This window comes from Carcharhinus amblyrhynchos, chromosome 33 (genome assembly GCF_965287045.1).
Source record: "Carcharhinus amblyrhynchos chromosome 33, sCarAmb.v2.hapA, whole genome shotgun sequence".
NCBI classification, from domain to species: domain Eukaryota; kingdom Metazoa; phylum Chordata; class Chondrichthyes; order Carcharhiniformes; family Carcharhinidae; genus Carcharhinus; species Carcharhinus amblyrhynchos.
Window position 1 is genome coordinate 19,823,979 of NC_137356.1, and position 72,089 is coordinate 19,896,067.

The 72,089-nt window shown below is 47.5% G+C and overlaps 1 protein-coding gene across 1 annotated transcript; it reads right to left on the reverse strand.

Annotated features, from left to right (window-relative positions):
- Positions 1-24,553: 24,553 nt before the first annotated feature.
- LOC145360922 (zona pellucida sperm-binding protein 3-like) lies at positions 24,554-51,377 on the reverse strand. Its single transcript, XM_080216428.1, has 6 exons — positions 51,354-51,377; positions 25,401-25,516; positions 25,210-25,313; positions 24,941-25,118; positions 24,727-24,853; positions 24,554-24,646 (listed from the first exon to the last, which is right to left on the reverse strand). The coding sequence occupies exons 1-6, from the start codon at positions 51,375-51,377 to the stop codon at positions 24,554-24,556; spliced, it is 642 nt and encodes a 213-aa protein (XP_080072554.1).
- Positions 51,378-72,089: the final 20,712 nt, after the last annotated feature.

A 72,089-nucleotide genomic window follows, 5' to 3' on the forward strand; every position in this document is an offset into this window, starting at 1 on the left:
CACCCCCAGACCTGATCACACCCCCTCCCCTACACTGGGCTCTGAAACAGACAGAAAACCAGCAGCAGCCCATCAAATCCAGAGAGTTAGTGTTTCTCTCTCAACCCTCAGTCAACCAATCACTCAGCAGGCCCAGTTCTGTGCTGGGATTGGCTCAGCCCAGCCATCAGTCCCATGGAGCCATTGAACTCACATGGAGGATGCATTGACCAATCAGCTCCCAGACACTAGAAACAAGGAGGCGGTGCTTTATTGATCATTTGATGACTGGTTGAACAGAGTTTGTTTGTGTTTCCTGTACAGGAACAAGGTGATCAATGAAGCAGAGATCAGAGAGACAGCTGTCACAGTCAGGCTCACAATCAGGACCACCTCAGACTCCACACCTACAAAGCAATGAGAAACCAATGGTTAGTGAAGCTAACACTGAGGGGGAAATGGAAACCAGCAGACAGCCAACTCACCCCCTGGAGACCTCTCCTCCATCCTTCCCTCAGCCTCATTCAGGGAGGCTGTTGCCAGCTTGGTCCCATCAGTATCCAGAATGAGCAGGGGTCCAAGTGAGGCCTCAGCCTCCCACTTCAATCCAGCTTCACTCTCTGCAATATCAACCATTCCAGTTAGAGAGGGGAAAGGGGGGAGCTCCCACATCTAGAGGATCAATGTCCTACCAGCTTCAGCTCCAAGATCTCTCCTTCCTCTGGACCCAAATCCCAAATCCCTTGTGGTCCCACAGTTCCCCACATGGCAACAGGCACAAATGTCAAAGCTCGATTCCTCCAATGGGGTCCAGCTAAACAAGAGAAATCAGTCAACCAGGTTGTGCATCATTTCTCCACACAAACACATTCCTGAGGGAGAGAGGGGGAACTCACATTCTGCATCTTCTGCCAAGTACAAGCTTTGTTCCTGGAATCTCTCCGATCCACTGGAACAACTCTCAGGTGACAGGTGATGAAAATCTGAGGGACACATTCAACACAAGTGCTTATTGAGTGACTCCCTCCCAACATGGAGAGCCCAATGATCAGCTTCAACTTACCAAGGAACGCTCATCCCCAAAGAAACGGAAGGCATCCAGGTCAAAGCGGAGCTTGTCCGGCTCCCGCTCCTCTCCTGGCAACACAAAGGTTGAAAAGGAATCCTCAGCTTTGCTGTCCAGGAGGCAACTGAAGAAAGATGGGAAAAGAGACATGAAGTGAATCCAGAGAAGCCATTGAGATGGGAGGAGCTGGAGAAAGCAGAGAGCTCCTTACCCATTGGAGTCAATGATGCTGTAACTGGGCCTGGAGTCCTGGCCTGGCCTCAATGTAGCTACACAGCGGTCAATGTAGAGCTTCAGGGCCATGTGGTTGCTCATTGAAACAGAGCCCTCAATGTGAATGAGCTCACCCAGGTAGTAGACAGCCGAAGTGCGCTCTGTAAGCCAGTCACCTGAAGGACAAGAGGACAAGGGTTGGAGACAGTGGGTATAACTCCCAGTGAGTGAGGACAGGAAATCACTCGCTATCCACCCATCACATACCATTCATCAGGCGCAGTGAGAATGACAGATGCCCTTCTCCAGATCTGGTGGAGCTGAATGGGATCCAGGTGGGTTTGATGGGGTCACTGCTCACATTGCCCTTCCTGGAAAGACAGTGGAGCCATTTTAGGACAAGGTCAGAGGTCACGAGCAGCTGGAGATCTTATTGACAATCGAGGAAAGATTCTCACCTCAAATAACGACACTCAATGGGAACGACAGCTCCATTGGTTCTCACAATAACAGATCCACGATACTCTGGGCTGTGGCTCAGGTGGGTGCTGTAGATCAGGAAATCTCCACTCATCTGAAAGACAGCAGCTTAAGGAATGAAGAACTGATGTGAAATGAGAATGTTCTACACTGGGGTTAACAATGAACTCATCCCATTAGAACAATTCTTCATGGGGGGGATTGACAGGGTCAGTGTGAAGAGGCTGTGCCCCCCTCCTCCCCAGGCTGGCAAGAGTCTGTTGGGTGGTGGGGGGCGTCATCATGATGTGGAGATGCCAGCATTGGACTGGGGTAAACACAGTAGGAAGTCTGACAACACCAGGTTACAAGCAGACCATTGTTCACAAACTACCCAGCCTTCAGGAGAACAGTGACCACAATACCACACAACCCTGCCACAGCAACCTCTGCAAGACATGCCGGATCATCGACATGGATGACATCACGTGAGAATACCATCCACCAGGTACACGGGAAATACTCTTGCAACTCAGCCAACATTGTCTACCTGATACACTGTAGGAAAGGATGTCCCAAAGCATGGTACATTGGGGAGACCATGCAGACGCTACGACTACAGATGAATGAACATCACTCGACAATCACCATGCAAGACTGTTCCCTTCCTGTTTGCGAACACTTCAGCCGTTATGGGCATTTGGTCTCTGACCTTTGGTTAAGCCTTCTCCAAGGCAGCCTTCACAACACAACAGTGCAGAGTCGCTGAGCAGAGACTGATAGCCAAGTTCCGCACACGAGGACAGCCTCAACCGGGATCTTGGGTTCATGCCGCACTATCTCACCCCCATGACTTGCCTGGGTTTGCATAACCTCACTGTCCTGTCTGGAGACATTGCACATCTCTTTAACCTGGGCTTAATGCTCTTTCCACTCACATTGTCGGCCTCTTTAAGACTTGAACAGCAGGTTAGTTGTAAAGATTCACATTCTAATCAGTAATCTGTAAACTGTCTGTGCTTTATATGCTCTGTCTGAGGCCAGAACTCTCCTTTCACCTGATGAAGGGGCAAACCTCAAAAGCTTGAGTTTACTAACAAATAAATTGGTTGGACTTAAACCTGGTGTTGTCAGACTTCTTACAGGGGAGGGGGGAAAGAGAAGAGGAGAGAGTCATCTCAGGACAGGGGTCAGTCATTTAGAGCATTGAACATAGAACACTACAGCACAAACAGGCCCTTCGGCCCACGAGTTGCACCGATCACATCAACACCTACCAACCTACAGACCTATCTATAACCCTCAATCTCATTAAACCCCATATACTCATCCAGAAGTCTTTTAAAAGACCCCAGCGAGTTCGCCTCCACCACCACTGACGGCAGCCGATTCCATTCACTCATCACCCTCTGAGTGAAAAACTTACCCCTAACATCACTTCTGAACTTCCCTCCCTGTACCTTAAATCTCTGTCCTCTCGTAGCAACCATTTCAACCCGGGGAAATAGCCTCTGAGAGTCCACCCTATCTATTCCTCTCAACATTTTGTAAACTTCTATCAGGTCGCCTCTCAACCTTCGTCTCTCCAGGGAAAAGAGTCCCAGCTTCCTCAACCTAACTTCATAAGGCATGCCTCCCAGTCCAGGCAACATCCTTGTAAATCTCCTCTGTACCCTCTCAATAGCTTCTACATCTTTCCTATAGTGAGGCGACCAGAACTGCGCACAATACTCTAAATGAGGCCTGACAAGGGTCTTATAAATTTGCAGCATTACCTCCCGACTCCTAAACTCAATCCCTCGATTAATGAAGGCCAGTACACCATACGCCTTCTTGACCACCTCCTCCACCTGCGAGGCCGATTTAAGAGTCCTGTGGACCCGGACCCCAAGATCCTTCTGCTCTTCAACACTACTCAGACTTCTGCCCTTGATAGTGTACTCGTTCATCCCGTTGGTTCTGCCAAAATGGACGACTACGCATTTATCCGCGTTGAAGTCCATCTGCCACTTCTCCGCCCAGTCCTGCATCCTATCTGTGTCCTGCTGCAACTTTTGCCATCCTTCCAGACCATCCACAACACCACCGACCTTAGTGTCATCAGCGAACTTACTTACCCATCCCTCCACTTCCTCATCCAGGTCATTTATGAAAATGACAAACAACAAGGGTCCCAGAACAGATCCTTGAGGCACTCCGCTGGTGACTGACCTCCATTCAGAAAAAGCCCCATCCACAACCACTCTCTGCCTTCTGCAGGCAAGCCAGTTCTGGATCCACAAGGCCAAAGGCCCTTGGATCCCATGCCCTCTCACCTTCTCAACAAGTCTTGCATGGGGGACCTTATCAAACGCCTTGCTGAAGTCCATGTACACTACGTCCACGGCACTTCCTTCGTCAATGTGTTCAGTCACATTATCGAAGAACTCAACTGGGCTTGTAAGGCACGACCTGCCCTTGACAAATCCATGTTGACTATTCCTGATCATGTCAAACCTCTCCAAATGTTCGTAAATCTTGTCCCTCAGAAGCCTCTCCATCAGCTTACGAACTACTGAGGTCAGACTCACCGGTCGGTAATTTCCCGGGCTATCTCTGTTCCCTTTCTTGAAAATAGGAACTACATCCGCAATCCTCCAATTCTCCGGAACCTCTCCCGTCTCCATTGACGACGCAAAGATCATCGCCAGGGGCTCTGCAATCTCTTCCCTCGCCTCCCACAGTATCCTGGGGTACATCCCATCTGGTCCAGGCGACTTATCTACCTTGATAGAATTCGAAAGTTCCAACACATCCTCCTCCTTAATATTCACGTACTCAATCTTTTCCATCTGCTGCAAATCCATAACAAAATCTCCCAGATCAGCTTCCACTGTGAATACTGAGGCAAAGTACTCGTTAAGCACCTCTGCCATTTCTTCTGGTTCCACACAAACCTTTCCCCCCTCACCTTTTATAGGTCCTATCCCTTCTCTTCTTATCCTTTTACCTTTCACATATTTATAGAAGGCCTTGGGATTCTCCTTAATCTTACCCGCCAAGGTCTTCTCATGACCCTTTCTGGCTCTCCTAATTTCCCTTTTAAGTTCCTTCCTACAGTCCTTATACTCCTCAAGATCTTTAACCTCTCCTAATTCCCTGAACCTCTTATACACCTTCCCTTTCCTCCTGACTAGGTTCAACACAGCCTTTGTGCACCACGGTTCCCGCGACCTACCAAAACCCCCTTGTCTCATCGGAACGTTGTCATTCAGAGCTCCAGACACACATTCCTTGAATATCTGCCACCTTCCTTCAGTACTTTCCCCTAAGAACGCCTCCTTCCAGTTTATTTGTCCAAGTAACTTCCTGACTTCTTCGTATCTCCCCTTACCCCAGACAAACACCTTCCTAGCCTGCCTGATCCTATCTCGTTCCAATGCAATTGTGAAGGAGATAGAATTATGGTCACCATTTCCAAGATGTTCTCCTACCGAAAGATCCATCACCTGCCCTGGTTCATTCGCCAGTACCAGGTCAAGTACAGCCTCTCCCCTCGTAGGCTTATCCACATACTGTGTCAGGAAACCTTCCTGAACACACCTAACAAACTCCTCCCCATCCAAACCCCTTACCCTAGGGATATTCCAGTCGATGTTTGGGAAATTGAAGTCTCCCATCACGACAACTCTGTTATTAAAACATCTCTCCAGAATCTGTTTCCCTATTTGCACTTCAACTTCCCTGTCACTATTGGGCGGCCTATAGAATACACCCAGCAAAGTTTTCGACCCTTTGCTGTTCGTAACTTCCACCCACAGAGACTCTGTAGATAGTCCCTCCACAACATCCTCTTTCTCTGCAGCCATGACACTGTCCCTGATCAACAGTGCCACTCCACCACCCCTTCTGCCACCCTCCCTGTCCTTCCTGAAGCACCTGAAGCCTGGCACCTGAAGTACCCAGTCCTGTCCCCGAGACATCCAAGTCTCCGTAATGGCCACCACATCACAATCCCAAACAGCAATCCAAGCCCTAAGCTCATCTACCTTATTCACTACACTCCTTGCATTAAAATATATACACTTCAGCCCCTCAGTCTGGGCATTTCCCTTCTCCACCGCCTGTCTAACCTCCCTCCCATCCTGCCTACGGTCCTCCCCTACCTGGGAGCGAACCTCCTCCGTCCCAGTCTCCCCATCACAGTTCCCTCCCCCCATCCTTTCTAGTTTAAAGTCCCCCCGGTAGCCTTAGCCAATCTTCCCGCCAAGGTATTAGTCCCCCTGGTATTTAAGTGCCACCCGTCCTTACTATACAGGTCCCGCCCAGAGACATCCCGGATCCCAGCCCCAGGGAGACAAACCACCATCCGCGACTCCCTTCTACATCCACAAAAACGCCTGTCCGTGCCCCTCACTGTGGAGTCCCCTATTAACACTATCTTTCTGCTTCCCTTTTTGATTTTTTGGCTCACTGGCTGAGCTCCAGAGACCTGGCCACCGCTTCCTCCCTCAGATGAGCTGTCCCCCCCAGTAGTACTCAGGCCGGAGTACTTATTTTGAAGGGGGACATCCACCGGAGTGCTCTCCATCACCCGTGTTTTCCCCTTCCTAATAGTTACCCAAGTGCCCTCATCCCGTTGCCCTGGTGTGACTACCTGCTGGTAGCTCCTATCTATAACCTCCTCACTCTCCCGAACGAGCCGAAGGTCCTCGAGCTGCATTTGCAGCTCCTTAACCTGGTTTCGTAGGGCCTGCAGCTCCACACACCGAGCACAGGTGTGGATGTCCGGCAGGCCAGGAGCCTCCAAGACCTCCCACATGTTGCATTGGCAGCAACATACAGGTCTCACACTCATACTTACCCCTTATAGCAACCCAGAGGAAAAAGTCAAAAAAAACTTATAACTTACCTTATCTCTTGGCCCTGTGAGCCAAAGCCCTTACAGCACACACAAAAACAAAAGCAGTCTTACCTGCTCTCAGACAGAGCCCCTCTCTCTCTCTTTTTTTTAGGTTAGGGGAGGGGGGAGGGCTGGGATACTCTACCTGTGTAGAGTATCGAATCCCCGCCGGTCTAATTTATAGTAGGTGAAAAAAAAACTTGACCCGAGTGCTCTCGCGACTACTTCCGGGGTCAAACCGGGGTCAAACTTAAAACAATCAAAAAAAGACCCCCACTAAACTCACTAAACAGAGTTAGTTTTTAAAAGAAAGAAAAAGTCGCTGAACTCACCCACAAGCTCTCCACTCGCAAATCGCAGCCTCTCTTCAGTGCTTCCACGGAACAGTGAGCAACACTTATCCAACTTATCCTACACTTATCCAAAATGTCCCTACATATACCCTCATCCACTGCCCGCGGGCTATCGGGCGGCCTATAGTACACCCCTAGCATAGTAATGGCCCCCTTCCTATTCCTCAACTCCACCCACAAAGACTCAATTCCCAACCCCTCCATGTTATCCTCCCTCTGCACCGCCGTGATCTGCTCCCTAACTCAGAACACCACTCCTCCTCCTCTTTTCAACACGCCCCTATCATGCCTAAAACACTTATACCCTGGAATATTTAGCTGCCAGTCCTGCCTCTCCTTTAACCACGTCTCTGTCACTGCCACCACATCTAAATTCCTCGCAAACAAGGCCCTAAGTTCATCCGACTTCCCGTCACACTCCTCGCATTAAAACAGATGCACCTAAGACCCTCAGGCCCTCTCGGATCCTTCTTCTCCTGGGGTATTTCCCTATCAACTAGACTTACCCTGACCTCCAACTCACTCCCAATGCCTGAGCTGTCTCTCTCCTCCCCACCGCCCCCTCCATACTAGTTTAAACCCTGCCTAAACACTCCAGCCAACCTCCCAGCTAAAATATGTATCCCCTTCCCATTTAAGTGTTCCCTATCCCTCTTATACAAGTGCCCGACATTTGCAAAGACTTCCCAATGGTCAACAAAACTAAAACCCACCTGGAGATCTGCAGTCTCATGTCGGCCAGACCGGGTAAAAATGGCAGATTTCCATCCCTAAAGGTCATTACTGAACCAAATAGGTTTTTCCAACAATTGGCAATCATTTCATGGTCATTGTTCGACTTTTAATTCTAGATTTTTATTGAAATCAAATTTCACCAGTGGCCGTGGTGGGATTTGTACCTGGGTCTCTGGATTACAAATCTAGTGACGATACTAATGTGTCACCATCTACCTCGGCATGTGTTTGTCTTAACGTGCCATGGAAAAGACGCAGAGATCTCAGGTAAAAACCATCCACGTGATAACTGAGCCACAATGAAGATTGGTGATTATTGGGTTCTGTAGATGCTATTTGTTCACCAGATGGACAACTCATCCAATGAATAGAGGGCAATCATTTCTTTATGAATCTAGATTGACTTCATGGTATTGGAGATTGAAAAATAACTTTAAAACTTCACGCACACCCTGGGTGGGATTCTCCCAAACAGATTCTAAGAGCTGAATTTGTGTAAAAACTGCTTTTTTCAGCAGGAGTTTCAAAATGATGGTAGATGGGGGGGGGGGTTCATGGGGTTGGGATGGGGGTCATTGGATGGTGGCAGAGAGAGAGAAACATTTAGTCCAATTATTCATCCCAGCTCCCCACCCCCTCCCAATAACCAGCGTTCCCATGAGTCTGGACGATGACAAACCAACACCATCCTTGGTGTCAAGCGCCACCTCAATGGGTTGCCAACCAATAACAAACTGGCCATGGTAGGCAGGGAGAGCATACCGGTGGGAGCGCGGGGGTGCCCATTGTGGACCCTTAAGGCATAAACGTTGATGCTGGTACTGCACTGCCTTCCGGGTATGTGTTTGAGTTCAGTCGCACAGGCAGGGGCAGCCTCCTGACTATCACCAGCTGGGTTCCACGAGGTGGTGACCTTCCTATAAAGTGGCGACCAGAACTGCACACAGTATTCTAGCTGTGGCCTCACCAAATCAAGACAACTCCAACATGACTTCCCAGCTTTTGTCATCTATCCCTGGAATGAGAAAAGCAAATGTCCCAAATGCCTTTTTCACCATCTTACTAACATGCCTTTGAGCTTTCAGAGATCTGTGGACAAACGCGCCAAGGTCCCTTTGTGCTTCAGGAAGTTCCTAGTGTCACGCTGTTCACTGAATAATTCCTTAACAAATTACTCCTTCCAATGTGTATCGCCTCACACTTTTCAGGGTTAAATTCCATCTGCCACTTATCCGCCCATTTGACCATCCCGTCTATATCTTGCTGTAGCTGAAGATACACAATCTCACTGTTAACCTCCCGACCAATCTTTGGGGCATCGGCAAACTTACTAACCCTACCCCAATAGTGCTCTCTGTCTTTTAATTAAATGATAAATAATAGGGGACACAGCTCAGATCCCTGTCGTCACAACTGGTCACTGGTTTCCAGTCACAAAGGCAGCCTTTTCTTATCCCCCTCCACAACTGAGCCAATTTTGAATCCACTTCATTAAAGTTACACTATATCCCATCTGCATTTGATTTCTTTATAATTCTCCCATGTGGGACCTTGTCAAAGGCTTTGGGAAATCCATTTAAACTCCATCAACTGCTCTACACAACTGGTCACCTTCTCAACAAATACTATCAAATTCGTTAGGCATGATCTCCCTCTGAATGTTGGCCCAGTCAATGATGTCCACATCCCATGAATGAATAACATCAAACATTTGGGACTGATTATCGAGCTGCACCGTTTACTCTGAATTCAGTGTTGAGTTTTTTTGATTCCTCTGTGGGACATGGCCATCACTGGCTGCTCAGCATTTATTGCCCATCCCTAGTTGCCCTTGAACTGAATGTCTTGTTAGGCCATTTCAGAGGGCAGTTGAGAGTCAACCACATGACTGTGGCTCTGGAGTCACATGTAGGCCAGGCCGGGAAAGGAAGGTAGATTTCCTCCCCTAAAGGAAATTTGTGACCCGGGTGGGTTTTCCGACAATTGACAATGGTTTCATGGTCATCAGTAGATTCTTCATTCCAGATATTTTTTAATGAATTCAGATTCCACTATCTGCCGTGGTGGGATTCGAATCTGGATCCCCAGAACATTAGCTGAGTTTCTGGATTCATAGCATCGTGTTAATATCACTGGGCCATTGCCTCCCCTGCCTCCACTATTTTGAGTGTCACGAGTAGGCTTACATTAACATTGCAATGAAACTACTGTGAAAATGTAGTCACCACATTCAGGTGCCTGTTCGGGGACACTGAGGGATAATTTAGCATGGCCAATACACCGAACAAGCATGTCTTTCAGACTGTGGGAGGAAACCGGAACACCCAGAGGAATCCCATGCAGACACAGAGAGAATGTGCAACTCTGCAAGGACAGTGACCCAAGCTGCGAATTGAACCTGGGTCCGTGGCGCAGTGAGGCAGCAGTGCTAACCACTGTGTCATCGTGCTACCCAGTTCTTTCCCCAGTACTGATGATTGGCCTGGATTAGAGAGATTTCATGGGTTGAAAATAGTCACATCTTCTGTATTTCACTCATTCTCCAAATCCTTCTGTTCTGTTCATTGGTTTTTCTCTCTCTCGGGCTCAGTTGAAGATCTGATTTGCTGCATTTTCCTGAACTGAAACCTTTTCCATGTCTCAGCTGGTCAGACACACTGGGCAGAATTGAATCCCTAACGCCCGGGGTCCCAACGGCGGAGCAGGAATGGGCTAGCAATTCTGTTGGTGCATCAGGGATTGTCCGAGGGACACACCTGACAAAATCATGAGAAGCAGAGATTGGGTGGATAGTCAGAGGCTTTTTCCAAGGGTGGAAGAATCAACTACAAGAGGGCACAAGTCCGAGGTGAGGGGGTGAAGTTTCGAGAAGATGTGTAGAGGAAGTTTTTCACACAGAGAGTGATGGGTGCCTGGAACTCGCTGCTGGAGAAGGTGGTGGAATCAGGCACATTAGCAACATTCAAGGTGTATCTTGATAGACACATGAACGGGAGGTGAACAGAGAGATAGAAACTGCACATGGGAAACAAGTAATGGTCTAAATAAGGATGACTAATTGCTGCAGACTCGGTGGGCCAAAGGGCTTGTTCCTGTATTGTTCTTAGTTCCAATCCAACACTTTTTCTCCCAGAGTATAATGGAACATTTCCCCGGTCCGTTCCACACCAGGAACTTTTATTTTTCACCACAGTCTTTGATGTGGCACTTTATTAAATACCTTCAGGAAACCTAAGTACCGTACATCCACTGGTTCCCCTTTATTCACGGCACATTTTACTTCTTCAAACAGCTCCAATAAATTGTTTAACGTTGGGTGGGATTTTCTGGTCACTTGGGCTGGTGGGTTCTTATCGTTCTGCCGATAGTGAATCCCATCCATGGGTTTCGCAGAGGCGAGGGGTGTGTTCAATGAGAAACCACGATGGGGTCAGAAGATTTTGATTTGATTTCTTATTGTCACATGTATTGGTTTACAGTGAAAAGCATTGATTCTTGCATGCTATACAGACAAAGCATACAGTTCATTCAGAAACAAAGGAGATAGCCACAATGTAATGCTACAGTCATAGATAGGGTATAGAGAAAGATCAACTTGTGAGGTAGGTCTATTCAAAAGCCTGATGGTAGCAGGGAAGAAGCTGTTCTTTGGCCAGTTGGTCTGTGACCTTAGAATTTTGTATCTGTATCGCGATGGAAAATTTTAGAAGAGAGCATGTCTGAGTTGTACATGTCCTTTATTATGCTGGCTGCTTTTCCAAGATAGCCGGAAGTGTTGACAGAGTGAATGGATAGGAGACTGGTTTGTGTGATGGATTGGTCTACGTTCATGACCCTTTGTAAGTTTTTGCGGTCTTGGACAGAGTAGGAGCCATACCAAGCTGTGATACAACCAGAAAGAATGCTCTTTGTGGTACATCTGTAAAAGTTGGTGACAGTTGTAGAGGACATGCCAAATTTCCTTCGTCACCTGAGAAAGTCGAGGCATTGGTGGGTTTTCTGAACGATGGTGTTGGCACGGAGGGACCAGGACAGGTTGTTGGTGATGTGGCCATCGAGAAATTTGATGCTGTCGTCCATTTCCAGTTCATCCCCGGTGATACATACCAAGTGTGAGGTGGTCCACTTTGGTAGGAATAATGGTAGGAAGGACTATTACTTACGTGGTGAAAAACTGCAGCAGGCGACGGTGCAGAGGGACCTAGGGGTCCTTGTGCATGGGTCACAAAAACCCAGCTTGCAGGTGCAGCAGGTGGTCAGGAAGGCGAATGGGATGCTGGCCTTCATAGCGAGGGGGATTGAATATAAAAGTAGGGAGGTCTTGCTGCAGCTGTATAGGGCACTGGTGAGGCCGCAGCTGGAGTACTGTGTGCAGTTTTGGACGCCGCACCTGCGCAAAGATATTTTGGCCTTGGAGGGAGTGCAGAGGAGGTTTACTAGGCTGATACCGGAGTTGAGGGGGTTGAGCTATGAGGAGAGGCTGAATAAACTAGGCTTGTACTCGTTAGACTTTAGATGAATGAGGGGAGATCTCATTGAGACGCATAAGATGATGAATGGGATGGATAGGATAGAGGTGGAGAGACTCTTCCCGCTCAAAAAAGACAGTAGGACTAGGGGGCACAGCCTCAAGATAAAGGGGGGGCAGTTTAGAACGGAGTTGAGGAGGAATTTCTTCACTCAAAGGGTGGTGAATCTCTGGAATTCTCTGCCCGTTGACGTGGTGGAGGCTGCCTCGCTAAATATTTTTAAGACGCGGGTTGATGGGTTTTTGATAAGAGAGGGGATTAAGGGTTATGGGGAGAGGGCGGGAATGTGGAACTGAGCCACGACAGATCAGCCATGATCTTATTGAATGGCGGGGCAGGCTCGAAGGGCTCGATGGCCTACTCCTGCTCCTATTTCTTATGTTCTTATGTTCTTATGATATAGACAGGGGCATGACCTCCATTATGCTTCCTGAAGTCGATGATGATCTCCTTTGTTTTGTTGACACTGAGGGAGAGATTATTGTCATTGCACCAGTTCACCAGATTCTCGATCTCATTTCTGTCCTATCTCATCATTGTTTGAGATCTGACCCACTACGGTGGTGCCATCAGCAAACTGAAAAATGGAGTTGGATGGGAATTTGGCCTCACAGCCATAGGTGTATAAGGAGTCTAGTAAGGGGCTGAGGACACAGCCACGTGGGGGACCTGTGTTGTGGATGATCATGGAGGAGGTATCGTTGTGTATCTTTACTGATTGTATCGTAGTTGGTGCCAGTGGAAACAGCAAGTGGGAAGCAGACATTGAAGGATGAAGTAGGTGAGTGACATGATGGCAGCAGAGTTTAATGTGGGACAATGTGTTGGAAAGTGAAAAGTGGGTCAATGTCCCCTCACTCACCTTGACCAGTTTGCAGTGGCCCTTTTGAACTCAGGTACGTTACGCAGTGAGTTCCACAAAGGGCGACAAGTATCAGGTGAAGGTCCAACACTACGGTATTGAACACTTCAGAATATTGAATGTGATGATCAGCCAGGATCAAAATGAATGGAGGAACAGCCTCAAAGGGCCGAATGGCCCACTCCTGCTTCTAGTTTCTATGTTTCCATATCAAGGATTTCATCAAAACAGAAAAAGATAAAGAATTGATATGAAATGGTGTTAAAGAGTGGAGGAGATAGGGATTGAGGATTGATCCAGTTCCACAGAGAATGGGATTGGAAAGGTACAACAGGAGTAGGTGGGATAACTCTAGATAAGGAAGGAATATGGACAAAGAGAGGAAAAGACTTTGGACACTGAATTTTAGGGAGCCGCCCCCTTTTTCTTTGTCCGAATGTAATCTGAGTTTGTTTTCTTGCTTCTTTTCAATTTTCTATTTCGAACCAATTACCCAGCCACACCCCCTTTATTTTCGTTCTTTCGTTATTTCAAGTCAAACCAAGTAAACAAACTTAAATTACATTCGGACAGAGAAAAAGGGGGCGGCTCCCCAAAAGGAGGGGGAACGGCCCGAACAGAAACAAAGGAAACTTAAAACGAGTCAAATCAAAATGTGATTCTCGGGGTCTATAAGGCACCTCAGCGAGGCGCAGGAAGGGCTCCACGCACACGGAATAGAGTTGGCCGGACAAGGGGCAGCCCTGCCGTACCCCTCTCCCGAAGCGAAGGGGCACCGTCAGCGACCCGTTAACCTTAATCAGACACTCTGCGGCAGAGAAAGGTTTCATGATACAAAAGATAAAGACAGTGGGAATGGGGAGAGTAAAGAAACGGAAAGGGTGCGATTTTCCCAGCCGGCTGCGCTGCTCGAGTCGCTCAGTGAGCCGGGGAATTAGAGAGTAATAATAATAATAATAATAATAATAATAATAATAATAATAATAATCAGAGAGTAATAAGGGAGTGGAATGCCCTGCCTGCAATAGTAGTGGACTCGCCAACATTAAGGGCATTTAAATGGTCATTTGATAAACATATGGATGATATTGGAATAGTGTAGGTTAGATGGGCTTTAGATTGGTTTCACAGGTCGGTGCAACATCGTGGGCCGAAGGGCCTGTACTGTGCTGTAATGTTCTATGTTCTGTGGAAGTGGGGAGATTGAATGGCCACATCAGTGTCAGCACAGTGACACAGTGGCACAGTGGTTAGCCCTGCAGCCTCAGAGCGCCAGGGACCCGGGTTCAATTCAGGCCTTGGGTCACTGTCTGTATGGAGTTGGCACATTTTCCCTGTGTCTGCGTGGGTTTCCACTGGGTGCTCCGGTTTCCTCCCACAACCCACAGATGTGCAGGTTAGGTGGATTGGCCGTGGTAAATTGCCCCTTAGTGTCAGGGGGTCAACGAGGGTCAGTGCATGGGGTTATAGAACATAGAACATTCCAGCGCAGTACAGGCCCTTCGGCCCTCGATGTTGCGCCGACCAGTGGAACCAATCTAATGACCCTCTAACCTAAACTATTCCAATGTTATCCATGTGCCTCTCCACTGACCATTTGAACACCCTTAAAGTTGGTGAGTCCACAACTGCTGCAGGCAGGGCATTCCACACCCTTACTACCCTCTGAGTAAAGAACCTACCTCTGACATCTGTCCTATAATTACCACCCCTCAATTTAAAGCTATGTCCCCTCGTGTTAGCCATCTCCATCCGAGGTAAAAGGCTCTCACTGTCCACCCTATCCAATCCTCTGATCATCTTGTATGCCTCAATCAGGTCGCCTCGTAACCTTCTTCTCTCTAATGAAAATAACCTCAAGTCCCTCAGCCTTTCCTCATAAGACCTTCCCACCATACCAGGCAACATCCTGGTAAACCTCCTCTGCATCCTTTCCAATGCCTCCACACCTTTCTTATAATGCGGCGACCAGAACTGTACGCAATTATCCAATACTGTTCCGCGCTGTAATGTTCTATGTTCTATGTTCTAAGTGCAGCCGCACCAGAGTTTTGTACAGTTGTAACATGACCTCACGGCTCCAAAATTCAATCCCTCTATCAATAAAAGCTAACACACCGTACGCCTTCTTAACAGCCTTATCAACCTGAGTGCCAACTTTCAGGGAGCTATGCACATGTACCCCGAGATCTCTCTGTTCTTCAACATTACTCAGAGTCCTTCCATTAGCCCTATATTCTGTACTCCTGTTACTCTTACCAAAGTGAATCACCTCACACTTTTCCGTATTAAACTCCATTTGCCACCTCTCGGCCCAGCTCTGCAGCTTTTCTCTATCCCTCTGCAAACTGTAACATCCATCCTCACTGTCTACATCTCCTCCAACTTTGGTGTCGTCAGCAAATTTACTCACCCATCCTTCTACACCCTCATCTAGGTCATTTATAAAAATGACAAACAGCAGTGGCCCCAAAACAGACCCTTGAGGTACACCACTTGTAACTGAACTCCAGGATGAACACCTGGAGTTATGGGGATAGGGTCTGTGAGGGATTGTAGGTGGTGCAGGCTCGATGGGCTAAATGGCCTCCTTCCACACTGTAGGATTCTATGATTCTCTCTTGTTATTCCTCATTTACATCGATATGTTTAGTGTCACATCAGCAAGAGATGGCTCCTCCATCTAAAATCATGTCAATCCACATTTCTGTGATGTACGTCTCTCTCTCTCTCTGTGTCCGGATGCTTTTTAAATGTATAATTTTCCACGTAGCAACCACCACCATCCAAAGCACCAGTTAAAACAAAGATTTCCGTATAACCAACTTCAGAAGAATCCTTGCTTGCCCCATGCTCTGCTGGAAAGTTCTGGAACAGTGCTCCCTCTACTGTGAGTGGCAAGTAAAGTAACAAATTAATGGAGACCAAAGAAAGGAAGAGGCTGAGCTCAGGATCACATCGTTAACTAAGGGGGTTCTAAAGCTTTGTGCCACATTTGCTCTTCCACAAGCCTTTCCAATGAAGGTCAGGGAATTTAGACAAAACCTTCATCACCCATAGGATGGTGGGAATGTGCAGTGTCTGAAAGGGTGGCAGGAGTGGAAACCTCAACATTGAAGAAATATTAAGATGAACACTCAAAACTAAAATCAAAAAAGCTCATTAGAAGAGAGAAAAGAGGAAACTTCCTTGCAGCATGAGAAGCAGTTCGAGTTGATTCAGAAATAGGAGATGGCCAGGCTAAGGGAAATGTGGGACCTGAACTGAACAAGGCGGTGAATTGATAATAGCAAACAATGAAACGGCCAATATGCTGAATAAATCAGTCTTCACCAAGGAAGATCCTTACAAAAATCCCAATCGCAAGGGATAGAGTATTAGAGAAACCCAAGGGTCTCAAGGCAGACAAGTTGCCAGGACCCATAACAAGTTGCTACAGAAGGTTAGGGTGTACGGAGTTGGGGGTAAGGTGTTAGCGTGGATAGAGGATTGGCTGTCTAATAGGAAGCAGAGAGTTGGTATCAATGGGTGCTATTCTGGTTGGCGATCGGTGACTAGTGGAGTGCCGCAGGGATCGGTGCTGGGGCCTCAGCTATTTACCATTTATATCGATGATTTGGAGGAGGGGGCTGAGTGTAGGGTGAAGAAATTTGCTGATGACATGAAGATGATTGGAAAAGCAAATTGCGTGGAGGATGTGGAAAGTCTGCAGAGGGATCTGGATAGGCTGAGCGAGTGGGCGAGGACCTGGCAGATGGAGTATAATGTTAGCAAGTGTGAGGTTATCCACTTTGGCAGAAATAATAGTCGGAGGGATTATTATTTAAAAGGCGAAAAGCTGCAGCATGCTACGGTGCAGAGGGACCTGGGGGTCCTTGTGCACAAATCGCAAAAACCCAGTCTGCAGGTGATCAAGAAGGCAAATGGGATAAGAACATAAGAAATAGGAGAGGAGTAGGCCATCTAGCCCCTCGAACCTGCCCCACCATTCAATAAGATCATGGTTTCAGCGGGCAGAGAATTCCAGAGATTCACCACCCTTTGAGTGAAGAAGTTCCTCCTCAACTCTGTTCTAAACCGCACCCCCCCCTTTATCTTGAGGCTGTGCCCCCTAGTCCTACTGTCCTTTGAGCGGGAAGAGCCTCTCCACCTCTATCCTATCCATCCCATTCATCATTTTACATGTCTCAATGAGATCTCCCCTCATCCTTCTAAACTCTCACGAGTACAAGCCTAGTTTATTCAGCCTCTCCTCATAGGTCAACCCCCTCAACTCCGGTATCAGCCTAGTAAACCTCCTCTGCACTCCCTCCAAGGCAAAAATATCCTTGTGTAAGTGCGGCGACCAAAACTGCACACAGTACTCCAGCTGCGGCCTCACCAATGCCCTATACAGCTGCAGCAAGACCTCCCTACTTTTATATTCAATCCCCCTCGCTATGAAGGCCAGCATCCCATTTGCCTTCCTGACCACCTGCTGGCTGGGTTTTTGCGACTCATGCACAAGGACCCCGAGGTCCCTCTGCACCGTCGCCTGCTGCAGTTTTTCGCCATGTAAGTAATAGTCCTTCCTACCATTATTCCTACCAAAGTGGACAACCTCACATTTGCCAACATTAAATTCCATTTGCCAGTTCCTGGCCCATTCGCCCAGCCTATCTAGATCCTTCTGCAGACTCTCCCCACCCTCTGCGCAATTTGCCGTTCCACCAATCTTGGTGTCATCAGCAAATTTCGACACCATACACTCGGTTCCCTCCTCCAGATCATCTATATAAATGGTAAATAGCTGAGGCCCCAGCACCGACCCCTGGGGCACTCCACTAGTCACCAACCGCCAATCCGAATAGCACCCATTGACCCCCACTCTCTGCCTCCTATTTGACAACCAGTCCTCTATCCACGCTAACACCCTACCCCCAACTCCATGCCCCCTGACCTTCTGGAATAACCTCTTGTGAGGCACCTTATCAAACGCCTTCTGAAAATCAAGAAACACCACATCCACCGGCTCTCCTCTATCCACCGCCCTAGACACATCCTCATAGAAGTGCAATAAATTCATTAGACACGACTTCCCCTTAACGAAACCGTGCTGCGTCTGCTCTATCAATTAATTCTCCTCAAGATGCCTCGCTATTTTCTCCTTGATCACGGAATCTAACATTTTACCTACAACAGACGTTAAACTAACCGGCATATATTTCCCTGCCTTTTGCCTGCCACCCTCCTTAAACAACGGCGTAACATTAGCCGTTTTCCAATCTTCCGGCACTTCCCTGGAATCCAGCGACGTTTGGAAAATAATCACCAAGGCATCCACTATCACCTCCGCCATTTCTTTCAGAACCCTTGGATGCATTCCATCCGGTCCTGGGGACTTGTCCACAATCAGTCCCTCCAGTCTGTCGAGCACTGCCTCTCTAGTAACAATAATGTCATTCAGGTCCTCCACTCCTACCATCTTTCCATCGCTAACACCCGGCAAATTATTCACGTCCTCCTCCGTTAAGACCGAAACAAAAAAGTTATTCAAGGATGCTGGCCTTTATAGCGAGGGGGATTGAATATAAAGGTAGGGAGGTCTTGCTGCAATTGTACAGGGTACTGGTGAGGCCGCAGCTGGAGTACTTTTGCAGTTTTGGTCACCGCAATTGCGGAAGGATATATTGGCCTTGGAGGGAGTGCAGAGGAGGTTCACCAGGCTGACACCGGAGATGATGGGGTTGGACTATGAAGAGAGACTGAATAGACTGGGTCTGTACTCGTTGGACTTTAGAAAGATGAGGGTGGTTCTTATAGAGACGTATAAGATGGATAGTGGATGGATAGGGTAGGGGTAGAGAGATTCTTCCTGCTCAGAAAGGATAGCAGGACTAGAGGGCACAGCCTCAAGAAAATGGCGGAGGGGAGTGCAGTTTATATCAGAGTTGAGGAGGGACTTCTTCACTCAAAGGGTGGTGAATCTCTGGAATTCTCTGCCCGTTGAAGTGGTGGAGGCTGCCTCGCTAAATATATTTAAGTCACGGGTAGATAGGTCTTTGATGGACAGGGGAATTAAGGGTTATGGGGAGAAAGTGGGAAAGTGGAACTGATCCACTTCAGATTAGCCATGATCTTATTGAATGGTGGGGCAGGCTCGAAGGGTTAGATGGCCGAATCCTGCTCCTATTTCTTATGTTCTTATGACCCAATGAACTGCATGCTAGGGTTTAATGGAAGCAGCTGCAGGAATAGTGGGCCCATTGGTTAAAAATTTGCATCACTTGCTCAATTCTGGAAGGTACCAGAAAATTGGAAATTACAACCGTGACTGCCTTGTTCAAAAAAGGGAGAAAGACAGAAGGCAGGGAGCTCGAGGCCAGTTATTGAACATCTATCATAGGCAAGATGCTGGAGTCAATAATCAAAGAGGAAAGAGCTAATCATTTAGCAAACATGAATAGGAGCAAACTTAGTCAACATGCTTTTATGAAAGGTATATCATGCTTGACAAATTGGCTGAAATTCTTTGAGGATGTAACAGGGAGAATAGATCAAGGGGAACCTGCAGATGTAGTGTATTTAGATTTCCAAAAGGCATTCAGCAAGGTGCCACATAAGATGCTGGTGCACAAAAGTAAAAGACCAAGTGATTGAAGAGAGTGTGTTAGCATGGATTGAAAACTGGCCGTCACATAGAAAACAGAGTTGGAATAAATGGGTCCTTTTCACAGTGGAAAGATATAACCAGTGGAGTATCACAGGGATCAATTCTGCCTTGTACATCTCCTTTAAAACTTGCCCCTTAACCCTGTGTCCCCTCGTGACTGACCCTTCCATCCTGGGAAAAAGCTTTTGACTATCCACTCTGACCATGCCTCAATCTTGTAGACTTCTATCAGGTCTCCCATCAACCTCTGTCATTCTAGAGAGAACAAACCAAGTTTATCCACCTTCCCCTCACAGCTAATGCCTTCCATACCAGGCAAAATCCTATATCCCCTCCAAAGCCTCCAAATCCTTCTGTTAGTCTGGTGACCAGAATTCAACACTGTATTCCAACTTCAGCCAAACTAAGGTTCTATAAAGCTGCAACATGACTTGGCAATTTTTAAACTCAGTGCCCCAGCCGATGAAGGCAAGCATGCCGTATGCCTTCTTGACTACCTTCTCCACCTGCATTGCCACTTTCAGTGACCTGTCTACCTAGACACCCAGATCCCTTTGTTTATCAATACTCTGAAGGCTTCTGCCATTTACTGTATATTTCTTATCTGTTTTAGACCTTCCAAAATGCATTACCTCACATTCAGCCCATCAAGCTTGCACTGACAATCCCACTCAGGCCCAAACCACAAAACCTTGCATATTTACCCTGTTAGGGTCGGGGGCGAAGAGGCAATTCAGTGTGGCCAGCCGACCCAAACCGCACACCTTTGGCCTGTAGGAGAATGTGCAAACTCCACACAGACTGTCAACTGAGACTGAATGGAATTGAGATCACTGCCACCATGCTGCCTGAGTATAGTAAGGGGTTAAGGACAAGCCTTTGGTAGGCACCAGTGTTGCTGTCTCTCCTTGCTGACTTCATGGTAGGACTGTGAGAGCCGAGTGAAAAAGACACATGGGGGCTGAGGAGAATGAGGGGTGACCTTAAAGGTTTATAAAATCACAAGGGGCACAAATAAAATATATAGTCAAGGTCTTTTCCCCAGGGTAGGAGCAACCTTTTCCAGAGGGTGGTGTGTATATAGAACAAGCTGCCAGAGGAGATGGGGACAATTACAACATTTCAAAGGCAGGTGACAGGGATATGGATGGGGAAGGTTTCGAGGGATATGGGACAAACACTGATCCATGGATACTATCAGGTTTCCTGAACTGAACTAGTCCCATTTGCAAGTTGAGCTGAAGGGCCTGTTTTTGCTTTATATCTGACTGATTTCATCGTCAGAATGCAGGGTGTTTACCTGATCCATTGATTTGGGAGATTGCTTAGTGTCATCCTGCAGGCTGCTTCCACTGTGTGCCATGCAGATAGTGCTCCCACACCAGAACAATTGCTAGATTTGTAATCATCTCAATTTAGCAGAGTGCTAATGTCATAGAACATAGAACATTACAGCGCGGAACAGGCCCTTCGGCCCACAATGTTGCGCCGACCAGTCTTATTTTTAAAAAAAAACATTGACCCACTAATCTAAACCAATCCCTTTTCGTCCATAAACCTATCCACCAATCTCTTCAACGCCCCCAAACTAGGCGCATTTACAACTGCAGCAGGCAGGGCATTCCAGTCCCTCACCACCCTCTGGGTAAAGAACCTGCCCCTGACATCCGTCCTATAACTACCCCCCCTTAATTTAAAGCCATGCCCCCTCGTGCTAGATTTCTCCATCCGAGGAAACAGGCTATCACCATCCACCCTATCTAAACCTCTAATCATCTTATATGTTTCTATAAGATCCCCTCTTAGCCACCTTCTTTCCAGTGAAAACAACCCCAAATCCCTCAGTCTCTCCTCATAGGACCTCCCCTGCATACCAGGCAACATCCTGGTAAACCTCCTCTGCACCCTCTCCAAAGCCTCCACATCCTTCCTGTAATGTGGGGACCAGAACTGCACACAGTACTCCAAGTGCGGCCGCACCAGAGTTGTGTACAGTTGCAACATGACGCTGCGACTCCTAAATTCAATCCCCCTACCAATAAACGCCAAGACACCGTACGCCTTCTTAACAACCTTATCTACTTGATTCCCAACTTTCAGGGATCTATGTACACATACACCTAGATCCCTCTGCTCCTCCACTTTATTCAAAGTCCTCCCGTTAGCCCTATACTCAACACATCTGTTATTCCTACCGAAATGGATTACCTCACACTTCTCCGCATTAAACTCCATCCGCCACCTCGCGGCCCAGCTCTGCAACCTGTCCAAGTCACCCTGCAAACTTCGACACCCTTCCTCACAATCTACCACACCTCCGACTTTGGTGTCATCAGCAAACTTACTAATCCACCCAACTATACCCTCATCCAGATCATTAATAAAGATTACAAACAGCAGTGGCCCCAAAACAGATCCCTGAGGCACACCACTCGTAACCGAACTCCATGATGAATAATTACCATCAACCACCACCCTCTGTCTCCTATCCACTAACCAATTCCTGATCCAAGTACCTAAATTACCACCAATCCCATACATCTGCATTTTCTGCAGAAGCATACCATGGTGAACCTTATCAAACGCCTTACTAAAATCCATATATACCACATCTACTGCCTTACCCCTATCCACCTCTTTGGTCACCTTCTCAAAGAACTCAATAAGGTTAGTAAGGCACGACCTTCCCGCTACAAAACCATGCTGACTATCTCTAATCAATTCATTACTCTCCAAATAACTATAAATCCTATCCCTAATAATTCTTTCTAAAACCTTGCCCACTACAGAAGTAAGACTCACTGGTCTATAATTCCCAGGGAAGTCTCTGCTCCCCTTCTTAAACAATGGGACAACATTCGCTGTCCTCCAATCTTCCGGTACTATGCCAGAGACCAACGATGACCTGAAGATCAGAGCCAGTGGCTCTGCAATCACTTCTCTTGCCTCCCATAGAATCCTAGGGTAAATCCCGTCTGGACCAGGGGACTTATCTATTTTCAACCCATCTAGAATATCCAACACATCCTCTGTATCAACTACAATACTTTCTATTTTACACCCCTTCACCCCAGTGACCTCCTCAGCTACATTCATATCGTCCTGCGTGAACACCGAAGAGAAATAATGGTTCAATGCCTCTCCAATCTCTTCCGGTTCCACACACAACTTCCCCCTACTGTCTGTAACTGGCCCTAATCTTGCCCTAACCAACCTTCTGTTCTTGACATACCTATAGAACACCTTAGGATTCTCCTTAATCCTATCAGCCAAAGTCATCTCATGCCCTCTTCTAGCCCTTCTTAACTCCCTCTTCAACTCCCTCCTAGCCAATCTAAAGCTTTCTACTGCACTACCCGAGCCCTCAAGCCTCATCCGAACATAAGCCTCCTTCTTCTTCCTAACCAACAAATCAACTTTTTTTGTGCACCACGGTTCCCTAGCCCTACCAATTCCTCCTTGCCTGACAGGGACATACCTATCACAGACCCACAGTAGCTGCTCCTTGAAAAAACTCCACATTTCAGACGTTCCTAGTCCCTGTAATCTCCTAGTCCAACCAATGCTTCCTAATTCTCTCCTAATGGCCTCATAATTACCCTTCCCCCAGCTAAAACTACTGACCCGAGGTCAGCCAGCAATGGGCCATGTGAAGGGATTGTGGATGGACACTTGAACCAAAGCTGTAATGGGCAGATGTATCTGTGGCAGGGAGATTGGGGAGGATGTGGAGAGGTCGCTTTCTCCCTCATGTCACAGACAGTCCAGCAGTTCTACCCAATAGGACTCAGCCAGCTTGATCAGCAGAACATCCTCCCAGGTCAATTCCTCATCTCTGCATCCCTGAGTGAACAGAGTTCAGCAGCCAGGGAGGACAACTGGTTTAGTGATCTGCCCCTCTCCAGGGTGTGATCACCAGGGGAGAGATGAAGCACCCTCAGCTCCACATGGACACCCCCAGACCTGATCACACCCCCTCCCCTACACTGGGCTCTGAAACAGACAGAAAACCAGCAGCAGCCCATCAAATCCAGAGAGTTAGTGTTTCTCTCTCAACCCTCAGTAAACCAATCACTCAGCAGGCCCAGTTCTGTGCTGGGATTGGCTCAGCCCAGCCATCAGTCCCATGGAGCCATTGAACTAAGATGGAGGATGCATTGACCAATCAGCTCCCAGACACTAGAAACAAGGAGGCGGTGCTTTATTGATCATTTGATGACTGGTTGAACAGAGTTTGTTTGTGTTTCCTGTACAGGAACAAGGTGATCAATGAAGCAGAGATCAGAGAGACAGCTGTCACAGTCAGGCTCACAATCAGGACCACCTCAGACTCCACACCTACAAAGCAATGAGAAACCAATGGTTAGTGAAGCTAACACTGAGGGGGAAATGGAAACCAGCAGACAGCCAACTCACCCCCTGGAGACCTCTCCTCCATCCTTCCCTCAGCCTCATTCAGGGAGGCTGTTGCCAGCTTGGTCCCATCAGTATCCAGAATGAGCAGGGGTCCAAGTGAGGCCTCAGCCTCCCACTTCAATCCAGCTTCACTCTCTGCAATATCAACCATTCCAGTTAGAGAGGGGAAAGGGGGGAGATCCCACATCTAGAGGATCAATGTCCTACCAGCTTCAGCTCCAAGATCTCTCCTTCCTCTGGATCCAAATCCCAAATCCCTTGTGGTCCCACAGTTCCCCACATGGCAACAGGCACAAATGTCAAAGCTCGATTCCTCCAATGGGGTCCAGCTAAACAAGAGAAATCAGTCAACCAGGTTGTGCATCATTTCTCCACACAAACACATTCCTGAGGGAGAGAGGGGGAACTCACACATTCTGCATCTTCTGCCAAGTACAAGCTTTGTTCCTGGAATCTCTCCGATCCACTGGAACAACTCTCAGGTGACAGGTGATGAAAATCTGAGGGACACATTCAACACAAGTGCTTATTGAGTGACTCCCTCCCAACATGGAGAGCCCAATGATCAGCTTCCACTTACCAAGGAACGCTCATCCCCAAAGAAACGGAAGGCATCCAGGTCAAAGCGGAGCTTGTCCGGCTCCCGCTCCTCTCCTGGCAACACAAAGGTTGAAAAGGAATCCTCAGCTTTGCTGTCCAGGAGGCAACTGAAGAAAGATGGGAAAAGAGACATGAAGTGAATCCAGAGAAGCCATTGAGATGGGAGGAGCTGGAGAAAGCAGAGAGCTCCTTACCCATTGGAGTCAATGATGCTGTAACTGGGCCTGGAGTCCTGGCCTGGCCTCAATGTAGCTACACAGCGGTCAATGTAGAGCTTCAGGGCCATGTGGTTGCTCATTGAAACAGAGGCCTCAATGTGAATGAGCTCACCCAGGTAGTAGACAGTCGAAGTGCGCTCTGTAAGCCAGTCACCTGAAGGACAAGAGGACAAGGGTTGGAGACAGTGGGTATAACTCCCAGTGAGTGAGGACAGGAAATCACTCACTATCCACCCATCACATACCATTCATCAGGCGCAGTGAGAATGACAGATACCCTTCTCCAGACCTGGTGGAGCTGAATGGGATCCAGGTGGGTTTGATGGGGTCACTGCTCACATTGCCCTTCCTGGAAAGACAGTGGAGCCATTTCAGGACAAGGTCAGAGGTCACTAGCAGCTGGAGATCTTATTGACAATCGAGGAAAGATTCTCACCTCAAATAACGACACTCAATGGGAACGACAGCTCCATTGGTTCTCACAATAACAGATCCACGATACTCTGGGCTGTGGCTCAGGTGGGTGCTGTAGATCAGGAAATCTCCACTCATCTGAAAGACAGCAGCTTAAGGAATGAAGAACTGATGTGAAATGAGAATGTTCTACACTGGGGTTAACAATGAACTCATCCCATTAGAACAATTCTTCAGGGGGGGATTGACAGGGTCAGTGTGAAGAGGCTGTGACCCCCCCACCACCCCCAAGCTGGAGAGTCATCTCAGGACAGGGGTCAGTCATTTAGGATTAACGTGGTCAGGAATTTCTCCATCCGGCAGCTGATGAATCTTTGGAATTCTCTCCAGCCCCAGAGAGCTGGGAATGGTCACTCACTGAGGATATTCAGGACAGAGGCATTTCTTTCTGGCCATTGAGGGAATCATGTTGTAAAGACAGGAACATGGAGGCTGTGGGAAGCTCAGTCCTGATAATAATGACTGGGGAACGGGCTGAAGGGCCTCATCTGGTTAGCAGTGTTGCTATGCAACCTCAGCCCTTGCTGCAAGGAGAGATCATTAGCACAAGACCAGAATTAACAGGGAAGGGATTCAATAAAAGCTTCAGTTCACAGGAAAAGGAGCTACAAGTTCTCAGGAATTGGGAGCAGGGAAATAGCACAGTTTGGAATCAGGGAGCCTTTTATTCCAATGACTGGGAAAGTGGGAAGTGTGGAGTTCCTCTTTAGTCCAATCCATCTCAACTCCCATTTCATTCCGATTCAACCCATTTCTATTCAACTGGACTGAAACTCAACCCTCAGTTGAGTTGATCTGAATGAGGGGGAAAATCAAACTGAAAAATCCTCAAAATAGGAAAAGCTGGGAGGAAGCAAAGAGAAGCTTCCAGAACAATGGGGTTGGAGAGACTCAGACCAGTGAAAGTCAAATCCTGAATAGAAAGCTAGTTTGGCCTTTAGAAAGCAGGAGACAGCTATCTCCTCAATATCAATGAGATCTGACCAAGTGTTGGAGTGAAGAGTGGGGAACAACCTCCAGCCCCAGCTCAGAGGCAGAGTTTGAGGATTCACATTCCCTGCAATCTGCTGCCACACTCATGGAGCCCATAGTCAAAGAGGACAGTGTGGTTCTGAGAGTAGATCCTGGTTGGCCGACAACCTGCTGTCCCCAGGGTCAGATCAGCAGCTTTAACCAGGTGCCTGGTTCCAAATAAATCCAGCTGGACCCTGAGCAGCAGCTTGTCCTCTCCACACTGCACCCTCACACTCTGCACTGGAGACACACCTTGACCCTCAGACACACGCAAATGGGAATCAAAGGGAGGCCCAGGAGGAGGGAGTGTCTGAGGCCTCGGGGTGGCTTTGACTATTCCCCATGGAAACTGTTGCCACGTATCAGAGCAACAATCAGCTCCAACTAACACCAGCACTGGGAAGAAACCCCTCACTCCAAAATCCCCCATCATAACAAACAACTCAAGCATCCCTTCAGGCACCAAGTAACACCTTTTATACACACAGCCCACACTCAGCTGACAGCAATTTACACACACACACCCCCCGGGGCTTTTTTTAACCAATCAGGTTGTTTTTTCCCAATGATATAGACTGTATTTTTTAATTTTTTTTTTACAGAGCCAAAATTTTATTTCCAAATGCAGCAAAGTTGACATTTCCATTCGAATCCCAGTCGTTCTTTTGGGTGGGTTGATCCAAGTAAACAAACTTAAATTACGTTCGGACAAAGAAAAAGGGGGCGGCTCCCCAAAAGGAGGGGGAACGGCCCGAACAGAAACAAAGGAAACTTAAAACGAGTCAAATCAAAATGTGATTCTCGGGGTCTATAAGGCACCTCAGCGAGGCGCAGGAAGGGCTCCACGCACACGGAATAGAGTTGGCCGGACAAGGGGCAGCCCTGCCGTACCCCTCTCCCGAAGCGAAGGGGCACCGTCAGCGACCCGTTAACCTTAATCAGACACTCTGCGGCAGAGAAAGGTTTCATGATACAAAAGATAAAGACAGTGGGAATGGGGAGAGTAAAGAAACGGAAAGGGTGCGATTTTCCCAGCCGGCTGCGCTGCTCGAGTCGCTCAGTGAGCCGGGGAATGTCAGCGGGAGGGAAACAAACGGGATTGGCGACGAGCGTCCAGCCAGTGGCGATCTTCCCAGACCATTTTATTGGATGTTATCAGCCTGGCGCTGGGGAAGAGCGTGAGGCTGATTCCAACATTCAGGAGCTGCTCTGGATCTATTCAGCCCAGGACCCAATCGTCTGGGTTTGCAAAAGTTTCCCACCCCGCCAGTGCAGTTCACAGAGTCACAGAGATTTACAGCATGGAAACAGGCCCTTTGGCCCAACTAGCCCATGCTGCCCTTTTGTTTTAAACCCCACGCTAGTGCCAATTGCCCATGGAACTATCTAAATGCTTTTTAAAAGACAAAATGATCCTGCCTCTACTATTACCTCTGGCAGCTTGTTCCAGGCACTCACCACCCTCTGCCAGAAAAAATTCTCCCTCTGGACACTTTTTGTATCTCCCCCCTCTCACCTTAAACCGATGCCTCTAGTTTTAGACTCCCCTACATTTGGGAAAAGATATTGACTGTCTCGCTGATCTGTGCCCCTCAATATTTTACAGACCTCTCTAAGATCACCCCTCAGCCTCCTACGCTTCAGAGAAACAAGTCCCAGTCTATCCAGCCTCTCCTTATAACCCAAACCATCGAGTCCCAGTAGCATCCTAGTAAATCTTTTTTGCACTCTTCCTATTTTAATAATACCCTCTCTATAATAGAGTGACCAGAACTGCACACAGTGTTCCAAGTGTGGCCTTACCAATGTCCTGTACAAATAAATAAATAAATAAATTGAAATAAGACGTCCCAACTCCTGTATTCAATGTTCTGACCGATGAAACCAAGCATGTTGAATGCCTTCTTCACCACTCTGTCCACTTTCAAGGAACTATGAACATATACCCCTGGATCTCTTTGTTCTGCAACTCTCCCCAGTGCCCTACCATTAACTGAGTAAGTCCTGTCCTGGTTCAATCTACCAAAATGCATCATCTCGCATTTGTCTCAATTAAACTCCATCTGCCACTCGTCAGCCCACTGGCCCAACTGATCGAGATTCCATTGCACTCAGAGAGAACTTTCCTCACTGTCCACCGTGCCAACAATCTTGGTGTTATCGGCAAACTATCTAATCATGCCTCCGATATTCAATTAATATAAACGACAAACAAGTGTCTACACAAGTGGGGATCATGTCTGGTCCCCCATTAATGTGGGCTAGACCTGATGGTCTCACTGGAGGGACGAGAGCCCATTGAGGCTCCCCGCGGAGTTCGGGGCCAGGGGATGCCTGGGAGATGAATACACACACAGTAGCCCCCTCAGCACGCTGCTGCCCGCCTCTCGAGTGGGACTAGCCCCCCACACCGACCGGCGTAAATCCCCTGACAGCCCCTGTCTGTACAGAGTGCCAGAAATTCATTAAACTGAGCTCTCCTAAAACACAGGTGTCAAAAACTACCATGTTCCTGACCATTGGGCACTGGCACGGTGGCACAGTCGTTAGTACTGTTGCCTGACAGTGCCAGAGGCCCAGGTTCAATTTCCAGCTTGGGTCACTGCCTGTACAGAGTCTGCATGTTCTCCCCATGTCTGCGTGGGTTCCTCCGAGTGCTAAGGTTTCCTCTCACTGCCTGAAAGACGTGCTGGTTCGGGTGCATTGGCCAGGCTAAATTCTCCCTCTGTGTACCCGAACTGGCACCAGAGTGTGGTGACTAGGGGGTTTCCACAGTAACTTCATTGCAGTGTTAATGTAAGCCCACTTGTCACACCAATAAATAAACTGAAACTTTTTTTTGGTGATAATTGTACCCAAGATGTCTCCAGGTGGGACTGGTTACCCGGCAACTGTCGGAATGGGACAGGAAGGAATAAAGAAAGCAATGAGAGAAAATGAAAGCAGCAGAAAAGCTGGAATGAAGGTGGAGAGTCTGATGTGAAATTGTTGAACTCAGAGCTGAGTCCAGAATGTTGTCAAGAGTCCATTCGAAAGAGGAGCTGCTGTTCCTCCAGCTCGCGTTGAGCTTCATCCCAACACTGTCACAGGACAAGGACAGCAAGGTCAGAGTGTCCGCAAGGTGGGGGATTGAAATGACAAACCACAGGAAGCTCAGGGTCACCAGCCCAAGTGACCAGAAAATCCCACCCAACGTTAAACAATTGATTGGAGTTGTTTGAAGAAGTAAAATGTGCCGTGAATAAAGGGGAACCAGTGGATGTACGGTACTTAGGTTTCCTGAAGGTATTTAATAAAGTGCCACATCAAAGACTATGGTGAAAAATAAAAGTTCCTGGTGTGGAACGGACCGGGGAAATGTTCCATTTTACTCTGGGAGAAAAAGTGTTGGATTGGAACTAAGAACAATACAGGAACAAGCCCTTTGGCCCACCGAGTCTGCAGCAATTAGGAATCCTTATTTAGACCATTACTTGTTTCCCATGTGCAGTTTCTATCTCTCTGTTCACCTCCCGTTCATGTGTCTATCAAGATACGCCTTGAATGTTGCTAATGTGCCTGATTCCACCACCTTCTCCAGCAGCGAGTTCCAGGCACCCATCACTCTCTGTGTGAAAAACTTCCTCTACACATCTTCTCGAAACTTCACCCCCTCACCTCGGACTTGTGCCCTCTTGTAGTTGATTCTTCCACCCTTGGAAAAAGCCTCTGACTATCCACCCAATCTCTGCTTCTCATGATTTTGTCAGGTGTGTCCCTCGGACAATCCCTGATGCACCAACAGAATTGCTAGCCCATTCCTGCTCCGCCGTTGGGACCCCGGGCGTTAGGGATTCAATTCTGCCCAGTGTGTCTGACCAGCTGAGACATGGAAAAGGTTTCAGTTCAGGAAAATGCAGCAAATCAGATCATCAACTGAGCCCGAGAGAGAGAAAAACCAATGAACAGAACAGAAGGATTTGGAGAATGAGTGAAATACAGAAGATGTGACTATTTTCAATCCATGAAATCTCTCTAATCCAGGCCAATCATCAGTACTGGGGAAAGAACTGGGTAGCACGATGACACAGTGGTTAGCACTGCTGCCTCACTGCGCCACGGACCCAGGTTCAATTCGCAGCTTGGGTCACTGTCCTTGCAGAGTTGCACATTCTCTCTGTGTCTGCATGGGATTCCTCTGGGTGTTCCGGTTTCCTCCCACACTCTGAAAGACATGCTTGTTCGGTGTATTGGCCATGCTAAATTATCCCTCAGTGTCCCCGAACAAGCACCTGAATGTGGTGACTACATTTTCACAGTAGATTCATTGCAATGTTAATGTAAGCCTACTCGTGACACTCAAAATAGTGGAGGCAGGGGAGGCAATGGCCCAGTGATATTAACACGATGCTATGAATCCAGAAACTCAGCTAATGTTCTGGGGATCCAGATTCGAATCCCACCACGGCAGATAGTGGAATCTGAATTCATTAAAAAATATCTGGAATGAAGAATCTACTGATGACCATGGAACCATTGTCAATTGTCGGAAAACCCACCCGGGTCACAAATTTCCTTTAGGGGAGGAAATCTACCTTCCTTTCCCGGCCTGGCCTACATGTGACTCCAGAGCCACAGTCATGTGGTTGACCCTCAACTGCCCTCTGAAATGGCCTAACAAGCCATTCAGTTCAAGGGCAACTAGGGATGGGCAATAAATGCTGAGCAGCCAGTGATGGCCATGTCCCACAGAGGAATCAAAAAAACTGAACACTGAATTCAGAGTAAACGGTGCAGCTCGATAATCAGTCCCAAATGTTTGATGTTATTCATTCATGGGATGTGGACATCATTGACTGGGCCAACATTCAGAGGGAGATCATGCCTAACGAATTTGATAGTATTTGTTGAGAAGGTGACCAGTTGTGTAGAGCAGTTGATGGAGTTGAAATGGATTTCCCAAAGCCTTTGACAAGGTCCCACATGGGAGAATTATAAAGAAATCAAATGCAGATGGGATATACTGTAACTTTAATAAAGTGGATTCAAAATTGGCTCAGTTGTGGAGGGGGATAAGAAAAGGCTGCCTTTGTGACTGGAAACCAGTGTCCAGTTGTGACGACAGGGATCTGAGCTGTGTCCCCTATTATTTCTCATTTAATTAAAAGACAGGGAGCACTATTGGGGGGGTAGGATTAGTAAGTTTGCCGATGACACAGAGATTGGCCGGGAGGTTAACAGTGAGATTGTGTATCTTCAGCTACAGCAAGATATAGACGGGATGGTCAAATGGGCGGATAAGTGGCAGATGGAATTTAACCCTGAAAAGTGTGAGGCGATACATATTGGAAGGGGTAATTTGTTAAGGAATTATACAGTGAACGGCGTGACACTAGGAAGTTCCTGAAGCACAAAGGGACCTTGGCGCGTTTGTCCACAGATCTCTGAAAGCTCAAAGGCATGTTAGTAAGATGGTGAAAAAGGCATTTGGGACATTTGAGTGGAGGAGCAGAGGGATCTAGGTGTATGTGTACATAGATCCCTGAAAGTTGGGAATCAAGTAGATAAGGTTGTTAAGAAGGCATACGGTGTCTTGGCGTTTATTGGTAGGGGGATTGAATTTAGGAGTCGCAGCGTCATGTTGCAACTGTACACAACTCTGGTGCGGCCGCACTTGGAGTACTGTGTGCAGTTCTGGTCCCCACATTACAGGAAGGATGTGGAGGCTTTGGAGAGGGTGCAGAGGAGGTTTACCAGGATGTTGCCTGGTATGCAGGGGAGGTCCTATGAGGAGAGACTGAGGGATTTGGGGTTGTTTTCACTGGAAAGAAGGCGGCTAAGAGGGGATCTTATAGAGACATATAAGATGATTAGAGGTTTAGATAGGGTGGAATATGATAGCCTGTTTCCTCGGATGGAGAAATCTAGCACGAGGGGGCATGGCTTTAAATTAAGGGGGGGTAGTTATAGGACGGATGTCAGGGGCAGGTTCTTTACCCAGAGGGTGGTGAGGGACTGGAATGCCCTGCCTGCTGCAGTTGTAAATGCGCCTAGTTTGGGGGCGTTGAAGAGATTGGTGGATAGGTTTATGGACGAAAAGGGATTGGTTTAGATTAGTGGGTCAATGTTTTTTTTTAAAAATAAGACTGGTCGGCGCAACATTGTGGGCCGAAGGGCCTGTTCCGCGCTGTAATGTTCTATGTTCTATGTTCTATGTTCTATTTGCTTTTCTCATTCCAGGGATAGATGACAAAAGCTGGGAAGTCATGTTGGAGTTGTCTTGATTTGGTGAGGCCACAGCTAGAATACTGTGTGCAGTTCTGGTCGCCACTTTATAGGAAGGTCACCACCTCGTGGAACCCAGCTGGTGATAGTCAGGAGGCTGCCCCTGCCTGTGCGACTGAACTCAAACACATACCCGGAAGGCAGTGCAGTACCAGCATCAACGTTTATGCCTTAAGGGTCCACAATGGGCACCCCCGCGCTCCCACCGGTATGCTCTCCCTGCCTACCATGGCCAGTTTGTTATTGGTAGGCAACCCATTGTGGTGACGCTTGACACCAAGGATGGTGTTGGGTTGCCATCGTCCAGACTCATGGGAACGCTGGTCATTGGGAGGGGGTGGGGAGCTGGGATGAATAATTGGACTAAATGTTTCTCTCTCTCTGCCACCATCCAATGACCCCCATCCCAACCCCATGAACCCCCCCATCCACCATCATTTTGAAACTCCTGCTGAAAAAAGCAGTTTTGACACAAATTCAGCTCTCAGAATCTGTTTGGGAGAATCCCACCCAGGGTGTGCGTGAAGTTTTAAAGTTATTTTTCAATCTCCAATACCATGAAGTCAATCTTAATTCATAATGAAATGGTTGCCCTCTATTCATTGGATGAGTTGTCCATCTGGTGAACAAATAGCATCTACAGAACCCAATAATCACCAATCTTCATTGTGGCTCAGTTATCACGTGGATGGTTTTTACCTGAGATCTCTGCGTCTTTTCCATGGCACGTTAAGACAAACACATGCTGAGGTAGATGGGGACACAGTAGTATCGTCACTAGATTTGTAACCCAGAAACCCAGGTACAAATCCCACCACGGCCACTGGTGAAATTTGATTTCAATAAAATTCTGGAATTAAAAGTCTAACAATGACCATGAAATGATTGCCAATTGTTGGAAAAACCTATTTGGTTCACTAATGACCTTTAGGGATGGAAATCTGCCATTTTTACCTGGTCTGGCCAACATGAGACTGCAGATCTCCAGGTGTGTGGGTGACTCTCAAATGTGCTCTGAAATGGGGGGCAGTTTGGGATGGACAATAAATGCTGGTTGCAGCCAGCAACACCCACATCACATAAATGAATAAAAAATATACAACAAGAGAAAGAACAAGCAGATTATTTGATCCAGGTGGAAAGTTGTTTGTTTATCTTATTTTGTTAACATGTTAAAGGTTGGAATGATTTATCCAGTTTCTCGCATGAAGTCAAATTGCTGCACATTTGTTGAAGCTAACAACGAAATAGCAATCGATTACGGGATGTTTTGCTCTTTGTTTCTATTCCCGGAGCCAGCTGGGCATGTTTTAATTTCTATTTGTTTCCCCAGCAACATTTCAAGATCAGAGTGACGGGATATTTCAGCACAGACTTTAATTCGTTACGGAATTTATTCTGAGTTGCTGCATAAATGCAGGTATTTGTGCAAGAACTCAAAAGCTGAAGCATAAAACCGATTTCTTGGAGGACATCCGAAATGCTAATTGATACCTTATTTTGCAACGAGATAATTCGCAAGTATATAGAATTCACCAGAAACATCACCCAGAGCAAGATAAAATTTCCCGAGATGACAAAGAGTAAAATGATGGATTTTCTTCGCTTCTCAATTTCAGGATCACTGGGATTCTTCCCACTGCTGTGGAGCCGGAGTCTCCTCCGGGCCCCGCTCGACACCAGAATGTGTCTAACAGTCAGCGCATTGAGCAGAAGGATCAGAAAGAAAGGAACAAACGGAGTTAAAATATAATGTATTGTTTCTACTGCTCCCCATACCCTTGAAAGAAGAAAGGTGTCTAACACGTTACAAAACCAAGGAATGTTAAACAGGGTATATTCACTGGTCAAAATAAAATACCAGAAAGTATTTTTCAATAAGAACAGCACCGTCACGCTTCCCACAACTATGGTCGCTGTTCTCTCTGTGCAATATTTTGCTTTCAACTTCTGACAACAAATTGCCACAAATCGATCAAAGGTAAAAGCAACTGTGTACCAGACAGAACAGTCAGTTATTGCATAAAGCAGGACGCCGTGTATATTACATAATTTAATGTTCCGTACAAAAAAGAAGTGTGTGACGTGAGCAATGGGAATCTGTCTGAGTATCACATCAACTATAATAACCAGTAGATCTGCCACTGCCATGGAAACCAGGTACCGAGCGACACATTTCGAGAGACCACATCGTCCTTGAGATAGGATCACAATCGTCACTAAGTTCACTGGAAGGGAGTTTGCAAAAGAAAAAGCAGCAGTATTCAATGAGATTTCAGTCTGAAATTAGAATTTTCATTACTACATACACTGAGAGTGTCTTCTTTGTGAGAGTTTCTTCTGTTGGAGACAGGCATTGCAAAAACAGCAATGGACTGTGAAATAAAGAACCAAACAGGATCAAACTATCCATAATAGATACAGAATCTAAGTTCTTAAAGTTAAAGTACATTTATTGGTGTCACAAGTAGGCTTACATTAACACTGCAATGAAGTTACTATGAAAAATCCCCGAGTCGCCACACTTCTGCACCTGTTCGGGGACACTGAGGGAGAATTTAGCACGGCCAATGCACCAAACCAGCACGACTTTCACAATCTGCTGCAAACGTTAAGAAATGTCATTCCTGAGATGGGGGATTGCTGCTCCATCTTGTAGAAAATAACAAGCTATTGTTTGTGAAAGCAGCAATCACCCAAACTTGGAAAGAACTGAAAGCTGTGTAGAATTGGGCTTTAACTGTAACAGATATCAGGCTGCTGTTGCCTGGGAGGGGGATTTGGGGCGTGGATATTCCTGTGATCACTGCTCACCGATTGTTAGAAGAAAGTGCACAAATGTGGAAACAGTACGGGTTCACAGTCCAGTTCAGCGCTGGGGCATCAAACTCTCCTCCTCCCCACACTCCATTGAGACAGAGCTTGTCCAGGGAACAGCTTTGCCGAGGCAGATTGTTCAGGGGAGATTAAAGTTGGCATTATTGGAAGAGGAACATAGAAATCTCAGCATCCTTGCCAACAGAGCCACATCAGGCAACATCCATGGACAACTTATCCAATTACTGTGTGAAAAATGATAGGGTATTTTGCTACACTTTCAGACTAACTCAGAAACGTGGAGGTGAAACGTGCTACTTCCAGATGTGGTGCCCCGTGTGATGATGCACGCACAAGCCCAGTCCCTTTTCCCAGCACTTCCTGCATTGTGTTGGATGCAATGGTGTTTGCAGTGTTCCTCTAAATGCTTCTTAAGTGTTGTGAAGGGGAGAGGGAGGGGGCCGGGTAAGATGCTGTGTCGGCAAATCCGTGCAAATTCAGTGGTCTCCTTCTGCACGGCAGGGATTTGATGTTCAACTCTTTGTCTGCATATTTATCACAACCCTGTCACATTGCTGCTCTACATCTGAAAATGTGTGCAGAATAAAGACTTGGAAGTGCAAAAAAAGTCTTGAAAACATAACTGAGCAAATAGCAACATGCAGTTTTACATCAGGCATTGTGTCCAAATGATGTGTTAAACTATCAAAGCTTGCTATGTCCTGGTACAGCAAGCATCAGAATTTTATTCCGTGTCCTGACTTGGGAATATACTGCTGTTCCTTCATGGTTTCCAAGTAAAAGTCCGTGGAGTCTGGAATTGCTGGCGTTCCGATATCACAAAATATAGCAGCAGAGCAAAAGCTGCTTCATCTGCACTGTCCCAAGAGCAAGAACGATTGGGCAATAAATGCTGAACACACAGATGCCCACGCCAATTCAGTAAAAGAATGAAACATCTGGCAAAGTGAGGAGGTGATCGTGTAACAAACAGAATTAGGCAGATATGTTCCAGTGTGACACATGGAGACAGATACATAGAACACACTGAACATAGCAAATTGCAATTTAGCTCACAAAATCTTAGTCAATCCAACATGTTTACCATAAATACTGGTTATATGGAAGAGCATATATAACTGTAGGAGATTAAGTGATCAATGATTATTACTTTTACAGAACATTCGTTGTTTTATTGAGAGTTTATCTAATGTCAGCTGAGTCTGTGGGCATCTGGATTAATATGTGGCCCAGCGGGAACTTTTCCAATAAGTTCATACTTCATGTTTCTTCACCATCAACAGCACTAATTCAGCATATGTTACTTACCAGGACCATCAATGAGCTGAGAGAGTGAAAGGAATCCAGAGGTACAGAGGAGGAATGCCACAGTTAAACATGATGCATGGAGTTAACAGCAACACTTACAGGGAACGCCAAGAGCAGCGATGATGGGATAATATATCTTCTGCACTTCCCAGAGTGTGAATAGCATATGGAAGGTTATTGAGAATTCCCGAAGCATGTTTCGACTTTGGCAACAGAGAGTGAACCAGTCAGCACTCGAGGTTACTGAGGCATTGTGGAAGGGTAGTGAAAGAAGCCTCACATTTATGTGGGAGTGGAATCCACAGAGAGGAGTTTCTCTGGGGATTAAAATTACTGACAATTAATAAACAAACACAATATTTTCAATATTTCAATTCAAACCCTCTGAGATTTTCAAAAATGCAGCTAAGCAGACACTGGATGGACAGAAAGGGAAAGCGTTCAACAAATAACAACAACCAAAGAACAAAGAATTTACAGGGCAGGAACAGCCCTTTGGCCCTCCAAGCCTGTACCGACCATGCTGCCCGACTGAACTCAACCCTCTCCCCTTCCGCAGATCATATCCTCTATTCCCATTCTATTCATGGATTTTTCAAGACGCCCCTTAAAACTCACTGTTGTATCTGCTTCCATTCCTTCCCCCAGCAATGGGTTCCAGGCATCCACCACCATCTGTGTCAAAAATCTGCCTCGTATATCTCCTTTAAACCTTGCCCCTGGCACCTTAAACCTCTGCTTCCTCGTAAGTGACTCTTGCACCCAGGGAAAAAGCTTCTTACTGTCCACCTTGTCCATGCCTCACAATCTTGTTGTTCATCCATCAGGACCTCGACACCATGAGTCATTTTGAGGCTGGTTGCGGTGTGTCCGAAGATGACTGATCAGGGCCAATTCGGGTACGGAATGTCCTGGCACATATTGGGCAGATTTGTGTGGGCACTGTAGTTGTTGCGCTGGTGGCTCTGGATTTGTGCAACTGGTGTTTAAGTTGTGCTTCAGCACTGCACCTTGCTTCATAAGCTTGACAGCCTTTGTGGGTGAGGCAGCAGCAGGTAGGGCGGTTTTGTGCCAGTCTTTCCCAGGTGGTCGTGTTTATGTCAAGCGACTTCAGGGAGGACTTTAGTGTGTTTTTGTCATGTTTCCTCTGCCCTCCATGCGAGCGTCTTCCAGCAGAGAGTTCCCCAAAAAGGAGCTGCTTGGATATGCGCTCGTCCAGCAAATGGATGATGTTAGCGCGAGTGGGCGGACACGATCACTCCGGACTCAGGGTCAGGTTCAACAGCGGGACAGCTTTATTTTAACATCGACGGAGGTGCAGTCAGGACAGACAGACCGAACTGTCCCGAAAGCACTCTAAAGACCCGCCGCAATGGGTTACAGTTATACCTGAACTTCAATACATTGTACAATTCAAATACTAATGTTTTGTTTCCAGTATTCGACTCTGACCATCCTGTTTCGATGTCTTCAAGTATTGTAACGATGTTTTTAAGTGTGTGTTAATGGTTTCTGTCCGATGGGTTTATTAATGGTCTAGAATCTCCGGGGTTTGAACAATGGGTGTTTGACTGATCTCAGGAAGTTTGTGGGGCCAGGGATGCTTCCTTCGTTATGCTAATCCTTAGGTTTCTCCATAGAGGGTTGCTTGATTAGAGCAGAGGTGCTGATTTGGTTGGATGGGGGTGTACTTTTTAATTTCCATCCTGTAGGTGCCATCCTGTCCAGTTCCCTTTGTGTGCGAGTCCTCATTCGATAGACAGTCCACATTTCACAGGCATACAGGAGGGTAGTGAGTACCGCGGTGTTGTAGACCTTCAGTTTTGTTTGTGAGCTGATCCCTCGACGTTCCCATACAGTGGAGCGCAGTCTACCGAAAGCAGAACTTGCCTTTGCTATTCTGCAGTTAACTTCTGTATCAATAGTCACTGCTTGGGAGAGGGTGCTGCTAAGATCAGTGAACTGGTCCACTGCCTGTAGTTTCTGTCCTTTGATTGTGATTATGGGTTCTGTGTACGGTACATGAGGAGCAGGCTGGTGCATGACTTCAGTCTTTTTAATGTTGATGGTGAGTTCAAAGTTGTCACAAGCTGTGGAAAATTTGTCCATACTGACTTGTATCTCTGGCTCTGAGCCAGTAAACAGGCGCAGTCATCGGCAAAGAGGAAGTGTCTCAGAACAGTCTCCTTCACTTTGGTAATTGCTTGAAGTCTCCTCAGGTTGAAGAGTTTCCCATCCACTCTGTACTTGAGGCTGATTCCAGCAACACTGTCCTGGAATACATCATTCAGCATGGCAGTAAACATCATGCTGAACAGTCTGGGTGTTTGACACCATTGGTGACTGGGAAAGCCTTCAAAGTTTCTCTGCCGTCCAGTGCTCTGGCCATCGTACCATCATGGAACTGGCATTCCATCTGAATGAATCTGGGGGGGCAGCCGAACATTGACATGATCCTCCACAGGCCTTGTCGGCTGACAGTGTCGACTTCTATCAGGTCACCCCTTAACCTCCGTCATTCCTGTGGGAACAAACAGACTGTCTTCAAATTCCATATTCTCATAACTGATGCCCTCCATACCAGACAACATCCTGGTAAATCTTTTCTACACCCTCTCCAAAGCTTCCACATCCTTCTGGTAGTGTGGTGACCAGGATTGAACTCTATATTCCAAATGCGGCCTCACTGAGGTTCTATAAAGCTGCAACATGACTTGCCAACTTTTAAACTCAGTGCCCCGGCCGATGAAGGCAAGCATGCCGTATGCCTTCTTGACTACCTTCTCCACCTGCATTGCCTCTTTCAGTGACCTGTGTACCTGTACACCCAGATCCCTTTGTCTATCAATACTCTGCCATTTACTGTATATTTCCTATTTGTATTAGACCTTCCAAAATGCATTCCCTCACATTTGTCCAGATTAAACTCCATCTGCCACATCTCCACCCAAGTCTCCAACTAATCGATATCCTGCTGTATCCTCTGATGGTCCTCATCGCGATCCGCAAATCCACCAACCTTTGTGCTGTCTGCAAACTTCCCAAACAAACCAGTTACATTTTCCTGCAAATTATTTATATGGACAAATAAATATAAAATAATATAATAGTTATTATAATTGTGATATAATTAAAATTTAATTATTATATAATAAATAATTAGAAATGATAAATAAATAAGAGCCAGAAGGGGACATGAGAAGGCCTTGGTGGGTAAGATTAAGGAGAATCCCAAGGCCTTCTACAAATATGTGAAGAGTAAAAGGACGAGAAGAGAAGGGATTGGACCGATAAAAGGTGAAGGGGGAAAAGTCTGTGTGGAACCGGAAGAAATGGCAGAGGTGCTTAATGAGTACTTTGCCTCGGTGTTCACGGTGGAAAGTGATCTGGGAGGTTGTACTACAGGTTTACGGCAGACTGAAAAGATTGAGTGTGTGGATGTTAAGAAAGAGGATGTGTTGGAACTTTTAAAATCTATCAAGATAGATAAGTCACCGGGACCGGATGGGATGTACCCCAGGTTACTGTGGGAGGTGAGGGAAGTGATTGCAGAGCCCCTGGCGATGATCTTTGCATCATCGATGGAGACAGGAGAGGTTCTGGAGGATTGGAGGATTGCGGATGTGGTTCCTATTTTCAAGAAAGGGAACAGGGATAGCCCGGGAAATTAACGAGCGGTGAGTCTGACCTCAGTGGTTGGTAAGTTGATGGAGAGGATTCTGAGGGACAAGTTTTATGAGCGTTTAGAGAAGTTTAGAATGATCAGAAATAGTCAGCACGGCTTTGTCAAGGGCAGGTCGTGCCTTACGAGCCTTGTTGAGTTCTTTGAGAATGTGATTGAACACATTGATGAAGGAAGAGCGGTGGATGTGGTTTACATGGACTTCAGCAAGGCGTTTGGTCAGGTACCCCATGCAAGACTTCTTGAGAAGGTGAGAGGGCATGGGATCCAAGGGGCTTTGGCCTTGTGGATCCAGAACTGGCTTGCCTGCAGAAGGCAGAGAGTGGTTGTGGATGAGTCTTTTTCTGCATGGAGGTCGGTCACCAGAGGAGTGCCCCAGGGATCTGTTCTAGGACCCTTGCCGTTTGTCATTTTCATAAATGACCTGGATGAGGAAGTGGAGGGATGGGTGAGTAAGTTCGCCGACGATACGAAGGTTGGTGGTGTTGTGGATAGTCTGGAGGGATGTCAGAAGTTGCAGCAGGACATAGATAGGATGCAAGACTGGGCAGAGAAGTGGCAGATGGACTTCAACATGGATAAATGTGTCGTGGTCCATTTTGGCCGGTCCAGTGGGGTGAAGGAATACAATATCAAGGGTAGGAGTCTTAGCAGTGTTGAGGAGCAGAAGGCCTCGCAGGTGGAGGATGTGGTCAAGAAGGCGTATGGTGTACTGGCCTTCATTAATCGAGGGATTGAGTTTAGGAGTCGGGAGGTAATGCTGCAACTTTATAAGACCCTTGTCAGACCCCAGTTGGAGTACTGTGCGCAGTTCTGGTCGCCTCACTACAGGAAGGATGTGGAAGGTATTGAGAGGGTGCAGAGGAGATTTACAAGGATGTTGCCTGGATTGGGAGGCATGCCTTATGAAGATAGGTTGAGGGAGCTGGTACTCTTCTCCCTGGAGAGACGAAGGTTGAGAGGCGACCTGATAGAGGTTTATAAGATGTTGAGAGGAATAGATAGGGTGGATTCTCGGAGGCTATTTCCCAGGGCTGAAATGGTGGCTACGAGAGGACACAGACTTAAGGTGCAGGGAAGCAAGTACAGAGGAGATGTTAAGTTTTTCACTCAGAGGGTGGTTAGTGAATGGAATCGGCTGCCGTCGGCGGTGGTGGAGGCGAACTCGCTGGGGTCTTTTAAAAGATTTCTGGATGAGTCTCTGGGATCTAATGGGATTGGGGTTATAGATAGGTCTATGGCTTAGTAGGTTTCGATGTGACTGGCGGAACTTGTGGGCCGAAGGGCCTGTTTGTGCTGTAGTGTTCTCTGTTCTATGTTCTCAAAGCCTCCACATCCTTCTGTTAGTCTGGTGACCAGAATTCAACACTATATTCCAAGTTCAGCCAAACTAAGGTTCTATAAAGCTGCAACATGACTTGCCAATTTTTAAACTCAGTGCCCCAGCCGATGAAGGCAAGCATGCCGTATGCCTTCTTGACTACCTTCTCCACCTGCATTGCCACTTTCAGTGACCTGTCTACCCAGACACCCAGATCCCTTTGTCTATCAATACTCTGAAGGCTTCTGCCATTTACTGTATATTTCTTATCTGTTTTAGACCTTCCAAAATGCATTACCTCACATTCAGCCCATCAAGCTTGCACTGACAATCCCACTCAGGCCCGAACCACAAAACCTTGCATATTTACCCTGTTAGGGTCGGGGGCTAAGAGGCAATTCAGTGTGGCCAGCCGACCCAAACCGCACACCTTTGGCTTGTAGGAGAATGTGCAAACTCCACACAGACTGTCAACTGAGACTGAGTCTTTCAAGGGAAAACTGCAATGGGTGCAGGAAAGGCATGTGCCGCTTAGGAGGAAGGATGGGAAAGGTAGGATTAGAGAGCCGTGGATTACTAGAGGTATAGAAGACCTGGTTAGGAAGAAACAAGAGGCGTATGTCAGGTCTAAGCAGCTGGGAATGGAGAGAGCGTTGGAGGAATACAGAGAGAGTAGGAGGGGTCTCAAAAGGGGAGTTAGGAGGGCAAAAAGGGGGCTTTGGCAGGTAGGATTAAGGAAAATCCAAAGGCGTTTTACTCCTATGTTAGGAACAAAAGGGTGGCTCGGGGTAAAATCGGACCTCTCAGGGACAGACGTGGGGAATTGTGCTTAGAGTCTGAGGGAATGGGGGAGATCCTGAATGAATACTTTGCGTCGGTAATCACGAAGGAGAGGGGCTTGTTGTCTAGTAGGGTCATTGAGGGAGCTGTAGACCAAGTGAAAGATTTTTGTATTACGAGGGATGAAGTGTTAGGGCTTTTAGATGGCATTAAAACTTGAAAGACGGCGACTGAGGGGGGATCTAATAGAGGTATATAAGATTATGAAGGGTATAGACAGAGTAAACAGTGGTAAGCGATTTCCTATGTTACAGACACACAGTACGAGGGGCCATGGGCTTAAGGTGAGGGGGGAGAGGTATCACACAGATATTAGAGGGAGGTTTTTCACACAGAGGGTAGTGGGGGTATGGAATGCTCTGCCAAGCAAGGTGGTGGAGGCAGGCACGCTGGAGTTGTTTAAGAGTAACTTAGACAGGCACATGAGTGGGTTGGAGATGGGAGGATATAGGAGATTGTTTTAAATAAAGTTCATAAACAGTGGACAACCCTGGTAATGGAAAGGGATATGGGATGATAATAATGTTTTTTCTCTCTTAATTCACAGGTTTTAAGTCGGCCCGCCTTGTTGTCCAACGAGGGACATACACGCGATGGGTCGTACTGGGGCTGCTCTTGGTTGTTCGAGATTGGCCTAGTGCTTCATGTCGTTAGTGTGTGCCTAAACTGGGCCAGATACTGGGCAAGGCGACAGCTCAGTGACTATCGCTGATTGCTGTGCAGACACATGGATTTGGGCCGGTGTCTGTGGGAGTTTGCACATTCTCCCCATGCTTGCGTGGGTTTTCTCCGGGTGCTCCGGTTTCCTCCCACACCCCAAAGATGTGCTGTTAGGCTGATTGGAAGTAATCCTAAATTAGTTTCCCTCACTGTGGATTGCCATAAAAACAATAGATAGGGGTCATGGGTGGAGAGGGGGACTGGTAATATTAAAATGGCGGCACGGGCTTGTTGGGCCGAAGGGCCTGTTTCCCGTTGCTGTGTTGTTCTTTGTTCTCTTTGTTCTTTGAAAAATAAATGAATAAAAGGGCTGGAATTGATTGATATAACTTTATGAGATTATACATGTGGTACATTATATATAGTACAACGATATAAGTTATCTAACGTCACTTTATTCTATTCAATGAAGGGTGGGTCAGGGGGCAGGGGGAAAAGGTCAGGGGGCCTTACTAAAGCTCAGCCGAGGGCTCTGGGTGGGAGTTAATCCAGCAGGAGGGCCCCGGGCTGGACTCCTGCTGATCCTCTTCCCTTCAGGCTCTCAGGGGAGGGAGGGGCAGCTGGAGTCAGACCCCACCATCCCCTGGTGCTGACACTTGTGGGTCCCCACGTCCTCCACCCTGGACACGGACCTCATGACCTGAGCCACGGTGCGGACATCTGCTGCCATGGAGCGCCTGTCCTGCGCCAAGCTCGCCGTCCTTGCGATGCTGGCCTCAGTGCCCTGCAGAGATAGTGTCACCCCCTGGGAGACCCCCTCACTCCCCTCCCCAAGTCCCTTCACCCCCTGGGACACCCCCTCACTCCCCTCCCCCAGTCCCTTCACCCCTTGGGACACCCCCTCACTCCCCTCACCCAGTCCCTTCACCCCCTGGGACACCCCCTCACTCCCCTCCCCCAGTCCCTTCACCCCCTGGGACACCCCCTCACTCCCCTCCCCCAGTCCCTTCACCTCCTGGGACACCCCCTCACTCCCCTCCCCCAGTCCCTTCACCCCCTGGGACACCCCCTCACTCCCCTCCCCCAGTCCCTTCACCCCCTGGGACACCCCCTCACTCCCCTCCCCCAGTTCCGTCACACTCTGGGACACCCCCTCACTCCCCTCTCCCAGTTCCGTCACACTCTGGGACACCCCCTCACTCCCCTCCCCCAGTTCCGTCACACTCTGGGACACCCCCTCACTCCCCTCCCCCAGTTCCGTCACACTCTGGGACACCCCCTCACTCCCCTCCCCCAGTTCCGTCACACTCTGGGATACCCCCTCACTCCCCTCCCCCAGTCCGTTCATCCCCTGGGACACCCCCTCACTCCCCTCCCCCAGTCCCTTCACCCCCTGGGACACCCCCTCACTCCCCTCCCCCAGTCCCGTCACACTCTGGGACACCCCCTGTTATGGTACGAAAGTTATAATTTTGCAGGAGACTCAAGAGAGTGAGAGAATGATTTGGTATACAACAAGATTAGGTTCACATTTCGTACCTTTATTTATCCTTACTTATCTATCCTTTTTTATCTATGGTATACAATTACATTATACATTCAGTATTAAGCACTCAAAAAGAAGAACAGCTACAATTACAGTTTACAGAGAGTATTCAGCACTCAAGAAGAAGAACAGCTACAATTGCAGTATACAGACGGTATTAAGAAGAAGAGTTACGTATATTTACCATCAGGACTGTGCCTTCATCCTTCCAACGACTGGGGAGCCCTTTTCAGTCTCGGTGAAGGACCAACACGTTGTCCCGATAACGACCGGGCGATGCGCGCTTACCCCACGGTTGAGCGTCCACCGAGACAATGGGAATCCCCCTTTTTAAAGGCTGAGGAATGAGTTGATCAGGCTCATTCCTCTGCTCTGATATCCAATCAATGACAGTCCTGAGAGTGTTCACGCGCTGTTCCCGAGGACTTCACGCGATTACGTGAGTTACTGTGCATCACCTTTATTTACTTGCTTGTGCAGTTTGGCACGTATACCTTTGTTTATGTACGCAAATAGGGCTTTTATCACCTTGTTTGCTTATGTATGTAGTCTGGTACATACGCAAATAGGGCTTTGTAAGTTGAAGAATCTTGAATGTGTTTTTGGATTGTATTGAGTGCCCTGTTAACATTCTGTGATTTGGGAGGCATTGTTTCACGGACCAGACATTGATTACTTCTATTACACCCCCTCACTCCCCTCCCCCAGTCCGGTCACCTCCTGGGACACCCCCTCACTCCCCTCCTCCACTCCTGTCGCCTCCTGGGACACCCACTCACATCCCTCCCCCAGTCCTGTCATCTCCTGGGACACCCCCTCACTCCCCTCCCCCAGTCCCTTCACCCCTGGGACACCCCCTCACTCCCCTCCCCCAGTCCCTTCACCCCCTGAGACACCCTCCTCACTCCCCCTGCCCTCAACTCTGGGCCCTCTCTCCCCTGCACAGTCAGGGTTTACACAGGGACTGGCTCGATAGATTCCTGATGTCTCCCTGAGCCTTTTCCTGAATTTCCTGGAACACCAGGAGTTGCTTCTCTCCAGCGATGTGTCACCAAAACCCCTCCAGCCTGAGCAAGGGAGCCTGGACAGAGATGACGGGAGTGGGGGGAAGGGGGGGAGGTGAGTGGCTGTGCGGACCACCCAGGTTCCAGCATCCAGAGGCACAAGGGGGTGAAGGAGCCCCTTCACTCCGCCAGGAAAAGTGGCAGGATGGCATTGCAGCAACACTCTCCAATATGGACATCAAGCAATGAGACTGTGTGAGTGAGAGAAGGGACTGACTGCTGGGCTGAATGTGTCATCAACCTCAGAAACACACGGCACTGAAGCCAAACCCTGTGAGGGTTCTGCTTGAGAAAATGATTGGGGAACGAGCCCCAATTCACAGCCCAGTATGTGGCCAGTGGATGCAGAGACACAAGGGGATTGGGTGTGACTTAATGTGTCAATAAATGTCCCCATTATCCTGAAGCAGAGGGGTGTGTGTGTGTGTGTGTGTGTGTGTGTGTGTGTGTGTGTGTGTGTGTGTGTGTGTGTGTGTGTGTGTGTGTGTGTGTGTGTGTGTGTGTGTGTGTGTGTGTGTGTGTGTCTGCAGACTTAGAACATAGAACATTCCAGCACAGTACAGGCCATTCGGCCCTCGATGTTGCACCGACCTGTGAAACCAATCTAAAGCCCATCGAACTGACACGATTCCAATATCATCCATATGTTTATCCAATGACCATTTAAACACTCTGGAGTATAAAAGCTGGCATCTAATGTTGCAGTTGTACAGAACGTTTGTTCGACCGCATTGGGAGTCCTGCGTCCAGTCCTGGTCACCGCACTACCGGAAGACCCTGGAGAGAGAGCAGAGGAGGTTTACCAGGATGCTGCCTGGTGTGGAAGGACTGAGCTATGAGGAGAGATTGGGCAAATTGGGGCTGTTCTCCTTAGAAAGATGGAGAATGAGGGGAGATCTAATAGAGGGGTATAAGATTATGAAGGGTATAGATAGAGTAAACAGTGGGAAGCTTTTTCCCAGGTTGGATAAAAAATTACGAGGGGCCACAGGCTTAGGGTGAGGGGGGGCGAGGTATAATTCAGATGTTAGAGGGAGGTTTTTCACACAGAGGGTTGTGGGGGTGTGGAATGCACTGCCAAGTAGGGTGGTGGAGGCAGGTACGCTGGAGTTGTTTAAGGTTTACTTAGATAGACACATGAGCGGACTAGAGATGGAGGGAAACAGGAGACTGTTCGAAATAAAGATCAAGAGCCTTGGGGCGTCCCTGGGAATCAATTGATTCCGAGCGACCTTCCAACATATTTTCTGGCTCACTTGCTTTATTTCTGAGCTTCTGGGGATTCCGTAAATGTCTGTATAAGTTTTTCATGTTTATCGATGTCTTTTCTTTTAATCCACAGGTGATTCGGTTCGCCTTGTTGTCTAACGAGGGGCATACACGCGGTGGGTCGTGCGAGGGCTGCTCCTGGATGTTTCGAGAGTAGCCGGGTGCTTCACGTCGTTAGTGTACGCTTAAACTGGGCCAACTGACGGGCAACACGACAGCTCAGTGACTATCACTGTTTGCTGTGCAGACACATGGATTTGGGTCGGTGTCTGTGGGAGTTTGCACATTCTCCCCGTGATTGCGTGGGTTTTCTCCGGGTGCTCCGGTTTCCTCCCACACCCCAAAAACGTGCTCTTAGGCTGATTGGAGGAACAAATTGTCCCTAAATTAGTCTCCCCTCAATCGTCCCCAATAGGCATAGACAAAGGTCATGGGTAGAAGAGGGCACTCACAATGTTAAAATGGCGGTGCGGGCTCGTTGGGCCGAAGGGCCTGTTTCCCGTGCTGTGTTGTTCTTTGTTAAAGTTGGCGAGTCCACAACTGCTGCAGGCAAGGCATTCCACACCCTTACTACCCTCTGAGTAAAGAACCCACCCCTGACATCTGTCCTATATCTATCACCCCTCAATTTAAAGCTATGTCCCCTCGTACTAGCCATCTCCATCCGAGGAAAAAGGCTCTCACTGTCCACCCTCTAACCCTGTGATCATCTTGTTTGCCTCTATTAAGTCACCTCTTCACCTTCTTCTCTCCAACGAAAACAGCCTCAAAAACCTCAGCCTTTCCTCATAAGACCTTCCCACCATACCAGGCAACATCCTGGTAAACCTCCTCTGCACCCTTTCCAATGCTTCCACATCCTTCCTATAATGTGGTGACCAGAACTGTACGCAATACTCCAAGTGTGGCCGCACCAGAGTTTTGTACAGTTGTAACATGGCCTCATGGCTCCTAAATTCAATCCCTCTTCCAATAAAAGCTAACACACCGTATGCCTTCTTAACAACCTTATCAACCTGGGTGCCAACTTTCAGGGAGCTATGCACATGGACACCGAGATCTCTCTGCTCGTCGACACTTCTAAGAGTCCTTCCATTAGCCCTATATTCTGTACTCCTGTTACTCTGACCAAAGTGAATCACCTCACACTTTTCCATATTAAACTCCATCTGCCACCTCTCAGCCCAGCTCTGCAGCTTATCCATGTCCCTCTGCAAACTGTAACATCCATCATCACTGTCTACAACTCCTCCAACTTTGGTGTCGTCAGCAAATTCACTAATCCATCCTTCTACACCCCCATCTCGGTCATTTATAAAAATGACAAACAGCAGTGGCCCCAAAACAGATCCCTGAGGTACACCACTTGTAACTGAACTCCAGGATGAACATTTCCCATCAATCACCACCCTCTCTTCTTACAGCGAGCCAATTCCTGATCCAAACCGATAAATCACCCTCAATCCCATGCCTCCGTATCTCCTGCAATAGCTTACCATGGAGAAGATACAGAGGCATGTGTGCATGCGCATGCAGGCGTGTGTGTGTGCGCTGGTGTTTGTGTACATACGTGTGTGTGTGTGTGTGTGTGTGTGTGTGTGCGTGCGTGCGTGTGTGTGTGTCTGTGTGTGTGTGTGTGTGTGTGTGTGTGCATGAGTGAGAGAGAGAGTGAAGGAGAGAAGGAGGGAGGGAGGAGGAGAGGGAGGGAGGGATCGAGGGGCGGACATATGGATGGATGGGGCCGGACAGCTGCCAGATGTGCCAGATGTGGAGGTCCTGGGGCCAGATGAGGAGGAAGTGATGGAGAACAGCGGTCAGGAGACAAAGTTAAAGTTATCAGAGACAAGATGGAGTCAAAGACAGCAGCCGCCTCTCTCTCAGACACTGATGTCACATCAAGATGTAATGTGAGGAAAAGAGAATGAAGGTGTGAAGAGGCACAAAGTTGGTCTGGCTGTTGAAGCATTGCACACTTATTCACCCACAGCTGTGGGGGGTAAACGTCTGCTTTGCCCTTCTGGCTGGAAGAGGATGTGGCTTTAAAAATTGTTGTGGGGGTGGCAGGGACGAGGCTGGTGGAGGTGGCAACCATCCTGGCATCTCAGTGGTTTCCTGCTGATGGGATCCTCATTCTGTGTCTCATTCCTGCACAAAATCAGATCAAATCAAATGGTGTCTGACCTCTCTGGCACATCTCTCCATGAGCCTCACACCTCTGGAACATTCCTGGCCTCTTCCTCAGAATCCTCACCATCATCCTCAGTGTCTGAGTGTGTCTCCTCTATGTCTTCACCTGGGGCTTCCTCTCCTCATTACAAAGCCCCGTTTTGAAATGTACATCCCTCAATTCACCCTCAGACACTGTTAGCCTGCCCTCTGTTAAGCTGCAGCTCTCCCTCTGAGTGTGGACCTTCCCTTTGTGGCATAACTGTCCCCCCTTAGACATTCAGGACCCGTTATCTGACAGGACGCTCCCGTCCTATCGGCCAGACAACGTCTGCATTCTGACTCCTTTACCCCCAAACCACCCACCAATCAGTTTATTGCCCTTCCCCACTCATAATACATTGTCTAAACGCACTTTCGCAAGGCCTTTGACAAGGCCCCGCATGGTGGATTGCTACAGAAGGTAAAATCTCACAGGGTCCAGGGGAAGGTAGCCAATTGGATCCAAAATTGGATTGAGACAGAAGACAGCAGGTGGTTGTAGAGGTTGTTTTTGAAACTGGAGACCCGTGACCAGCGGTGTGCCTCAGGGATCGGTGCTGAGACCACTGCTATTTGTCATTTATATGAATGATTTGGATGAGAATTTAGGAGACATGGTTAGTAAGTTTGCAGATGACACCAAGCTTAGTGGCATAGTGGACAGTAAATAAGGCTATCCAGGAATCCAACGGGATCTTAATAAATTGGTGGGTACAATTTTGTCTTTTAAAAAGCATTTAGATAGTTATACGGGTAAGTTTGGTATCGAGGGACATGGCCAAACGGGGGCATTTAGAACTAGCTTAATAGTAAAAGCTGGGACAGCATGAAGAAGTTGGGCCAAAGGGCCTGCTTCCATGCTGTAAACCTTTATGACTCTTACCAACAAGAACAAGTCCATGTCAGTGAACATTCTCCTCACCCCTCCCTCTTTGCCTCAGAGACCCCCACCCGCCACTTATCCAAACTGACCACTTCACCTGGTGCTGCTCAGCTTTACCCTAAGCCGAGCAGCATGAGTTTGTTGTTTGCTGCTGACCTCACCTTGATGGTCAGACTTATTGTGGGAAATTTGTAATTTAGTGAATGTGCATGAGATTCAGAAGTACGGAAATGATTTTCCCATCAGCAGACACCGTGAGTACCGTCTGCCACTGAACTGCCGCTAATGTAATCCAATAAACGCATCCCGCCATCAGGAAAGGGAGATTTCAGTTCCTGTCCGATTAAGCCACCCTGTCAGCCACATTCCCTTTCCTGATGGTCCAAATAAATTCAAACCAATATTGTGCTATTGAGCAAACATTCTTAACCTCAGGGATTCACTTCTTTTCATCATTCAATAATTGCATAATTGTAATAAAGGGATATTTAAACACATTCCTCAACTGCTCTCTGAACTTAGCCTGAACGACCGCGTAAATATAAGTGTTTGTGCAGCAGCTCAGGAGCTGCAGCATGAAGCCAAATTCAATAACAATTACATGCATGTCTACAGATCGATATCGCAACAACCACATGCGGTACCATATGGAATATATCATAAATATTGCCCATAACAGGATGAAATTTGCTGAGAGACTAAAGAGCAAAATGATGGATTTCCTTCGCTTCTCCATCTCTGGGTCTCCGGGACTCTCCCCAACGCTGTGATTTCGCAGTCTCTTGCGAGCTCTGTTGCTCACTAAAATGTGCTTCACAGTGAAAATGTTGAACAGCAGAATCAGGACAAATGGTACAAATGGGGTCAGAATGTGGTGGAGGAACTCGATGGAAACCCAGACATCAGAAAACCGAACAGACTCCGGTACAACACAAAAGAAGGGGGAGTTGAACAACAAATACTGACCGGTGTATATGAAATACCACATTGTGTTCTTTAAACAGCTCAGCACACTCACGGTTCCCAGGGCCACAGCCGCCATTTTCTCGGTGCAATATTTCTTTCTCAGATTCTTACCACAAATAGCCACAAATCGATCAAAGGTGAACGCGACAGTGAACCAGACGGAACAGTCAGTGGCTGCATGAAGCAGCACACCATGGATATTACACACTGGGACATCGTCCAGGAAAGTAAACTGTTCCCAAAAAACAATTGGAATCTGTCTCAATACCACATCCAAGATGATTACCAGTAGATCTGCCGTCGCCATGGCCACGAGGTAACGCGTGACACATTTGGAGAGACCGCACTTCCCCTGAGCTAGGACCACGATCATCACTGAGTTCACTGTGTGGATGGGGAATAAATAGGAAAATTGTCCATCATTATGCAAGCAAGCCTATCAGATTCATTCAGGACATTGAGGTTTTGAAATGTATTTTTGGTTGGGTAAAATAGTTGGGTGTTAAGGAGTGATTTTTCAAATGGTGAAGTGAGGTTGAGCAGTAGAGAGGTTCAGGGAGGGAAGTCCACAGCTCGATGGTCTGGACACTCACAGTTTGATTCAAGTGTTGCTTCCTGTCACGGTTGAGGTGTGACAGAAACTATCTATACAGATATTTATTCATCAGCTGGGATACTTTATAAAGACAATTAGAACATATAGAACATAGAACATTACAGCGCAGAACAGGCCCTTCAGCCCACGATGTTGTGCCGACCAGTTTTCTTAAAAAAAACACTGACCCACTAATCTAAACCAATCCCTTTTCATCCATAAACCTATCCATAGATCTCTTAAACGAGTTTTTTTTTTCAGTTCTTTTCAAAATGGACTTTAGCCAACCTGAGAAAAGAATCTGCAGCTGGTCACCTGATGCCTTGCCTGAGTTTCAACATAACGATGGCTACACGGACACTCAGCCTGATCCAAGCACCTTCAAACATAGACAATTCTTCACAGGTCGCAATCTCCCAGAATGGTGCAAATGGCCACAACATTAGTGACTCCAACCGGTTTGGAAAAGAGAGCCTGTTTACTGACTCGTGACCAGTGTCTCCGACAGCAAAGAACTCCTGACTCAATTAAACCTCAAGATTCCAGTCACCCTGCGTCCAACATTGAGCAGCTCCATCAAATGACCACCTCTGAAAGATGCTGTTGTGTTGTTTGTTGGAACTGAATTCCAGCAATTCCTGTCTTATCTGGAATATGAGCAGAACTCCAGGCAATGGCCTGTGCTGTCTATCACCAAGCTGGTGGCAGCAGAGGGAACTCCAACCCTTTTCAAACCTGCTGACTGCTGGAATATTCAAACTCAGACCTACAGAATTACTCATTCTATGTACCTTCTTCCGTCATGGAGGATGGAAGACAAAGAATTCAACAACCAGTCAACCTCCCCTCAGAAGGAACATTCCTGTTGACTCACGATTCCCGACTCTGGACACGTACAAAACCCGTCCTTGTATTTCACTCTGGCTGTGTCCTGAACCCGCTTTCTCTTTCCCGATCCCCCATTGATTGTGTGAGTGTAAGAAGAGGTAAATGTTGTGAAACCTCTCCCTCGTATGTTTGTGGAAAATTAAACCATGCTTTATATTTTAATCTCAGCTGGAGATTTCTGTGCAAGTGGTGAGCAGAGGAATGTTTCCAAATTTGTGTTTGCAACTGAAGTCAACAGCTTCAGTCTTCTCAAAACTTAAACAAAAACAAGAGTGAGGCAGCTGGAGTTAGAGACTTACCCGGGATACCAACAATAGCGAGGACAGGGTCATAACCTGCTTGAATCACAAAAATTAGCCCATAAATTCGCCATGTTAATGTCATCCAATCAGTCTCCCAAACAAGATAGTTAAGTCCATCAGTTAAACTCCGATCCATTGTTGTAATATTCCGATCCTTTATTCCCAGATTCTGATCCATTGTTGTAACATTTCAATTCATTATTCCCAGATTCCAATCTCTCCTCTCCCGCTCTGTAGAGTCACTGCTCCCTGTTATTGCTGGGGGTGGTTGAAATGATTCTCACTGAAATGATTCCCTTATTATTAGAAGAGGGAGCCCCCGAGTGACACACTTAATATCCATGGGGAGTGACATTAATTACTGTCACTAAACAAACAGGTTCAGTCACCCCTGGATGGTTTGAAGGTTTGAGGAAAGATGGACTTAACTCAGGTGTTTTCTCTGGAAAAACTGAGGCTGAGGGGGGACCTGACAGAGGTCAACAAAATCATGAGAAGCAGAGATTGGGTGGATAGTCAGAGGCTTTTTCCAAGGGTGGAAGAATCAACTACAAGAGGGCACAAGTCCGAGGTGAGGGGTGAAGTTTCGAGAAGATGTGTAGAGGAAGTTTTTCACACAGAGAGTGATGGGTGCCTGGAACTCGCTGCTGGAGAAGGTGGTGGAATCAGGCACATTAGCAACATTCAAGGCGTATCTTGACAGACACATGAACGGGAGGTGAACAGAGAGATAGAAACTGCACATGGGAAACAAGTAATGGTCTAAATCAGGATGACTAATTGCTGCAGACTCGGTGGGCGAAAGGGCTTGTTCCTGTATTGTTCTTAGTTCCAATCCAACACTTTTTCTCCCAGAGTAAAATGGAACATTTCCCCGGTCTGTTCCACACCAGGAACTTTTATTTTTCACCACAGTCTTTGATGTGGCACTTTATTAAATACCTTCAGGAAACCTAAGTACCGTGCACCCACTGGTTCCCCTTTATTCACGGCATATTTTACTTCTTCAAACAACTCCAATAAATTGTTTAACGTTGGGTGGGATTTTCTGGTCACTTGGGCTGGTGGGTTCTTATCGTTCTGCCGATAGTGAATCCCATCCATGGGTTTCGCAGAGGCGAGGGGTGTGTTCAATGAGAAACCACGATGGGGTCAGAAGATTTTGATTTGATTTCTTATTGTCACATGTATTGGTTTACAGTGAAAAGCATTGTTTCTTGCATGCGATACAGACAAAGCATACAGTTCATTCAGAAAGAAAGGAGATAGCCAGAATGTAATGTTACCGTCATAGATAGGGTATAGAGAAAGATCAACTTGTGAGGTAGGTCTATTCAAAAGTCTGATGGCAGGCGGGAAGAAGCTGTTCTTAGGCCAGTTGGTATGTGACCTTCGAATTTTGTATCTGTATCGCGATGGAAGAAGTTAGAAGAGAGCATGTCTGAGTTGTACATGTCCTTTATTATGCTGGCTGCTTTTCCAAGATAGCCGGAAGTGTAGACAGAGTGAATGGATAGGAGACTGGTTTGTGTGATGGATTGGTCTACGTTCATGACCATTGGTAAGTTTTTGCGGTCTTGGACAGAGTAGGAGTCATACCAAGCTGTGATACACCCAGAAAGAATGCTCTCTGTGGTACATCTGTAAAAGTTGGTGACAGTTGTTGGGGACATGCCAAATTTCCTTAGTCACCTGAGAAAGCAGAGGCATTGGTGGGTTTTCTGAACGATGGTGTTGGCACGGAGGGACCAGGACAGGTTGTTGGTGATGTGGCCATCGAGAAATTTGATGCTGTCGTCCATTTCCAGTTCATCCCCGGTGATATAGACAGGGGCATGACCTCCATTATGCTTCCTGAAGTCGATGATGATCTCCTTTGTTTTGTTGACACTGAGGGAGAGATTATTGTCATTGCACCAGTTCACCAGATTCTCGATCTGATTTCTGTCCTATCTCATCATTGTTTGAGATCTGACCCACTACGGTGGTGCCATCAGCAAACTGAAAAATGGAGTTGGAGGGGAATTTGGCCTCACAGCCATAGGTGTATCAGGAGTCTCGTAAGGGGCTGAGGACACAGCCATGTGGGGGACCTGTGTTGTGGATGATCATGGAGGAGGTATTGTTGTGTATCTTTACTGATTGTATCGTAGTTGGTGCCAGTGGAAGCAGCAAGTGGGAAGGAGACATTGAAGGATGAAGAAGGTGAGTGACATGATGGCAGCAGAGTTTAATGTGGGACAATGTGTTGGAAAGTGTCCCCTCACTCACCTTGACCAGTTTGCAGTAGCCCTTTTGAACTCAGGTACGTTACGCAATGAGTTCCACAAAGAGCGACAAGTAGCAGGTGAAGGTCCAACACTACGGTATTGAAAACTTTAGAATATTGAAGTGTCTACACTTCCGGCTATCTTGGAAAAGATGAAGATGAAGATTGAGAGGCGACCTGATAGAGGTTTATAAAATGTTGAGAGGAATAGATAGGGTGGATTCTCGGAGGCTATTTCCCAGGGCTGAAATGGTCACTACAAGAGGACACAGGTTTACGGTGCTGGGGAGCAAGTACAGATGAGATGTTCGGGGTGAGTTTTTCACTCAGAGGGTGATGAGTGAGTGGAATCGGTGCCGTTGTTGGTGGTAGAGGCGAACTCGCTGGGGTCTTTTAAAAGACTTCTGAATGAGTACATGGGATTTAATGAGATTGGGAGTTACAGATAGTTCTATGGCCTGGTAGGTATGGATGTGATTGGTGCAACTTGTGGGCCGAAGGGCCTGTTTGTGCTGTAGTGTTCTATGTTCCACATCAGCAGACAATTATTGGAAGGGTCTGTCAATGTGGAAGTTGATAGGAATTTCAGATCGATTCAGAGAATCATAGAATCCCTGCAGTGCAGAAGCAGGCCATTCAGCCCATTGACCCTGCACCTATAACAATCACACCCAGACCCTATACCTGTAACCCCATGTATTTACCATGCTTGTCCCCCTGACCCTGAGAGGTAATTTAGCATGGCCAATGCACCTTACCCACAAATCTGGGATGAAACCAGAGCACGCGGAGGAAACCCACACAGACACAGGGAGAACGCGTAAACTCTACACAGTCACCAAGGCTGGAATCAAAACCGTGTCCCTGTCATTGTGAGGCAGCAGTGCTAAACATTGTGCCACCGTACCACCCGGCATTCATTGCCAACAGTGGGTACCATTCGGGAAAAATCCCAAATTCCTCAATTTGAGAAGCGGGACAGGCAAGGAAAGCGGAATTCTTTTCCACAATTCTGATCTTAGCCGTGGAAATTCTGAAAGCCGGGGTCAGGGGTCATGGGCAGGAAGCGAGAGCAGCTTCTCTGTGAGCGTCTGGCTCATTTCTGAAGCATGAGACGACCAATAGATTTCCTTAAAGCCAGGCCACTGTTTGGATGTTTGGTCATGTGAATGCGCACACACGACCCATCAGCTTTCATCACCGTTCTCATCACTGCGGAAAACTGTGAAATGATTCACTTTGGAAGGAGCAACAGGAATACAGAGTACTGGGCTAATGGTAAGATACTTGGCAGTGTGGATGAATAGAGAGATCTCGGTGTCCATGTGCACAGATCCCTGAAAGTTGGCACCCAGGTTGATCGGGTTGTTAAGAAGGCGTATGGTGTGTTAGCTTTTATTGGTAGAGGGATTGAGTTTCGGAGCCGTGAAGTCATGTTGCAGCTGTACGAAACTCTGGTGCAGCCGCACTTGGAGTATCCCACACTTCAGGTCGTCACATTATAGAAAGGATATGGAAGCATTGGAAAGAGTGCAGAGCAGATTTACAAGGATGTTGCCTGGTTTGGTGGGAAGGTCTTATGAGGAAAGGCTGATTGACTTGAGGTTATTTTTGTTAGAGAGAAGAAGGTTAATAGAGACATAAAAGATGATCAGAGGATTAGATAGGGTGGACAGTGTGAGTCTTTTTCCTCAGGTGGAGATGGCCAGCATGAGGGGTCATAGCTTTAAATGGAGGGGTGATAGATATAGGACAGATGTCAGAGGTAGGTTCTTTACTCAGAGAGTAATAAGGGAGTGGAATGCCCTGCCTGCAATAGTAGTGGACTCGCCAACATTAACGGCGTTTAAATGGCCATTGGATGAACATATGGATGATATTGGAGTAGTGTAGGTTAGATGGGCTTTAGATTGGTTTCACAGGTCGGTGCAACACCGTGGGCCGAAGGGCCTGTACTGTGCTGGAATGTTCTATGTTGTGTGGAAGTGGGGAGATTGAATGGCCACATCAGTGTCAGCACAGTGGCACAGTGGTTAGCCCTGCAGCCTCAGAGTGCCAGGGACCCGGGTTCAATTCAGGCCTTGGGTCACTGTCTGTATGGAGTTGGCACATTTTCCCTGTGTCTGCGTGGGTTTCCACTGGGTGCTCCGGTTTCGTCCCACAACCCAAAGATGTGCAGGTTAGGTGGATTGGCCGTGGTAAATTGCCCCTTAGTGTCAGGGGGACGACGAGGGTCAATGCATGGGGTTATGGGGATAGGGTCTGTGAGGGATTGTAGTTGGTGCAGGCTCGATGGGCTAAATGGCCTCCTTCCTCACTGTAGGATTCTATGATTCTCTCTTGTTATTCCTCATTTACATCGATATGTTTAGTGTCACATCAGCAAGAGATGGATCCTCCATCTAAAATCCTGTCAATCTACATTTCTGTGATGTACATCTCCCTCTCTCTCTCTGTGTCCGGATGCTTTTTAAATGTATAATTTTCCACGTACCAACCACCACCATCCAAAGCACCAGTTAAAACAAAGATTTCCGTATAACCAACTTCAGAAGAATCCTTGCTTGCCACATGCTCTGCTGGAAAGTTCTGGAACAGTGCTCCCTCTACTGTGAGTAGCAAGTAAAGTAACAAATTAATGGAGATCACTTGATTCCTGTTGATGGAGACGGGGCCTGTCCTCCACTACACTGCAAGTTGATGACTCTCTCCTCAGTTTTACTGACATTGAGAGAGTGTCGTCGCACCAATGTTCTTTCCAGTGCACTCATGGTTTGAGCTCTAACCCAGTACAGCAGGGCCAGCGGCAAATTTCAGATTGGAATCAGTTCAGGGGGTGGAGGAGAGAAATTTTGTCACAGCTCGGTATGAGTATAGAAACCCTACAATGCAGAAGGAATCCATTCAAAGAACAAAGAACATTACAGCATAGGAACAGGCCTTTTGGCTCTCCAATCCTGCACCAAACATGCTGCCCGACTGAACTAAACCCCCGACCCTTCTGGGGACTGTATCCCTTTATTCCCATCCTATGTATTTGTCAAGACACCCCATAAAATTCACTACAATATCTCCATCCACTATTTCCCCCAGCAACAGGTTCCAGGCACCCACTACTCTAAAAAAAAATATGCCTTGTACATCTCCTTTAAACCTTGCCCCTTAACCCTGTGTCCCCGAGTAACTGACCCTTCCACCCCAGGAAAAAGCTTCTGACTATCCCCTCTGACCATGCCTCAATCTTGTAGACTTCAATCAGGTCTCCCATCAACCCCTGTCATATGAGGAGAACTACCCAGTTTATCCAACTGCCCCAAATCCTGGGAAATCTTTTCTGAATCCTCTCCAAAGCCTCCACATCCTTCTGTTTGTCTGGCAACCAGAATTCAACACTATATTCCAAGTTCACCCTAACTAAGGTTCTATAAAGCTGCAACATGACTTGCCAAATTTTAAACTCAGTGCCCCAGCCGATGAAGGCAAGCATGCCGTATGCCTTCTTGACTACCTTCTCCACCTGCATTGCCACTTAGTGACCTGTCTACCGAGACACCCAGATCCCTTTGTCTATCAATACTCTGAAGGCTTCTGCCATTCACTGTCTATTTCTTACCTGTTTTCGACCTTCCAAAATGCATTACCTCACATTCAGCCCATCAAGCTTGCACTGACAATCCCACTCAGGCCCCAACCACAAAACCTTGCATATTTACCCTGTTAGAGTCGGGGGCTAAGAGGCAATTCAGTGTGGCCAGCTGACCCAAACCGCACACCTTTGGCCTGGAGGAGAATGTGCAAACTCCACACAGACTGTCAACTGAGACTGAATGGAATTGAGATCACTGCCACCATGCTGCCTGAGTATAGTAAGGGGTTAAGGACAAGCCTTTGGTAGGCACCAGTGTTGCTGTCTCTCCTTGCTGACTTCATGGTAGGACTGTGAGAGCCGAGTGAAAAAGACACATGGGGGCTGAGGAGAATTAGGGGGAACCTTAAAGGTTTATAAAATCACAAGGGGCAGAAATAAGATATATAGTCAAGGTCTTTTCTCCAGGGTAGGAGCAACCTTTTCCAGAGGGTGGTGTGTATATAGAACAAGCTGCCAGAGGAGATGGGGACAATTAAAACATTTCAAAGGCAGGTGACAGGTATATGGATGGGGAAGGTTTAGAGGGATATGGGACAAACACTGATCCATGGATACTATCAGGTTTCCTGAACTGAACTAGTCCCATTTGCAAGTTGAGCTGAAGGGCCTGTTTGTGCTTTATATCTGACTGATTTCATCGTCAGAATGCAGGGTGTTTACCTGATCCATTGATTTGGGAGATTGCTTAGTGTCATCCTGCAGGCTGCTTCCACTGTGTGCCATGCAGATAGTGCTCCCACACCAGAACAATTGCTAGATTTGTAATCATCTCAATTTAGCAGAGTGCTAATGTCAGCCAGCAATGGGCCATGTGAAGGGATTGTGGATGGACACTTGAACCAAAGCTGTAATGGGCAGATGTATCTGTGGCAGGGAGATTGGGGAGGATGTGGAGAGGTCGCTTTCTCCCTCATGTCACAGACAGTCCAGCAGTTCTACCCAATAGGACTCAGCCAGCTTGATCAGCAGAACATCCTCCCAGGTCAATTCCTCATCTCTGCATCCCTGAGTGAACAGAGTTCAGCAGCCAGGGAGGACAACTGGTTTAGTGATCTGCCCCTCTCCAGGGTGTGATCACCAGGGGAGAGATGAAGCACCCTCAGCTCCACATGGACACCCCCAGACCTGATCACACCCCCTCCCCTACACTGGGCTCTGAAACAGACAGAAAACCAGCAGCAGCCCATCAAATCCAGAGAGTTAGTGTTTCTCTCTCAACCCTCAGTAAACCAATCACTCAGCAGGCCCAGTTCTGTGCTGGGATTGGCTCAGCCCAGCCATCAGTCCCATGGAGCCATTGAACTCACATGGAGGATGCATTGACCAATCAGCTCCCAGACACTCGAAACAAGGAGGCGGTGCTTTATTGATCATTTGATGACTGGTTGAACAGAGTTTGTTTGTGTTTCCTGTACAGGAACAAGGTGATCAATGAAGCAGAGATCAGAGAGACAGCTGTCACAGTCAGGCTCACAATCAGGACCACCTCAGACTCCACACCTACAAAGCAATGAGAAACCAATGGTTAGTGAAGCTAACACTGAGGGGGAAATGGAAACCAGCAGACAGCCAACTCACCCCCTGGAGACCTCTCCTCCATCCTTCCCTCAGCCTCATTCAGGGAGGCTGTTGCCAGCTTGGTCCCATCAGTATCCAGAATGAGCAGGGGTCCAAGTGAGGCCTCAGCCTCCCACTTCAATCCAGCTTCACTCTCTGCAATATCAACCATTCCAGTTAGAGAGGGGAAAGGGGGGAGCTCCCACATCTAGAGGATCAATGTCCTACAAGCTTCAGCTCCAAGATCTCTCCTTCCTCTGGATCCAAATCTGAAATCCCTTGTGGTCCCACAGTTCCCCACATGGCAACAGGCACAAATGTCAAAGCTCGATTCCTCCAATGGGGTCCAGCTAAACAAGAGAAATCAGTCAACCAGGTTGTGCATCATTTCTCCACACAAACACATTCCTGAGGGAGAGAGGGGGAACTCACACATTCTGCATCTTCTGCCAAGTACAAGCTTTGTTCCTGGAATCTCTCCGATCCACTGGAACAACTCTCAGGTGACAGGTGATGAAAATCTGAGGGACACATTCAACACAAGTGCTTATTGAGTGACTCCCTCCCAACATGGAGAGCCCAATGATCAGCTTCCACTTACCAAGGAACGCTCATCCCCAAAGAAACGGAAGGCATCCAGGTCAAAGCGGAGCTTGTCCGGCTGCCGCTCCTCTCCTGGCAACACAAAGGTTGAAAAGGAATCCTCAGCTTTGCTGTCTAGGAGGCAACTGAAGAAAGATGGGAAAAGAGACATGAAGTGAATCCAGAGAAGCCATTGAGATGGGAGGAGCTGGAGAAAGCAGAGAGCTCCTTCCCCATTGGAGTCAATGATACTGTAACTGGGCCTGGAGTCCTGGCCTGGCCTCAATGTAGCTACACAGCGGTCAATGTAGAGCTTCAGGGCCATGTGGTTGCTCATTGAAACAGAGGCCTCAATGTGAATGAGCTCACCCAGGTAGTAGACAGTCGAAGTGCGCTCTGTAAGCCAGTCACCTGAAGGACAAGAGGACAAGTGTTGGAGACAGTGGGTATAACTCCCAGTGAGTGAGGACAGGAAATCACTCACTATCCACCCATCACATACCATTCATCAGGCGCAGTGAGAATGACAGATGCCCTTCTCCAGAGCTGGTGGAGCTGAATGGGATCCAGGTGGGTTTGATGGGGTCACTGCTCACATTGCCCTTCCTGGAAAGACAGTGGAGCCATTTTAGGACAAGGTCAGAGGTCACTAGCAGCTGGAGATCTTATTGACCATCGAGGAAAGATTCTCACCTCAAATAACGACACTCAATGGGAACGACAGCTCCATTGGTTCTCACAATAACAGATCCACGATACTCTGGGCTGTGGCTCAGGTGGGTGCTGTAGATCAGGAAATCTCCACTCATCTGAAAGACAGCAGCTTAAGGAATGAAGAACTGATGTGAAATGAGAATGTTCTACACTGGGGTTAACAATGAACTCATCCCATTAGAACAATTCTTCGGGGGGGGGATTGACAGGGTCAGTGTGAAGAGGCTGTGACCCCCCTCCTCCCCAGGCTGGCAAGAGTCTGTTGTGGGGGGAGTCATCATGATGTGGAGATGCCAGCATTGGACTGGGGTAAACACAGTAAGAAGTCTGACAACACCAGGTTACAAACAGGCTATTGTTTGCAGCAAACTACCCAGCCTTCAGGAGAACAGTGACCACAACCCCACACAACCCTGCCACAGCAACCTCTGCAAGACATGCCGGATCATCGACATGGATGACATCACGTGAGAATACCATCCACCAGGTACACGGGAAATACTCTTGCAACTCAGCCAACATTTTCTATCTGATACGCTGTAGGAAAGGATGTCCTGAAGCATGGTACATTGGGGAGATCATGCAGACGCTACGACAATGGATGAATGAACATCGCTCAACAATCACCAGGCAAGACTGTTGCCTTCCTTTTGGCAAACACTTCAGCGGACACGGGCATTTGGCCTCTGACCTTTGGTTAAGCATTCTCCAAAGCAGCCTTCATAACACACAACAGCGCAGAGTCGCTGAGCAGAGACTGATAGCCAAGTTCTGCACACGAGGACAGCCTCAACTGGGATCTTGGGTTCATGCCGCACTATCTCACCCCCATGACTTGCTTGGGTTTGCATAACCTCACTGTCCTGTCTGGAGACATTGCGCATCTCTTTAACCTGGGCTTAATGCTCTTTCCACTCACATTGTCGGCCTCCTTAAGACTTGAACAGCAGGTTAGTTGTAAAGATTCACATTCTAATCAGTAATCTGTAAACTGTCTGTGCTTTATATGCTCTGTCTGAGGCCAGAACTCTCCATTCACCTGATGAAGGGGCAAACCTCAAAAGCTTGAGTTTACTCACAAATAAATTGGTTGGACTTAAACCTGGTGTTGTCAGACTTCTTACAGGGGAGGGGGGAAAGAGAAGAGGAGAGAGTCATCTCAGGACAGGGGTCAGTCATTTAGGATTAACGTGGTCAGGAATTTCTCCATCCAGCAGCGAATGAATCGAAGAACAAAGAACAAAGAACAGCCTGGCACGGGAAACAGGCCCTTCGGCCCAACGAGCCCATACTGCCATCTTAAAGCATTTTCCTACACCTACCCTGCCCCGTGTGTATGTGAATGGTACCCCTATTGTAACCAGATTCAGGGGAGAATAGTGTAGGGACAATTTGTTACACCAATCAGCCTAACAGCACATCTTTGGGGTGTGGGAGGAAACCGGAGCACCCGGAGGAATCCCACGCAACCACAGGGAGAATGTGCAAACTCCCACAGACACCGGCCCAAATCCATGTATCTGCACAGCTAGCAGTGATAGTCACTGAGCTGTTGTGGTTCCCGTCTGCTGGTCCAGGTTTAAGCACACACATCGACACAAAGTACTAGACCACTCTCGAAACATCCAAGAGCAGCCCACGCACGACCCACCGTGTGCATGCCCCTCGTTTGACAACAAGGTGGACCGACACCTGTGAATTAAAAGAGACAAAACATTAACATGTAGTATTACATTTCCAGTAACGTCCCGAGGCTCTGACCCTTTTTAAAAACCGTCTCCTTATAACCCTCCATCCCTGTTTCACTCATGTGCCTATTTAAGTAGATCTTAAACAAGTCCAGCGTGCCTGCCTCCACCACCTTACTTTGTAGCGCATTCCATACCCCCATGACCCTGTGTGAAGAACCTCCCTCTAGTATCCAAATTATACTTCTCCCCCCCTCACCCTTAGATCGTGACCCCTTCTGATATTTGTCTCCAGTCTAGGAAAAAGCCTGCCACTGTTGACTCTATCTATACCCTTCATTATTTTATACACCTCTATCAGATCCCCGCTTAATCTCCGTCTTTCTAAGGAGAAGAGCCCCAGTTTACCCAATCTTTCCTCATAACCAGTCCTTCCATACCAGGCAGCATCCTGGTAAACCTCCTCTGCACTCTCTCCAGGTCCTTCTGGTGGAAAGGTGACCAGAACTGGACACAGTACTCCAAATGCGGTCTAACCAACGTTCTGTACAACTGTAGCATCAGACACCAGCGCTTGTACTCTATACCCCGCTCTACAAAGGCTAGCATTCCATAAGCTTCCTTCGCAACCTTCTCCGCCTGGCTTACCGCCTTCAGAGACTTGTGCACTTGCACTCCCAGGTCCCTCTGCATTTCTATACTCTGAATTGGTCTACCTTTTATCATGTAACTCCTCCCTACACTATTCCTTCCAAAATGCATCACCTCATTTGTCAGGATTGAATCCCATCTGCCATCTATCTGCCCAATATACCAGCCTATCTATATCCTGCTGTGTCACCTGACACTCCTCCTCAATATCCACCAATCCTGCCATATTGGGGTCATCTGCAGACTTGCTGATCACACCACGTACACTCCCTTCCAAGTCATTTATATATATTACAAAGAGAAGAGGTCCCAGTACTGAGCCCTGCAGCACACCACTGGTGACAGACCTCCAGCTAGAAAAGGACCCTTCCACTACAACTCTGTCTGTCTGTGGAATTCTCTCCAGCCCCAGAGAGCCGGGAATGGTCACTCACTGAGGATATTCAGGACAGAGGCATTTCTTTCTGGCCATTGAGGGAATCATGTTGTAAAGACAGGAACATGGAGGCTGTGGGAAGCTCAGTCCTGATCATAATGACTGGGGAACGGGCTGAAGGGCCTCATCTGGTTAGCAGTGTTGCTATGCAACCTCAGCCCTTGCTGCAAGGAGAGATCATTAGCACAAGACCAGAATTAACAGGGAAGGGATTCAATAAAAGCTTCAGTTAACAGGAAAAGGAGCTACAAGTTCTCAGGAATTGGGAGCAGGGAAATAGCACAGTTTGGAATCAGGGAGCCTTTTATTCCAATGACTGGGAAAGTGGGAAGTGTGGAGTTCCTCTTTCGTCCAATCCATCTCAACTCCCATTTCATTCAGATTCAACCCATTTCTATTCAACTGGACTGAAACTCAACCCTCAGTTGAGTTGATCTGAATGAGGGGGAAATCAAACTGAAAAATCCTCAAAATAGGAAAAGCTGGGAGGAAGCTAAGAGAAGCTTCCAGAACAATGGGGTTGGAGAGACTCAGACCAGTGAAAGTCAAATCCTGAATAGAAAGCTAGTTTGGCCTTTAGAAAGCAGGAGACAGCTATCTCCTCAATATCAATGAGATCTGACCAAGTGTTGGAGTGAAGAGTGGGGAACAACCTCCAGCCCCAGCTCAGAGGCAGAGTTTGAGGATTCACATTCCCTGCAATCTGCTGCCACACTCATGGAGCCCATAGTCAAAGAGGACAGTGTGGTTCTGAGAGTAGATCCTGGTTGGCCGACAACCTGCTGTCCCCAGGGTCAGATCAGCAGCTTTAACCAGGTGCCTGGTTCCAAATAAATCCAGCTGGACCCTGAGCAGCAGCTTGTCCTCTCCACACTGCACCCTCACACTCTGCACTGGAGACACACCTTGACCCTCAGACACACGCAAATGGGAATCAAAGGGAGGCCCAGGAGGAGGGAGTGTCTGAGGCCTCGGGGTGGCTTTGACTATTCCCCATGGAAATTGTTGCCACGTATCAGAGCAACAAACAGCTCCAACTAACACCAGCACTGGGAAGAAACCCCTCACTCCAAAATCCCCCATCATAACAAACAACTCAAGCATCCCGTCAGGCACCAAGTAACACCTTTTATACACACAGCCCACACTCAGCTGACAGCAATTTACACACACACACCCCCCGGGGCTTTTTTTAACCAATCAGGTTGTTTTTTCCCAATGATATAGACTGTATTTTTTAATTTTTTTTTACAGAGCCAAAATTTTATTTCCAAATGCAGCAAAGTTGACATTTCCAATCGAATCCCAGTCGTTCTTTTGGGTGGGTTGATCCAAGCAAACAAACTTAAATTACGTTCGGACAAAGAAAAAGGGGGCGGCTCCCCAAAAGGAGGGGGAACGGCCCGAACAGAAACAAAGGAAACTTAAAACGAGTCAAATCAAAATGTGATTCTCGGGGTCTATAAGGCACCTCAGCGAGGCGCAGGAAGGGCTCCACGCACACGGAATAGAGTTGGCCGGACAAGGGGCAGCCCTGCCGTACCCCTCTCCCGAAGCGAAGGGGCACCGTCAGCGACCCGTTAACCTTAATCAGACACTCTGCGGCAGAGAAAGGTTTCATGATACAAAAGATAAAGACAGTGGGAATGGGGAGAGTAAAGAAACGGAAAGGGTGCGATTTTCCCAGCCGGCTGCGCTGCTCGAGTCGCTCAGTGAGCCGGGGAATGTCAGCGGGAGGGAAACAAACGGGATTGGCGACGAGCGTCCAGCCAGTGGCGATCTTCCCAGACCATTTTATTGGATGTTATCAGCCTGGCGCTGGGGAAGAGCGTGAGGCTGATTCCAACATTCAGGAGCTGCTCTGGATCTATTCAGCCCAGGACCCAATCGTCTGGGTTTGCAAAAGTTTCCCACCCCGCCAGTGCAGTTCACAGAGTCACAGAGATTTACAGCGTGGAAACAGGCCCTTTGGCCCAACTAGCCCATGCTGCCCTTTTGTTTTAAACCCCACGTTAGTGCCAATTGCCCATGGAACTATCTAAATGCTTTTTAAAAGACAAAATGATCCTGCCTCTACTATTACCTCTGGCAGCTTGTTCCAGTCACTCACCACCCTCTGCCAGAAAAAATTCACCCTCTGGACACTTTTTGTATCTCTCCCCTCTCACCTTAAACCGATGCATGTAGTTTTAGACTCCCCTACATTTGGGAAAAGATATTGACTGTCTCGCTGATCTGTGCCCCTCATTATTTTACAGACCTCTCTAAGATCACCCCTCAGCCTCCTACGCTTCAGAGAAACAAGTCCCAGTCTATCCAGCCTCTCCTTATAACCCAAACCATCGAGTCCCAGTAGCATCCCAGTAAATCTTTTTTGCACTCTTCCTATTTTAATAATACCCTCTCTGGTGGCGTTCCGGGAAATAGGGTCCAGGTGAAGGCTGGGATGAAGGCACTTTATCTGAATGCACGAAGCATTCGGAATAAAGTGGATGAGCTGGTGGTGCAGATCGGCACAAATGGATATGATCTGGTGGCCATTACAGAGACGTGGCTGCAAGGTGACAGGGACTGGGAGCTGAATGTCCAGGGGTATCAAGTGTTTAGGAAGGATAGGCGGGAGGAAAAAGGGGGGGGGGGCGTAGCTCTGCTGATTAAGGATACCATCAGGGTGGTAGCAAGGGATGATATAGGAACCAAAGAGCAGAAAGTGGAATCGTTGTGGGTGGAGATTAGGAACAGCAAAGAGAGGGAGACGCTGGTGGGTGTCATCTATAGGCCCCCGAATAATGATCTGGAGGTGGGGCGGGCTGTTAACGTGCAAATAAGTGCAGCGTGCAGGAATGGGACGGCCGTAATTATGGGGGATTTCAATCTGCATATTGATTGGTCGACCCATGTTGGACACGGTGGGCTCGAGGAGGAGTTCTTGGAATGCTGCCGGGATAGTTTCCTTGAACAGTGTGTGTTGGAGCCGACGAGGGAGCGAGCTATCTTGGATCTGGTGTTATGTAATGAGGCGGGTAGAATTAGGGACCTTGCGGTGAAGGATCCTCTTGGGGAGAGTGATCATTGTATGGTGGAGTTCCTGGTGCAGATGGAGGAGGAGAAAGTGGGTTCCCAGACACGCGTCCTTTGTTTGAACAGAGGGGAGTACGGTAGGATGAGAGAAGAATTGTCGAATGTGGACTGGGGGAGCGCGTTGGAAGGTAGGTCTGCTGAGGAACAGTGGAGGATCTTTAAGGAGATCTTTCTTGGTGCTCAGCAGAAATTTATTCCGATGGTCAAAAAGGACCGTAGGAGGAGAGGTAATCAGCCGTGGATAACGAAGGAGGTGAAGGAATGTGTTAAATTGAAAGCAGAGGCGTTTAGAGTAGCTAAGAGTAGTGGGCGAGAAGAGGATTGGGAGAGGTTTAAATGTCAACAAAGATTGACAAAGAATTTGATAAAGAAAGGGTAGGAGAAACTATGAAGCTGGGCTAGCGCTTAATATAAAAAAGGATAGCAAGAGTTTTTATAAATACATACACTCATACACACACACAAAAACACACACGGACACAGACAGCACACATAGGCAACACTCAGGCAACTTGCAACACTTAAACAACACACTCACAAAACGCAGACACACAAAACACACACACACAGACAATACACACAGACTGACAGATAACACTGAAGTCCTTGCACATTTATTGCCTTATGCATCCTTATGAATGAATAATTACTTGCAAAGATTTTTCCAGGCATACGCAAGTCTCGAAGTCCCTGTGCCGTATTGAATCTTGTGCTTTTTATTTATATATCTGTACAGCCTATCTCCCGAAACACATTATTTCAACTCTGGCCGTTGGCAGTAGGGTGTTTCTCAGGGCGGCGAGACAGTGCTGCTAAATACTGTCCGTTGTGTCTATTCCCTTCAGTCTCTCCTGAGGTGGACCTAGTGACCACATCTGCTCACCCTGCCCCAGGGAATGGATGGTCAGCAAATCTAAAACTGAAAGATCTGTGAAAAACGAGACAGTGTCAGGATGAAGGATCACCGGCAATGAAGGAATGACATCCCTTTGGACAGAGCGACTATGGATTTGAATATTATCTTTTGGGAATCAGTACCCAGTTCACACTTCACATTTTATATTCTGTATTACTTTGGAAGAATAACCAGAGAGCGTCATTACTAATACACACAGAACCAGGAGCATCACAGGGAGAAAAGCAATTATTCTTACCAACCATTGCCATCATGTAAAAATAGACAGCTTTTGGAGTGTGTGTGTGTGTGTGTGTGTGTGTGTGTGTGTGTGTGTGTGTGTGTGTGTGTGTGTGTGTGTGTGTGTGTGTGTCCTTGTGAGTCCATGGGTGGGATTGTATGACCTCACTCAAGCAAGGTGGTAGAATTCCATCACATGTATGTCTGAACACGTGTGTTTGTGTGTCCTTGTGTGTCTGTTTGCCTATGTCCACGTTTGCGTGTGTGCTTGCATGTTCTTATGTCTGTGTATTTCTGTGCATCCGTGTTTATGTGTGTGCATGGGTGTCCTTGCATGCGTGTCTGTGTCTTATATGTGTGTGTGTCCATGAGCTTTTGACCATTTGTTTAAATGTGTGTGTGTCTTTGCGTGTATCCATGTGTGTGCACCCATGTCCATGTGTGCCTGTCTATCAGTCTGTGTCCATGTGTGTTCAGGAAGGCAATGCCTGGTGGTATTATTGCTAGACTACTAATCCAGAAACTCGTCTAATGTTTTGGGGACCTGGTTCACGTCCCACCACGCGAGTTTCAATTTAATACAAAAACCTTGGAATTCAATGTCCAATGGTGACCATGAAACCATTGTCGATTGTTGGAAAGTCCCATCTGGTTCACTAATGTCCTTTAGGGAGGGAAATCTTACCTGGTCTGGCCTACATGTGACTCCAGAAGCCAGAGATGGCCATGTATGTGTGTGCGTATGTCCATGTGTCTGTGTGCAGATACTCGAACTTCACAGATCATGAACGATGCAGTCTGGGAAAAGGCTGTGGTGATTAGAACCGCATTTCTGTTTATCTTGTTAACCTGGTGAGATTTTCAGGTTTAATGACCTGTCCAACCCTCAGCGGCTCCCATTTTTTCTTTTGAAAACAGCCCCAAAGTGACGAGGATATCCCTTTCTGTATCCCATGTACCATCTTCGCTCGGACCCTGCGGGATGTTAGAAAACTCATAATTCTCTGCGGCTTTTCCAGGTTTCACACCGTCTACAGCTTGTTGCTTCCTACACTTTATAACAAGTCTTTCCTGAAAGAAACTAAACCGTTCAGAAGTGAATGGACCCAAAACGTATCCACAAGCCTCATTCCAGTTTCTTCACAGATAAACTGTCCATCTGTGAGTCTGATAAATTCGCTGATAAAATTCCATTTCAATACCACAGGTTTGATTATATTTCCATGTCTGATCACCTGTTAGTTATGTCTCTTGCCTCATATCCAAATGGATGTGAACTTGTCGTCTGAAAGGATGGTAGAAGCGGGAACAATCACATTGATTTGAATTTTTTATTGTCACACATATTTGCGTATTAGTATTGCTCCTTGCGCGCTATACAGACAAAGCATACCGTTCATAGAGAGGGAATCGAGAGAGTGCAGGATGTAGTGTTACACTCAGAGCTAGGCTGCCGTTTAAGAATCATTTAAATAGAACTTGAAACACCGTAGCAATAAAAGCTACGGACGAGGGCAGGAAAGTGGGATTATGGTGGATAGGCACAGACACGATGGGCTGAAGGGCCTCTTTCCTTCTGTAAAACTCTACGGGTGGGATTTCCCGCTCCAGCACCGGAAAATCCCGTCTGAGGTCAGCGGACCTTTGCACGGTGCGTGTCCCTCCTGCTCCGATTCCTGCGGCAGGCGGGATTGGAAAACTTTGCCCTGTGATTCTCCCACCCCAGGGTAACACTCTGGGGACCCGGGTTCAAACCGCACTGCGGCAGGTGGAGAAATTTAAACTCAATTTAAAAAAAAGAAGAAATCCGGAATTAAGATTTCGATGGCGACCAGGAAACCATTTCCGATTGTCGGTAAAATCCCGTCCGGTTTACCAATTCCCATTTCGGGAAGGAAATCTGCCATCCTTACCCGGTCTGGCCCACATGTGACACCAGAGCCACAGCAATGTGGCTGACTCTTAACCATCCTCTGAAATGTCCGAGTGAGACACTCGGATCAAGGGGCAATTAGGGATGGGCCACAAATGCTGATTGGTCACGTCCCTTAAATTAAAAACTAACTTTAAAAAGACTATTATAAATAGTTGCCTTTTGTACTTGACAGCTTAAAAATCTGCCAACAATTAGAGGAAAAATATTAAAATTGTACAGCTGGGCACTTCATCGTTCAAGCTGATCGAGCATGAACATTTGACACATCCATTTTTCATGACATTAACATGCAGGTATGTAATGGGAATGTAAATGTCTTATAAACTGGAAATGATTCGTTATTCAGAGAGGTCTGAAATAAAGAACAAAGAACAACACAGCACGGGAAACAGGCCCTTCGGCCCAACGAGCCTGCGCCGCCATTATAACAATGTACTTTCCTCCCTTGACCCGTGTCTATGTTTATGGTACCCCCATTGGAAACCAGATTAAGGGGGGAAGAATTTAGGGACAATTTGTTACACCAATCAGCCTAACAGCACATCTTTGGGGTGTGGGAGGAAACCAGAGCACCCGGAGAAAACCCACGCAAGCACGGGGAGAATGTGCAAACTCCCACAGACACCGGCCCAAATCCATGTGTCTGCACAGCAATCAGTGATAGTCACTGAGCTGTTGTGGTGTCCATCATGTGACACGGCTTCAATCAGTGTTTCTCCATCATTAAACTGATCTCGGTAATATTTATGTAAATGTCAGTGTTCTTTGTGAGTCCAGAATGACAGTCGATCACGTCCTTGGTCGGGATTTTGTGACCTCGCTCGGGCTCGAGACCAACGGGGAATTCCGTTCTGTGAGCCTCGCCCATCCCGATTCCAGGGGCGGGTGTACCAGTAAAACTCCGCCTTTTGTCTGGATTAAAGCTGTGAAATTAGCCGAGGTTTTAGAGATATCAGCGGAGAGGAATGATCACTGCTGGATGATGCCGGCTCAGCCTTACTGAGATCGTCAGACCGCCTGCTACAACTGGTCACAATTCAGTCAGTTTGACGGTTAAAATAAAGTAAAAAAGTTTATTCATTGGTGTCAAGAATAGGCTTACATTAACACTGCAATGAAGTCACTGTGAAAATCCCCCCATCGCCACATCCCGGGGCCGGCTCGCATACACTGAGGGAGAATTTAGCATGGCCAATGCACATGAACAGCGCGTCTTTCTCTAACCAGATAACCAGGAAAAAACCCATGCAGACATGGGGAGAATGTGCAAACTCCACACAGACAGTGACCAAAGCCCGGAATTGA

What these genes read in the sequence shown, in the direction of transcription:
- LOC145360922 (XM_080216428.1), bottom strand. Translation starts at nt 51,377, where the DNA reads ATGGCGGCTGTGGCCCTGGGAACC. An exon ending in ATTGAGTGTCGTTATTTGAG is followed by an intron (nt 25,314 to 25,400) that starts GTGAGAATCTTT and finishes CTGTCTTTCCAG; the next exon opens with GAAGGGCAATGTGAGCAGTG. An exon ending in CTCACTGCGCCTGATGAATG is followed by an intron (nt 25,119 to 25,209) that starts GTATGTGATGGG and finishes CTTGTCCTTCAG; the next exon opens with GTGACTGGCTTACAGAGCGC.